We start from the raw sequence: 72,089 nt of genomic DNA on the forward strand, positions 1-72,089 counted from the left end.
TCTGTACATGACTACACAATATAACAAAGTACAATTTTATCTCCTAGGTTCAGGGTAGCATCTCTGGGTTAGATCTTCAGCTAAATAGGTATGTAGTCCTGATCCTGCATATTTCCCACTGCAGGAAAGTCATTTTTTCCAAGTTGTGATGTGCACAGTTTGCCTACCATTTATGTGCAAAAGTGAAAGCAGCTCACAGGGAACACAGCAACACATACATGCAGGAAGCAGCTTAGAAGCGAGGTTTTGGCCCACAGCCGTGTGTACAGCGTTATCTTAATGTTTTGAAACTTCTTGCCCCAACTGGAAGAGAACAGAAGGAAACAGACAAAAATAAAGATGGAAAAGTAGGAGCCTGTCTTCCTAACGGAGACAGAAAAGATTCTTAGATGGTATATTTTTCAGGATGGCACTTAGTGACGTATTACAGACTGACAGTCCCTTGACCAACCTTTCTGCTTGCTGACGGTGCCCAAAGTTTGCTCAGATGAGGGCAGTGCCGGCCGCATGCTGGGTGAGGCCTTAGAGCAGCACAGTGCGGCCAGGCTCAGCAGTGGACTGCAACAGTGGTCCCGGACCTGCTGTTAGCTGGAGAATGTCTCTGTAGGCCTCTCCGGCTTGCCAGGTACTATGCACACCTCCTGAATCCTGCTCCAAGGAACCTGGCCAGGAAGCATAATAAAAGCATTTACAACAAAAGCTCTGCAAGGCAGGGTAAATCAGCAGCTTGTGCTGATCTTTCCCCATAACAACAGTCAAAAGGCAAAAAATTCTTCTGTTTGGCTAAAGAAAACAAAGCTGTTCCTCTCCTGGCAGCATTCAGCCACCGGTGTGATAAAGCAATTGATCTCACATGATGCCAGGGTTTCAGAACTCTTTAGGATCAGGATAGCACGGGACAGAGTGGTGGCTCATACAGAGTTGGCATCTGGAAAGGAGTAACAGGAGTCCCTGTTCTAGGCAGATTGCATCTGTGGTGTTGCTTGGCAGAAACCTGCTCTCACCCAGGGCAGGCTCTGATGCAGTCATATGGCCACACCATACAGCACTCAGGGACCTTCCTTGGCTCCATGGATCCACACAGCGTGTGGCTGGGCCTTCATACAGGGTCAGTGCAGGCAGCTCCTGACAATGCAGATGAATGGGTGTTCATTCATCTGCTGTCTGGGAATCCTTTGGGTGTCCTAAAAGGAACCTCCAGCTGGGCTGTTCCTCTTCTGGGATTGTGGCTAGAAACAGGACTCCTGGGATTCTGGGTCATTGTGGATGGGAAGCTTCTGATGTTCCTGATGATGCCCATTATGTAAAACAGCGTACCTGAGAGTGGGAAAACAAAGCTTCGTTAGCGCTAGATAAAAAGCACAAGCCCATGTACAATGAGCTCCTGAAAACCCAGAATCATATCCTCTAAATATTCATATCAGTTGACTTGGAATCATTAAACTGGATGCATTCTTCCACTGAGTATACTTGGGACTTAGGCTCCTATAGTGCTTAGAATGCTGCTGAGATGTCTGAGGTAGATGATGTGAGAATCCTCCAAATGATGTTCTAGTAGATCAGCCACGGGCTCAAGATAAAAGCCATGATATAGAATTCACTGCCTGTCCACATTTGTCCTGGTGAATATTGCTGGGGGAATTTTCCCTCTGACAACATATTAGATGCTGTTTTTCAACGCTGTTAGGCTTGATTGACTTAATACAGGTTATTGTACATGCAGACATATCCACTGAAACATCTTCCCACAGGACTCCATCACTTTGAACAACGACCATAAAAGTTTGCCAGATCACATTTGTTCTACCAACAAGATACAGGCTTGATGTAAGAAACAAGAAGACTGTTTGCATCTGACACCGAACAGACACTGATTAGATGACCATGACGCATACAAGCCTTAATGCAAGTTTGATTTCCCATACCAAGTGAGCCACAGCACATGGAGTGGAGTGGTCCAGCAAACCTCAGGGACACAAAATCCCTGCTATGAACGGTGACGGGACAAGAGCCAGGAGAGCCCTCACTCTGAGAACAGGGCAGGTATATTGGCTTGCTCAGAAGCACAACAGACAGGCACTGAAAGCTGACTTCACAGAGGACAGCCAAAGAACCAAACCTTTGATTTTTTCTTCTGCAGGAATCAGAAAATGGTTGGGCAATTTATCAGGTGATGCCATTTGTTACAAAGCTGATTAAGCTACAGAGGAGTCATTGAGGTGTCCCAGGATTTCTGTTGGCTCACAGGGTTTGCCTGAAGCTGCTGGCATTAGATCAGCACTTCCAGCTGTTTACCCTGTGGGGAAAGAGGAGCAGTAGGAAAGCAGGAAAGAGCATTTACAGGCAGGGTATGAAGGCTGTGCTGTGGGTGTGCTGGGCATGATTTGGTAGTGGCGTGTGATTCCGTACCAAAAACTTACCCACATCTCCAGGAAACTGCTAAAGGAGTCCTCTGCTGTCAGGATTTTGTGTGAGCACTTTGTTTACACTATGGTAGTTTCTCCTGTCACATAAAAGTTAAAGCTGCCTGCCACATGGCACAGTTAGTGTCAGATTAATGGCAGCTTTGTAACAGCCCTGCCTTGCTTTGTGCCACCACATCTCAACTGATCTGCGTTCTGAAAACACCATTCAGGCATCAGAATCAATGGGAAACAAATTTCAAAGAGAAAGCACAGCAGCAGCTGAGAATCACTTCTGCCTCACCTATGTGAACACATGTGCTCAGCCTGCCCAGAAGCCATGCACTGCAGGGTCTGGACCCTGTGTGTGGGGGCTAAATTCTGCCAGATTTGTCAGCTAGATCTGAGTAATGGATATGAAGATATAATCTGTGAGCAAGGAAAAAGAGAGATTTAAATGTATTAAATAAGTTATCTGCAGCAAATTAGTTGCTCAGCTTTCCTGCTTATAATGAGTTCCTAGATGAGATTTATATACACTGGTGTGCAAAGCAACCAGGCTTGATTAAAGGCAGCATCCCGCACTGCTCCTGCACCTGGCTGCTCCCAGAGCAAGGAGCAGCATCACTATCATGTCCCACTGTGCCACCTGCCAGCTTTGCTTGGATCTGAACACTGCCACCCAGCCACAGACCCCAGGGATCAAAAGGCACTGCTACCCATACAAGGACCCCACAGCAGGCATTTCACATACTTGCTAAATGGTACTTTGTGATGATGATGACCAATTTGGAGATAATTGCTTCTGTGTCTCTTGGTCTTTCTGACAGTCCAATGGACTCTTTAATTAACTGCTTGGATTAGCTCTCAGCTCAGCAGTGGGGAGTTGTGTGGTTTTACCCCCCATCGGCCCACGACCAGAACACAAAGCTCCAGCATTGTTCTGGGAGCACAGCAAGAGCTGGGAAGGATGCACCACCAGGATGCAGGACACTCTGTGCTCTCTGCAGATCCAGCCCTCGCACCAACTTGCACAATTCCTTATGGAAGTGCAGCCAAAGGTGCTGTTTTTTGGCTTCCCCAGCTGTAATGAAAGAGTTGCCATCCCCACAGAGCCCTCTGGTCTACTGCAGAGCACAGAACTCTGGTAGGTGCCAGAGCCATAATGGTAGTGCTGCTCATTAATAAAGAGTGAACTGATGACAAGGGGCAAACACAGCCCTTCCCAGCTAGAGCTGACTCACTGAGGGGCTAAGGGTCTACTGCACCTCCTGCCCTTTGCCTGCCTGTGAACACTGGGCTTCATTTTGCCTCGTCAGCCTCTGCCTCTTTAACCTTGGCCAGGAGAAATAATTTTGCTTCAAAAGCTGTAACAATAGCACAGAAAACATGGCAAAAATGAATGGCCCCAATTGCCCAAGCATGGCAAAGAGCTCAGCTGGACTAAGGCAGATTAATGGGGGAAGCAGCGCTGTCACAGAGCACTGTAGGTGCACAGCTGTCCCCACTTTCTGCTTAGTGATCCTCTCCCAGTGCATCTGCTTACATGATTAATTGCTTCCATTTCTGAGCTGGCAGAAGGTGGTTCCTGCTGTCCTGGTGTTTGATGGGGACTCAGGTGAGCTTTTTGCATTGCTGGGAGGGCTGGGGCACAATTGCCACAGACTCTGAGGATGGTTAGGCACAAACCATAGAGAAAGCTGATGAGCACCAAGTTTCCCTGTATTTGCAAATCTTTTTGGTAACCTGTACATTGTAAATGTAGAATGAGTCTTTAAGCTCCTCCATAAGGCAGGAAGCAGAGGAGCAGAGCTTCAGCTATCAATTTGTTATCAACTGGAAAGAACGCACTGGCTTTTTGTTGAGAAGTGAAACAGATCTGTGGGACCAAGAGGTCTTCTGAATTTGTGCTGGTTTCTCTGAGTTTGTCTTTTAAACAAATACAATAAGCAATAATTCTGTAAAAGTGACTGGGGAAAATTTTCACGTAAAGGCATTAAAGGCTGTTGTTCTTTGGGAAATGTCCTTCATACATGTTTTTAACACGTGTGTGTGTGTGTGTCAGCTGCTTGCATTCCAAATGAAACACTTCCATTTAATGCAGGCATTAAATTCCAACAAAACAGAAATCACAAATAATCCTTATCCAGCCACATCTTCCTGCCAGCAGCTCTGGTGTCCAAATTAAAGCAAGAATCTATTGTGCTGAGTGCTGCCTAGCTTCTTCTGCAGACAACCCATTCCCTGTAAAAACATACAAGTGAAGTTCATTTACAGCTAGGAGGCTGAACAGATGGGGGTGGTTGTTCAAGGGAGGTTGAGGTCTCAGAGAAATGTGTGATTACAGAGACACGGATAGGTCAGAAATAATAACCTGCAAGCTAAAATCAGAGTGCTGTAAGAAATGCTTTTTCCAATCTCCAGAAGTTCTCCCAGGCGCGCGCTATGCCAGCCAAGCAGCCCTACGTGTTGGTTCCCAACAGATCCAGGGTTTCAGAGGGGAACTGCTTCTCTGAAGCAGTCAGATCTTAGGAAAATGTTTTCTGAACAAGGCAGAAAACATTAATGTTTCTGGTTGCTCCCAGTGAGCACAGCCACCTTTCCCACTGTTCTCCCATTCCTTGGTCCCGCTCCTCTCCATCTTGGCCTCCACTAATTCACTGCCTGCAAAATTCTGATGACCACATGCATGGTTGAGGGGGTACCAGTGCTGCCGACTGCTCTGATGCAGAAGAGCAAAGCTTTCAGCTGTAGGAGATCTGTAAATGTTTCTGAGCAGACTTCCACTGAAGCAAATCTCCCGGTTGCAGTGGGGTGCCTGGAGGTAACCCAGCTAGGATGTGTTCACCAGGAGGAGCGAGGGCCAGGAATTAGAACTTGGGTAGCACCAGACCTGGGAAAATAGATGCTCCTCCAAGAAACCTTGACATTGTGTCCTGCTTTCATCCTTATTCAGACCAGATCCTGAAATCTCAACGTGGGGGGAGGAGAGGGTGGAGAGAGGGGGGCAGGAAATCTCAGAAATCAAATACTGCAAAGGGGGATGAAGAGCAAAGAAATGTCTGAGGATGCACTGACTGCCTTGGAATGCAGTGTGGTTAGGAAAAAAAGATTTCCAAAGAAGAAAGAAGCATTCCCAGCTCCATAAGGAAACCTCCACTTAGTTGCAGGTGCACTCGGGGAGTGCTCATTAGGACCAGAGGGAGATAAAACATCACTAGGCAGATGTGGAAGATAGTAAACTGTGATAAACTATGAAGACTTAGGTCTTGACTCAAGTAACTTTTAATAGTAGAAACTACCATTATTGAGCCTTAGGTATTTGGATCACGGTCTGGGCATAGGTGGAAGTTGGATTTAGCCTCACTGTAATGGAATAGAGCCTCCAAACTGAATATAGAATTGAATCTTTTCTTAGAGCTGAAAAAATGTGGTTTCCAAATTCTCCTTTTTTTTCTTTGTCACAGCTGAAAATCCCTTTGACGCTTTGCCATTGACAACACACAGCACCATTGCTCTAGCTTTATGCTCAATCTCTCAAAGCTCCATTTCTTTCAGGTGAACTTATAAAGTGTAAGTATCTCTTTCCAACATGAAATTGGGATCACAGTTAACAATCACTTGGCAGACCGGAGCAGGTTATTTTAATGAACACATCATTCTGAAATAAGCCTTCCACCATCTGTTCAGCTCTGTAATTATAAACGCAAACAATATAATTCATAAATGCACTAAAAACGTACGGGGAAAAAGAGAACAGCTTAAGATGAGTGTTTGTTAGTTCTTCCAGACAGTGATGCATCTGCCTACTTGATTCCTGTTTCAGGAACAGGTAGGTAACAGTCTTTTGACTCTGCATCTTATGGCAGCCGCTAACCCACAGTAAACAACTGATGGCAGAGGATGGCAATGCAGTTCAGTGCAGCTCATGGCTGGCATCATGATTTGCCATGCCTACACCAGAAGGACCGAAGGAAGATGGTGCAGACCGTCCTGTGTCTCAGTGGACGAGGAGTAAACCTTGAACTCATGTTTCAGAACAGCAGCACTGAATGTGCCTGTGGCACTGGAGTGCCATCCAGAGCTGCAGGAGCTGAGGATAGATGAAGGTGGCGGTGCTATTTGCTCCCTGAAAAGATGCTTTCAGCAGTTTGGAAAACTGGGAGATCCTGGGGAATAATCAGAAAGTTGGGAAGAGTGAGCATAAGATCCAACAGTCTCCAGGATTTGCTCTTTTAATCTGTGACATTTTTCATTTTGAAAAAGGCAAAAAATAGTCTTATTTTTTTCTTAAGCCTGAAATACACAAGATGTCAACATGAAATGTGAACAAAATACATTGTTTCACTTCCATTTTTTCTTGGAAAAAGAGAATACGCGTGATCCAAATGAAATGTATTTTCATGAAGCATCCAATTTCAGTACAGCTGCATATTTAATTTTTAAAAGGTCAGTGGAGAGTTGTCCTCTTGCAGTGACCAGGTTCGTAGGCCTCATGAAATTAAAGCTTGCCATCTCTGGGCTGAGTGACTCATGCTTCCATCTCTGAATTGAACTTCCCCATTTGACCATAGAAAATACACAGTGAGATAAGAACGACTCCCACACCCCCTCAACACGATTCCGGTGGTGAGAGGGAGCAGTAAATTACAGCTCATTCTGTCTTCTCATTGCTATGTATCAACACTGCAGAACAACATAAATTGATTCCATATTCAGTGCTGCAAAGCCAGCAATATATCTAACGCTTCCAGGATGAATGGCTCCTGTTGTTTCTCTGTGGGATTTTCATTTCTTCTTGCTCCTAAGATGAGCATGATACTTGCAGGATTTCCTAACGGCTTATAGTATATCATTTCCTAAGCTTGTTGTGTGTCATCCTGATGCTGTGACTGATGTCCTGCAGCCCTGAGGACAGCCCGTCACCAAAGGGGGGTGAGCAAACACAGTCACTGTCTGTGTGCTCTATTACAGCCAGGACCAGGTGAGGAAAATGAAGCCCATGCTCTGTAGTGAGCCTGGTAACATGAGGTTAACCTGCACCATGTTTCCCCTGCTCCAACCCTGTGCAGGGGCTGGTGAAGCCCAGCTGTCTCAAGCAGTATCCATCTATCCCCAAAGAGAACGTAGCCCTGAATTCATAAGATGCCCAAGCCAAATCCAAAGGCATGGCTGGCCTGTCCTAATCTTGCTCATTACCTGGTTTTTAAAAAACAAGGAGGAACAACTCTTGGTTGTCAGCTTCTCCTTATGGCTGATGCAGTCCTTCAGGTAAAATCCACAGGAATGCCACTAAAAGTTCAATTTTCTGGGCGCAGCTGAATAGTGAAAATCCAGATCTCAGGAAAACACTGGGATTGTTAAATTATTTAGATGGATCTGACAGCACTGTTTATTTACAGTCCCTTGTAGTCAAACATAAATACAAATTTATCTCTACCTCTTGACATGCATTTATTTTTTTTCCACTGTTGAGTAGTTGTGCTGAATATCTTAATTATCATTAAATCAAATAATGCTGTTCAGACCTCGCGAGCTGGAATTAAGCACTCATCATTCTCTACTAAACTTCAGTTAGAGGTTTTAAGAACAGCTGTCTGCAGCCCACATCATCCAGCCTTCAAGCACATTTTGTAAGGCTTCTGCATGCCTCCTCAGGTTTAAAATTAGCAGACAGTTCTCTAATTAAGCAAAGCCTTTGAGTGAGAGAAATATACAGCTGGAAAAAAAGGAAAAAAGCTTTCTATCTGACAAGCCTCGGAAAACAAAGGAAGCGTCAATCAATGCATTTGTTCCTCACCTTTCTCCTTCCTCTATTCCATCATTCCTGACGGATGCTCTCCTCAGCTGAGCCACCTCCTCTCACTCCTACGGAGCAGCCCAGGCTCCCACCTGCTCCCACCACCCACATTCCCATGATGTGTTCCCACAGCACCTCAGTCCGACAGCTCCTGGTGTTCCCACATAGCGTGTGATGGCCGTACAACCATGGGCACACAGACAGCACTTCATCTTGATGATCAGAGAACCATAAATCACAGAATGGGTTGGGCTGGAAGGGACTTAGAGATCACCACTTTCCAGCCCCCTGCTGCAGGCAGGGTTGACAATAGAAATGTTTCAAAACATTTTCTAGCAAAATACCCTCCCATTCATTTACTTTTGTGTTTACGGTGGAAGCATTTATTTTTTTTTGAGGAGGATGTTTAACTTCTTTTTGAAGTGTAGTCAAATAGTAAACTGAAGTACGATTTTGAAATAAGATGTCAAAACACTTCAGGATCTTGTTTCCTTTCCTTTTTTTCCTGCTGAAAACATTCACTAAATTTGACCCAACCAGTTTGTTTCCTTGGAACAGAAAGTGTTCATTACATCTTCCCTCCTTATTCTTTTTATTGCCAGGCTCTGTTAATGAATTTGGTCAATGAAAATTTATAGGAACTCATTTAAGCAACTTCAGCTTCAACAGCTAATCCCAGCACACTGCCCCTCTGCTCCGCTGTTCCATGAATGGAGGAAAAGCATTTGGGTCTCTCTGGTAGACTGCTGAACACAACCCTTCACTTGGCACAGGAAATAGATTGGAAAGAGATTGATTAATGAAGGCAACTAATTGGGAGCCTGGCCTGAGTCAGCCGAGGCATTCCACATAGATCAGCAAAGAAGCAAAGAATCAAATTCAATAAAAAATAGGGCTGAAGGAGCACATTTTTGTATGTCATTATCTCTAGCTATCCTCCACAGCCTTGTGCATGATGCCCTGAAGTCCCATTTTTGTTCCAAATAGTAACACCCTCTTGGAAGATCATAACATTATTGATAGATATCAGAAGTTAAAACCAGGGGGATGACAACAGGTATGTTAATGCCAACCTAACAGCTTTTTGTAGGAGTGGAGATCTACCACATTCTTCAGAGATCCGTTTGAAGTGATTGCTCACAGAAAGTTACTGGGTACTCAGGACAGCCCCAGGCTCAGAGGTGGCTTCCAAAGATTCCTGTTAGAGGCAAGCTAAGCAACTTTTCTGAGCCTCCTTTCACCATGGATAGAGGCAAGAATACTTCCCCTGTATGCTCCTTCTTTAGATTTCACCTTTCTTCTGGTTCTTTTCACCCGGGTTTGTTGTTTTTTTTCAAGATGGGATGAGAGGGAATGGCCTCATGTTGTGCCAGGGGAGGTTCAGGTTTGTTATTAGGAAAGATTTCTTCTCAGGAAGAGTGGTATGCACTGGCACAGGTGCTCAGGGAGGTGCAGTCACTGTCCCTGGGGGTGTTCCAGGAATGTGGAGATGTGGTACTTGGGGACATGGTTATTGGCAATATTGGTGACGGTGGGCAGTTGGACCCATCGCTTTAGAGGTCTTTTCCAACCTCAGTGGTTCTATGAAACCAAAAAATAAAGAAGCTGAGAATGAAGTTTCTGTTTCCCATGCAGCTGATGAACTTGTTGCTGTGCTCCTGTGCTCCTGTGGCCTAATTGCTTTTTCCCTTTCATGCACAAGCAGATGCCTGTGCCTTCCAGAGCTGTCAAACATGGCATCTTTCAAACCACAAAGCTCACTTTCAAAATAATTAGCCTCATTATACCATTAGCAGCTCTGATCCTGCCAGAACTGTGCTCCCCACCACATCCCACGTGCACCTCATGCTCCCCTCACTAGGAAGATCTGCAGACTGTGTTTCACCTCTCCTGGGTGTGAGGGCAAGAACCTGCCGCTCATGTTTCTGTCTTTCAGATGCTTGACCTGAATGATGTTTATCACTTTCCTTATTTTCCTCACAGGACATTCAGCTCAACTTTAACAGAATGCCCTGGAGAAAACAAGCAAGAAAATGAGAGGGGCCACCCAGTGCCATGCTGCAGAAGGTGGGCACTTTCCTCCTCACATTAACTGTGTATTTTCCTTTCATTAATGTTAAGCTTGGCGCTACATTACATATTGTAATCACGTGTCAATTTTGGCCTCCACTTCATTTTTGCACCATCACTAATGCAACATTCGTAAGAGGCACAAATGTGATAATTAGAATAGTTGGAAGTGCTCACTTATGTTAAAAATTTATATGTAACATCACATTAAGAGCAGCTCACAGCTGCCTACAGATGGGAGAGCTCACAATAGTTTTCTGGTTTTTAAGTAAAGTGTTTCAATTACAGAAGTACAAGAAAGGATCTATTAAGAAAATTCAAATAGATTATAATGATTTTTATAAATGGAGATCTCATAACTGGGAAAATTGGATTTTTTATCAGCTGAAGAGAAACAAGCCATTTGTCTAAGCTGAAAGTGGGGCAGAAGAAACTGGAGCTGTTTCCTTGTGCAATGGAAGCATTGCTATTTTCAAATGTACTGCAGACCAGCGGCCATGAGCCCCAGCACTGGCCTGCACCTGAAAGGGATTTTTTTCCCTTTCTCCTTAAGCAACTGAGGCCTTTCTTATGGCTGATGGAGAGAGATGGACACCTTTTAGCAAAAGAGTCATCAGGCTCCTAGCATGTGCTATGGTGTCAGAACTGCAGCTATCTGGGAAATTGGCTTTTTTTTGCAGAATTGTTTGAGTGGGAAGGGATCACTAAAGGCCATCTGGTCCAACTGCCCTGCAGTGAACAGGGACGCCCACAGCTCCATCAGTGCTGAGTGCATCCAGCCTGACCTTGCAGGTCTCCAAGGACAGGGCACCCACCATCTTTCTGGGCAACCTGTGCCAGTGCCTCACCACCCTTACTGTAAAAAGATTCTGCCTTATATCCAGTATATATACTATAGTCTATAGTATATATTATAGTCTAAACCTCTCCTCTTTTAATTTGAAACCATTTCCCCTGGCACTGTCACAACAGATGCTGCTAAGAGTCTGCTCTCTTACAGCCCCTCTAAATACTAAAGGGCAGCTCTCAGTTCTCTCCAGAGCCTCCTAATCTCCATGCTGCACAGCCCCGGCTATCCCACACCCAATGGAAATGAGAAACATCCAACAGAAAGGGGCAACAGGAGTTTGTTGAAATCCTCTCCTAAAAAAAATCCGTAATCATTGCACGTGTCTGTTTTGTGCACGCAAAAGCCGAACTCCGCGTGTGCCAGAACGAGACTTCTTCTAAACAATGACATGTTGTATAACAAAACTCCAGCATATGCGCGTCGCTGATGTCAGTCAGGAGTGGAAGTTCCTGAATAACAAACCATCTCTGACTCCCGCACAGCACCTGGGGCTCACGCATGCTCCCTCCCACTCCTCCGCCCAGCTCGGCTCCCAGGGCCCCCGCTGCCTCCCCTGTGCTCCATGGGGCTGCTTCCCACGTGCACCCACGTTCTGTCTGTGCTGTGCATCCCAGTGATCTCTGGCTATCCCAGAAGAGGTGTTTGCACTCCAGCCCTCGCTTAGGGCACCCGATGGTGAGATCTGAAAGGTCGTTTTCTCAGTATTTCTGTTTCTACGATATGCATTAACCAGCACATTCCTGACTTTAGGCTGCTTCTCTGTTACGGATCTCTGGATGTGAATTTGTAAAATTTTACACATCATATCATAAAAAATATTAACATTGCAAATTTTTAGGCTGAGCTCATAACTAGTTTGTTTTTTAAGCGTGTTATTAGGATGAAATGTCATCTCACAGATGGTGACATTGGGAGTGGGTGCTTAATTTGAGTAAAATCTCCATATTCTCCTCCGTACAGCCTATGTCTGATGAAAGCACACCTCAGTTTTCCCTCAGTGTGTGTATGGGAACTGCTGAGTCACGGCCTGGACCACTGATTGAGCACCTGGGGAAAGGACCCGGTCAGCCCTGGGAGCACAGGTGAAGGCAATTCAGCTGCGTGACCGGAAGGGCTGCAGCCTGGCTGCACCTCTCTTAGACCTCATTTAAGGGCTGACTGCCACTGGGAAGGTTCTCTGGTTGGAGATCCCCCCTCTTGCAGAGTTTTCCCTGTGAGCCTGGATCTTCAGAGATGGGTGAGCACTTTTCCTTTCCCTTTGTAGCACCTTTCTGTTCGTGCTATTTATTATTGCACTTCATGGATCGTCCTTCCACCGCATTGATCTTTCTGGCTGTTGCAGTACAGTAAGAACAGTGCACACCTCTGTGCTCCCCATCCCTGTTCTGCCCCTCTTGCACTCCCCCCATGTGCAGGCTTTAATTCCCTGCATTGCATCCGTAGAAAGGCGTTAATCCCTGTTAGCTTGGCTGAAAGCAATACCCAAACAAGGCAGCAGCATGCTCTGCTCAGTGGCTGTGCTGCCACTCGCATTGTTCCTCAGGAAGCATGATGCTGCCTTTGCTCATCCACTTCCCTTGCCAAGAGCTATCTCACAGCTAGGTTAGATCGTCTTCAGGAGCATGCTGAGGAGCACAGGAGGCACCTTTGACAGCTTCTTCATTTCAGTATGATTCAGAGGTTGCTAAGCCCCCACTTTCTTTTAGCTACATCCCCAAACATCCTGTGATAATGGTCTGTTATCTGGCTTCATTCTTTGTAATCTCAACAGGATTGTTCCTGGACATCTGCTAGTGAGGATGTTGTACAACTGTCACCTCCAAGCTCACAGCCCCTCTGAACTTCTGTGTGCAAGAAGGACCTAATGGAAAGGTTTCATCTGAGCATCGTAGGGAGAAGAAAGGCATATTTGCTGGGGATGTGCAAAAGGAAAAATGCTATGCTCAGTATGAACATTTGAATGCACCTTATTGAAGAGCACATCTCTAGGTATCCTCCAAGTGAGGAGGAAAGAACATCACTGCAAACAATTTCAGATATTTTGGACAGGATGGAGGGAATCCAGGAATCTGGGAAGTACACTCAGAGTTAGAGAAATTTATTTTCTGGTGGATTTCATAAGCGAAAGAACTCTGGGCAATCCCTTTTGAAATCCTTTTTTACACAGATTCCTTGTGGATTGGAATATAACATTCAGAGCTGTATTGATCAATATATTGATCGTGGTCACGGGGGATGTAACCAGCACAAAGTACCTGGTGACTGGCTGGGAGAGACACACAGTAATCACTGGGAAAGTCATAATCCTTCCCCCGCTGACATGATTGAGTTTGCAGCTTTATTGCAGAAATACAAGAAGGAGAAATTAATCTTCAGGTGAAACTAGTCATTTATTCTGTTTGACATAAAGTGAAATGCTGGCAAAAAATAATCCAGAAATACATTATGAATATTGAGTCTTTGGACCGACTCAGCCAAGAGTCCCTCAGGAGCATGTAGTTTGCTGGGTCTGTAGCACATAACATTTTCATTGGCATGACATTCACTTGTTGTATTTGCAAATGACAGAACCACCACAACAGGCTGTGGTACCTAAATGTGAATGCTGTCTGTCAAGACAGATAATAAATATATTTGTCGGTTGTGTTGTGGCAATATTCATTACATGCTTTAAATATCAGACAGAGTAGAATAAACTGATTCACTTCAGATGGGACAGAGGAGTCTAAAGTCAAAGCCTTGTTACTTCTTAATGCTGATATTAGCATTCTCTGTGGCAGAAGTAGTCTAGAAAAAAGCATGTAAAAGCCCAAACACAGCTGCCAGGAAAGAACAGTGGGCAACCCACCAAGGTCAGGTGCAAAGCCTCCCCTCGGTCTACAAATGGCCCTTCTATCTACATGAGAATTGCTCGTAGTCTACTTAAGAGATTTCTTTAGAGTTTCTCCAGTACAAGAAATACCAGTTTCTTATTTAAATAAAGAACACTTACAGTGTAAAGCCAAAGCCAGACACTGTCAGCAAACCCCTTGTGTGCTTTTCCTCAGTTTGTGCAGTTTTAGGTCCTTCAGCACGAAGCAGAGATCTTATATTGAGCAGGTCTGTGTTAGGGGTGGGTTATGCCCATGTCCTGGCCATGTTTCACTGAAGGCAATGCTGAGCTGCCCGAGCTCTGCCCTCTGCAGCCTGTTGGTCTGCTGCTGCCTGAGGGCTTCACCAAGCCATCACCTCCTGCCCATCCATTGCCTTGTAGAGCACCTTCCAATTTATAGTGCAAAAGTAAACAAACAAGTTCCAACTTCTGAAGGCTGTGATATCCCCTTCCTTGGTTGCTTCTGGGCCTCTGTATTTTCCGCTTCAGAGGATGTGATGTGTTCTATAAATCCCTGCCTTAGCCTTTGCCTTAGAAAAATAAACATTGCTCAGATTTATGCTTGTTCCCATTCTTGAGGAAAAATGAAGCAATGATATACGTAGCAAATGGAAAAGAAAATTGCATCTTAGCCAGCAGGCTTCCAATGTAACTGATTTTGGTTCAACTGCAGCAAGTGCCTGTTCATCCTCTTAAGAAATCAGCCCAGTTTTGTACATACGGTTCTCTGCATTACCCTGAGGCTAATCCAAGGTGTAATTTGCCCAATAATCTAGCAAAATATCACACACCTGCATTACATACTGGTATAAGACACAGGGTTTTCCCTTTTTATGTAAACTTATCTCAGTTTCTATAAAATTGTGAACGTGACGTAGCCTGTACAATAGAAATAATAAGAGATGTGCTATACTTTGCAGACATTTTTCTTTATAATTTTATTAGCACTCACCCTAAATCCTTAGCTTTCATTTCTGCTGCTTCTTAGAATGGTCTGACAGCACTAATTGTTTTTAAATGTGAATTATTTATTCTAGAGCAAAGACTGATTTCGCTGAAGCTGGTTTTCACACACTAAGCCCTTTGCTTGTGCTTCTCATCACACACTGTTTACAAGTGAGAGAACCCAAATATTTACTTCTGGGTCTCTAAACTGCAGTCCTGTCTTTTATCCAGAACCGAGCTGTCTTAAAACCAATGGCTGAGACCAGGGTTATGTGGGGAGGACAGAGTCAATCCCTCAGCCATTCACAACAGGGAAACTTAAGATTTTTGTTGGCTCCAGCTGGACTGCTGGCATCTGGTATACATCCAGAAGAGCAGTTTAGTTACCAACACTGAAGTTATTTCAGCTGCCTGTATTGATGCAGAGTTGTTTTCTCGCTGAGCTTTACAGCTTTGGAGTGAGTGAAAATCACTAAGCGAGATCTCACAATGATTAACAGCAGTCTGAAAGCTACAGAACTTGGTAATATATGGCTGCTCAACTTCTGTGGGAATTCTCAAATGTATCAGGATTTCTGTGTGTTCACAGCCACAAAACCAGAACGCTGGCACAGAGGGACATGAGCCACCTGACTCAGGAGGATGTATGGATGAAGGAAGCAGCTGCTCTCAAAAAATGAGATTGCCGTGCCTGGGAAATGAAATACGGAGAGAGTCGGTCTATTCAGGTAATCTGTTACATAGGCATTAGGGCTGTAGAATGAAAATAGGAGAAAAAAATACAGGGACACCCAAGAAATAGCTGCAGATTTCAGCTGGGCTTGGGCACGCACTGGGCACATGGGCTGCATCACGACTGAGGCACAGAAGATATCATAGGCCAAATGGTGATTTCTGGACAAGGATCCCATGGTTTTTTAAAAAAAAAAAAAAAAAAAAAAAATCTTTGATTTGATTTTTCTTTTCTTAATCTGGCCTATATTCACCGAGCTTCTTTCTTTTGGTTTACGGGAGAGCCAACACAGGATTTCTCTCTTGAAGTGAGAACTGATGACACTGATCACTTGAACTGTTTGTACTAACCAGGCCAATACCAGCCAACCATTTCCTATAGTTGGTGTGCCTGGAGTGTAATGATGCTGTTACACAGATAAACTGTGTTGCCATCAAAGGAAAAGATCAGAGAAATTAATAACAGGCTAATTTAGTGGCTGTCTCAGGGAAGGCTTCTAGAGGAAACCCTGTAAGTATTTTGGTTGTGCTTTATCTGCCCTTCAAGCCTCCTGCTGCCAAGGTCTTAACTCCTAGCAGGGAAATAGGGAGGTAAGTGTCCAGCCAAACAATGGGGGCACTGCCAGGGCTGAATGCAACCTTACTAAATGAGTCACTGCCATGGCAAGTTTTCAGCAAAGGGTGGATGTGGCATTGAGGGACATGGCTTAGTGGTATGGTGGTGATGGGTTGACTGTTGGACCTTGTAATCTTAGTGTTTTTTTCCAAACTTAACGAGTCTGTGATAGACAAACTTGGTCAGCGAGGCTGCTGTAGCAGAGCTCCTGCTGAGGCACATTCCCCATGTGTGCCTCCATGAATTCAGCAGCCACAGCTGCTTTGCATTGCCAGCTTGGAAATGCTCAGTTTCATCTTCTCCAGCTGTAAATCATGTTGCTTAATTAATCCTCATTAAGTGTTGTGGGCATCTCTCAAGCTCAGTTAACTCTTTATTTAATTACAGTAGCATAACATATAATGTTCTCTGTTTGAAGGGATGCTTTATGCAATGGTTTAATCCAGAAACTGAAAGAATTAATTAGTTCCTAGAATATGTCTCTAAACGGGTGGCTAATTAAGCCGTGAGTTTATCACAAGTGCCTGGACTCATCAGCCATCATAATCTATTGCTGATACTGCACAGAATCAGAAACACATTGCATGGCTCTGTGGTTCTCAGATCTCTGTAGGTTCTTCTGAAGCAGAAATCAGGTAAATATTTAACGGAGATATCTGGCTTCCATCAGCCGAACTCCTGGCCAACATCCAGACAAACTCACAAGCTGCTCTTGTTCCAGAAAGGTCTCCCTGAGAGCTGCCCCGCTGTACTCCAGCTCTGGGGTCAGGGTCTGACCCCCACAGCATGGTTTCCATCTGTGCAGCTTTCTGCCGTGCTCTTCCTCCTTTGCTGCACTGGCTGCTCCCTCAGCAGCACAACTGGCAGTGCATAGTGGGAACTGCAACGGGGTGATGAGTATTGTCTTCGTGCCCCATCCAGACACAGTCAAACACTCATTGCATCACATGATGAAGAAAAGCACACAGAGCCTGACTGATCTTCTACCCAAATTTCCATGAATGTTCAATGCTGCTTCCTGAACTGAGCAGGGTGGTTTAGATGCATCAGCAACCCTTCCACACGCAGGACACTTGAGTTTTGCTGCTAGGAGACAGAGCAGTACACGATGATCTTCGGAGACTCAAAAACAAGCGCTGAGAGGGAATTACTCCCAGGCAGCACGCAGCTTTCATTCATACTTCAGGAATCAGCTTCATCCAAATGGGGAGAAAATCCAGCTGGCCCCAAGCCCTCCCAAGCATAGATGCTGTTTTTCCGGTACATATGGCAGTACCATTCAAAGAGCTATGACAATGAGGCTGTTTATAGCTCTGAAAATGGCGCTGCCATCTGCACCACGGCCGTGGCTCTGCTCCCTGGAGGCTCAGCACAGGGTGGTCCCAGCCCTGCTCTTCCACCTGCTCCGTTGTCCCACTCCTGCCTCAGAAGGTGGGTTAAATGAGAGTGGAGGTGCAGTTTGGGTTGAGAAATCCCTGCCACCTTGATAGTTATTATTGCCCTTTCCGGATGGAAGCAGTTTTTGGCTGGATATTTCCAGTTGCTCTTTGAGAAGAGTCTTAAAAATTCAAAGATTTGTGCTTTGGAAAATGATACTGACTCTCATTTGTGCTGCTGAGACATCTTCCAAGGCAACTGCTGTGTGACTACAACTGTAACTGCCATCAGATATTATTGTCATTACCCTAAGGCATCGTTAAAGTAGGGAGAAAGACAAAAAGAAGCCTTTCCTGCTCCTTGGCACTGATGCCCTTCCTGTGGTATCTGAGGAAAGCCCCACCTGGCCATGATACAGCCCAAGGGGAGCTCATGGGTTGGAGCAGCCTCCTGGGCACTGTCTCATCCTCCAGGGCAGCCAGGTGGGATGTGACAGCTCCAGCCGCGCTCTGGGACACATCCCACATCACCCCACTGCCCCAGGCAGCTTTTGGCCCCCAATTTCCACACTCTCACTCTTTCAGAGCTCAATCCTCCTTTTTGACTACAAGATTTTTTAGGCCATGGCTCTGCTTTCTTTAGTATTTCAGGAAACATATGCTGTTAAAGCTTCACACAGAACTGTTTAAAGGACCAAAGGGTGAAACTGTGCGTTTCTGTTGCTCTGTCTCTGTAGGCAACCATGAATGCTCAGCAATGGCTTAGTGAATTTGTTAGAAAGCTTCTCCCTTTTTAACCATCCTGGGGAGCTCCCTCTGATGACCCCAAAAGGTGGAGCTTCCTGGTCTAATGAGCTGGTAAAAATTGTTGCGTTTGGATTCTTTTGCGTGTTTGCTGTTGTTTGCTTTGGTTTTAGTTAGTTTGGTTTGAGTTGGATTGGGTTTGTTTGGGTTGGGTTGGTTTCATTTGTTGAACAGCAGCATACATGTGCCAAAATCTTGCAGCGCAGGTTCAAGGTGCCAGGATGCTCCAGCTCCCTGCTGGATTCACAGAGTGACTCCCTTGGGCAAGGGGCTATGAATCTCTGGAGCACATTCAGTCCTGAAGGCAGGCTGGAAGATTTTCAGTAGAAAATCCCATTTTACTGAAGATGAATTGTTTTGTTGTTTTTGCTTGTTTGTTTGTCATGTTCCACATCAAACCTCTCTGTTTCCTCTCCCCAAGAATGTCATGTTTTCAGAACGCCTCATTTCAACCTTTTCAAAGCAAATTAAGTTTGAAATCTTATTTCAAAGTGAATAAATGATAAACTAGATTTCAAATCAAAATTGAATGTTTCAAAATGTTAGAAATGAAAAAGAAAACAATTTGCCATTTTGCGTGTCTGCCCCCCAGCTAGGGTCAGACAGATTGCCTACTTCTGCAAATTAACTGTAGGATAACCTTTAGCCTCACTGCTATCTGTTCTTGAGTGCATGTGAACTTTCTGCCTAACGAACCTCTAATTATCTTTCCCAGGCAAAGTCCTTAACAAAAGAAATGGAGCAGCCCATGTTGAACAGGGAGGCACCCTCAAACCACAGCACCAATAATGAATGCCATCACAGCAGTCAGCCAGGTTTCTCAGTTCATCATAATTCCATGTTTTGGAATGGCTAAATTTGCTTCCTAATGAATTATTTGGTTCAGAAACTCCTCTGGCAGCATGCATGCTTTTCTTTGCAGGTCCTAACCGAAGTGCTGCGGACTTCAAAGGCTGTGATAACTAAGGATAGGCTTTATCAATGTGAAATTGTGAAATAGGGCTCTGTGCACCTCACACCAAGGACAGCAGAGTCTTGTGAAGGAGCCTGCCCAGCCATGGGTCAGGGCCGTGGGTGCTGAGCCAGGCAGAGATGTACAGAAGGCAATGGATTCTGCTGATTTGCACATGAGTGAGCTGGCTTATGACAACAGAGTTCTGCTTGCTGTGTTCTTGCTCCTTCTTGCTTCCCAAAACAGAGTTACTTTCTCTGTTGTCCTATCCTCCAGGGAGGTGTTTTTGACTTTGACCAGAAAAACGTGAAAGCCCACCAGACCAGGCTTCTAAACCTTCAAGTTTCAGTGAGGGATAAGAGGATGATGGAAGTTACTGACGTTCATCTTTTTTTCATTACAGTGCTCAGCTATCCCTTCTTATTCAGCATGTGAGCTTCTCTCTGGGTCTGAAGAATATTTCATGGCAGTCTCACTCTGAATTAGCCCCTTACATGACTTCTACTAATTGCTTTCCAAAGACATTTTCCCTTCTTCCTGAGAGATTTCTTGTTTCTTTTGACCTTTGAGGGGATGATGCCAGTTCCCCCCCAGTGGCTTGGAATTCTGCAGCACAGAAATTCAGAAGCAAGTTGGGTACCAGTGCAGGGAGCAGATTGCAGCCTGATCCTGTGTGTACTGCAGCCTACTCAGGAGACCTGGGTGTGGGAAACAGCAGATGGTGGAACCTGAAACTGCTTCCTCCACTTCGAACTCTGCACTCTTAAAGCAACTGTTGGAATCTGCTGTCTCTCTCCAATATGTGAGTGTTCTAATAGGGAATAAATAAAATCTTTGAAGGTGCAAAGGAGGGAAATTCCTCGTCTGTGATAACTGAGATAACTGTGGGTTTTTTGGTACTGGGAGGTGAAGTCTCCCCAGTGTCCGTGGCCTCACCAGCTCAATGCAGAGAACACGAGCTGACAGCAATCAGTAACACAGACAGGTTGTGGCTGCGTGACATTGAGGGTCCACACACAGCGTGTGCCTCCTGATGGAGGAGGCTGGTCACATATCAGCTCTTGTGACTTGCCACCCCAGTTTCAAGATGGGGAGGTCCTCATGACCTCCAGGGCTTTCTTGGTCCTGAAATGAGCTCTTCTCCTTTTCCTACCTCTGTTTCCAGCAGAAAGCCAATTTCACAGTATCTCCTGTTTAATTTTCAGCTAACTGTAGCTATGTTTTGAAGTGCTTGGCCCTGGGGGCATTCCTCTGTGATGGGAATCCAAATGAAAGCACTCACCTCATCTGATGGAAGAGGATATCTACCAGTAGCCAGAAGGTATGACTGACTTAAAGGCACTGATGTCATTGGTCTTTCATAGCTGTTTGAGAAACTCTCATAGCTATATCTAAGCTCTTGGAATTGTTAAATATCCCATGTTTTATGTATGGTTCAGGCTTGCTCTAGCAAAGGCCATAAAGAGCTGTTCTGTTCTCAGTGTGGTATGTGATATATGGTGCTGTGCAATGCCAATGTGAAATTAATACCCTCTGTCTTGACATGTTTTATGTGGTACTTATGGTGGGATCCTCCTGCGACACAGTGAGAACCAGCATCTAAATGCAGCGCTGCTGCTCCACAGCACTGCGCAGCTGGAGCCCTCAATGTCCTGGAGAAACATCCCCATGTGCCTGGGGTATCTGCCTCTACACCTCTACAAATCTTAGAGAGCACGGACATGGCTAGATGGGAACTGATCTACTGCAGAACAGCAGGAGGAGCTTGGAGACAGGAACAGCCGCTTAGTGCAGAGAGGAGGGAAGACACAGAGGTAGTAAAGGGAGAAAGGGAAAAAACAGACAGTTAATAGGAAATGCTCTCTACCTAGCCTGGCATTAAAACACCAGGAAATTACCTTTAATAGTGTCAAAGCTAGAGCTATGTTCCCAGATCTTCTAATGAAAGGGAAACCTGTCTTTATGGTAGCAGTTTCTAACTGAGTTAGAACTGTATGAGACATCAGGTGAGTTCATTTTCTTCCGTATTCCTCACTGGGAATCCTTCAGCATTTTCAGCTCCTTGAGAATATCCTCTTTGATCTACTTGTAGGTGTGCTCAGCTGAGCCCACATTCTGACAGCTCCCTAGCAGTGCTCTAGGGAGAGGTTTGGTTGCAATGTAATGTCTTCCTCCTGCTGATTTCAGGAACAGCACTGGCATATTTGGTTTGATGGTCTTCTTTTGTGGAAGCCACCCATATCTCATAATAAGAAGCCTAGAGGGTAGTTTTTGGGTCCTTTAATTTCCAGCCACGGTAACTGACACGTTCACTGCTAGGAAGTTAGATCTATGGAGGAATGTGGATTCCTGGCTGGTGATCCTCGAGCCAGCTGACAGCTTTAGTATGTTGGAAATGTTGGTCTGTGTTTTAATACAGACGGGGGAGTAATTGTTGAGCTCCTTGATTTTTGTCACACTGCAGTACAGGAATATGGTAGTTACCATTTAATTTTTAGTGAAGTTATAACTACACCTGGCCATTAGCCAACACCCAGTAGTAACTTTAAAAATACACTGCTGTTGGCTGTGAACAAGGTACCACTGGTTGCTCACTGGTTCTCTGAAGTAGCAGAGAATTATCAGTGCCTCTTTAAGCACTTAGCTGCTGTAATTCCCATTCCTAGTCTTCCATTTTTCCCCGACTTTCTGATGAAAGCTTGATAAAGCACAAAGGGAGAACACTTTCCACATATCAACAACAGCAGTTCTGATGCAGAAAGTTGAGAGTTTCTTAGACCTTCTCATAAACGGAAATTGTATTGAATTTGATTGATTTTTTGTAGTTTTCCCCACTGGAAATACGCTCACAGATTTACAGATAAACCTTGCTCACTGATGTAGACCTGGAAGCCACTGTACTTTTGACTTGGGCTGACTTAGGGATGAAAGCATCTATCACCTGCCTACAACACAAGGTCTTGCTAAAAGTTTCAACCAAGTTTTTTTATTGCTGTTTAGATGGAGTATCTGGGGTTTCTTGATGGCTTTTTGGGGGGAGGAGGTGGGAGAAGGAAGACGGAAGGAGATCTAATCTTTTTTCTTAAGATATAAATAGAAAGAAAAACCACAAAGCAGCTGGTAATTTTCTCTAGTACCTATAGTTAATGTTAGAAATGATGCCTTATTTTCAGTACAAATATTCTAGTTTCAACTTGCAGTCACAGGATCCACTTTTCACTGCACTTTACACAGAAGAATGTTATTTGTAAGCTATGATTAAAGACCAGCTTCTAATAAGATCATTCTTTAATTTCTCACTTAAGCTTAAGATAAGCTTTCAAACATTTCATTACTTTGTGTGCTTTGCTTTCCCTGAATTTTCTGGTTTGTTTTTTCACATCCCTGTTGTGGGCACATCAGAACTCAATACAGCATATACAGAGGTCACTTCATTACTTCTTGATATTCTTCTAGTTTCTTCATCCGTGGACATGAGTTGAACCTTCTGCCCTCCTGACCCAGGGGTGTGCTTTGCTGCCAGCTGCCCACCCTTGGCTGCACACAGCTTTATCTGCTGCAGAGCCGTCCCTCCCTGGTAGATCATCCTCTGACACAATCCAGCAGGAGCAGGGTAGGGTACCCTGATCCTCCAGCACCCATCCTAAAAGGAGTTCAGGGAAATTGAGAGGAGCAAGTACTGGAAATCCAGCAGCAGTTGAACGAATGAACCTGCACACCCCCTCCTGGCTGTGGAGGGGACGAATAATGCCACAGGTTCATGGCATTATGGAGACACGTACAAGAACCTGAGCAGAAAAGAAGGGGAAGGTATTTTTTGTTTTTGTTTTCATATACATATTTAAAAATGTAAGCATCAGCTATAGCCTTTGCTTCTCTGGGAAGTGCAGATCTGGGCCTCATTCTGCAACAATTATCAAAACCAAAACCTGTTCAATAAAGCTGTACGTTCAGGAACAGGAGTGTGTGATAGAAACTCTATTTGCCAAGCAGAAAAGGATAGAACAAGTCAGGAAATATATGTTATTTTGTAGATTCAAGGAAGGTTTCATAGGCTGTGGAAGACTTGGAGGTTTGTGCCAAACACTTGACAGCTCTCCTGAATGACAAGGAAAAGAATTAGAAAAGGATCAACTGTGAGAAGGAAAAGACTTGCACGAGCAGCCTGCCTGGCTTATTTTTTGCATTTTCTTGCTTCTTTTTTTTTAACACCTTTAATAACAGCCTTTTCCTTTGAGCCCAACAATATGCTTAAACTTCTGCATCTGCTCATCAAGTATTTTGAGAGCATCATACCACCTTCTTACATTCAGTTACATGATGTTGAGATCAGGATTTTATTCTCCTCCTGCTGACTTAAAATAGAGGTTGGAGGGAAGGCTTTTCAGTACAGCTGCGTGATGCACTTGATCACAGAGGTGGGGCATCCAGAGCCCTGCTTTGGACATTTTGGTACTTGGCTTCCCCTGTGGAGGAACTTGTCTTTCTCTGCTGATTTCCCATGGCAAAAGGAACCCAACTTAAATGCCCACTCCTTTCTTGCACCCCATGTTCTTTGCTCCCCCATGGACTGCCCCAGCTGAGTGGGTCTATGAGGGATGCTGGGGAGGAGGCTGTGATGCTCCTGCTGGACAGAACTGAACAAATGTCCCCATCTTCTGCTCTGACAGCACTGTGTTTTCAGTGATGTGAAGCTGAGCTCTTTGAAGATCTCTTTGGTTACACTTCTTGATATGCCATTCATAGCTGCTTTGTTGCCTACAAAGTAGTTGTTTAGTGCTCTTCTTGTCTCAATGTTGTTTCAAAGTGTTATAAAATGATTTCATTGCTAATAAATAGTAGCTGGGGTGCTATAAAATCTTTTCAAAAGCACCACAGGGCATGAATCTCACTGAATAAATTATATCTGCCTTTAATACTTAAACAGTTACTGTTTCTGCGCACTACCAGTCAGCTCAGAGATCAATCAGTGGTAAGATTATTCACACATATCATTAGTGTAACACACCACCAGTTTCTTGATTTTTCATTAAGTCAAATAATCACACCTGGCTGTACTCCATTTCTGGTAGCAACACGGTATCCTTCCATTCCCTCCAAAGTGATAAACATGTACAGTGTTTGCTTTGCTTCCTCCTTCAAAAAGAGTATATTCCTGTTATTTGTGCACTTGAGCAGCTATTGCGTGGAAAAAATGCTGCCAGAGATGGAAAAATTGCTGCTAAGACCCAAACCCTTGGTACAGTTCAAGGCCAAGGGGATTTTTGTCCTTTGCTGACATTTTGAGAGGGGTGAGGTTTACAGAACACCGTAATACTTCTGTGAGGATGTCCCATCACATGGTGTGACATCACATCTGGGCAAAGCACAGAAATGCCTCCTGCCAGGCCCAGCAGCAGCCCCCAGCACCACCTGGGGAAGGGGTGAGCTCTGCACGTATCAAAGCTGCACCACTGCACCTGGAGCTGTACAGCTGCTGCTGCTCACCCACTGTCTCTGGTCTAGAAGAATCCACGTTTGCAGAAGATGACAGTAATTATTGGAGGAGTTCCTTCCAGCTGCTCCAGGATTACAGCCTGTCTTGCCTTCTTCTGCCATCTCACAGTGCAATTAATTACCCTGGTCATGGGATGTGCTAGTAATGTTCTGTGTGTGTCAGTGGTTTCTTCTGAAGTTCACAGCATTTGATTTTGAAAGAAGAGTAAAGGTTAAACCCAAATATGAACTGAACAAATGGGATAGTTAGCTTTCTTTGTACTAACTACTTATGTAGACTTGCAGTAGTAGATGCCAAGAATTTGAACTATGAGAATGAGGTACATTTTTGATAAATGAGTTAACTGGAAAAAAAGAGATTTAAATGGAGGAAAGAACTTAAAAAGCACCTAACAATGAAATCACTAATGTTCTTGGAACTCTGATGTGTTTCAGCCAAGGGATGGATACCCTCCTGATTACACTTCCTGCAAAATGCAAAGGCTTGTAGTGAAATTTGACTTCAGATTCTAGGATTTCAGAAGGCTTGACATTCATGGTAAGAAAATTTATCCAGGCTTATCCCTGCAGTGTAAGAACAAAGACTCAGATACTGAAGAGCTCATACATTGCAAAGGAGAGGACTACAGCTCACCAGTAAGGGAAAGGCAATGTGTGGTTTAATGAGATCTTTAGGCAAGAAAAATGTCAGTTAATCAGGATTAAATGGACTAAGTGAAGACATAGGTTCAAAGGGAGAATCACTCTTCAAAGAAAGCTCTCTAGAAAAATTCCCCATTAATAGCATAATGAACAATGGAGGCATCATAAGCCAGGCATAAATCACATTAATAAAGATGCAGTCATAAAGCAGAGCAAAACAGGAAGAATAAAGATGAGTTATAAAACCACATTCTAAATGTAGCTACCTGAATTTTAAAAATCTTATGGATGATAATGGATGATAGTGATGCCAAGCCTGCATTCACCAAAGAGCAAAGTAATTCAGAAGGAAGGACTGGAAATCATCAGCTAATGCAGCATTAGACATACTGAGCTGTGTGTAATATTGGTGTTTGCAAGACTCTGTACATCCCAAAAGCATATAGAAAAAAAATTACTGCATTTTTATTGGTGACTAAAACAAAACAAAGGCACATCTGCATCAATTCACAGGTCAGATCATCTGTTCAAGATGCAAATGCACACTGAACAGCAGATGTTGCAGATGTTAGCAGCAAGAATAATCTCTGCCATGCCTAATAAATAAAAACAAAAGACTTGAAATGGCCAATGTACTGTTCTGAAACTGCAGTTAAGGATGGAAAGATGCTCACAGCTGGCTAAGAGCTGAAATCACAGGTGGGTGAGCACAGCAGACAGGCTCACAGCAGGTGGAACTGCTGCCATTACCTGTAAGCACTGGGACCAGCCAGGCTGGGTCTGGTGACTGCCCTGCAATCAGAAATATAGGCAGCAGCTAATGCTCATAAATGAGGCAAAATGGCAACAAGCAATCAAATCGCAGCAGGGGTGGTGAGAGTCACTGGGATACCAAGTTGGTGGCCAAAATGTCTGTGAGCAGCAGGGCTTGTCCCTGTCCCAGGTGTATGAAGTGGCACAAGTGGCATAAGCTGCAGTGGGCAAATCTAGATGGGTAGGCAACCTGGGAGACCTACGCTTTGCTGGAGACTTTGTGCTATAAGTACATCCTTTTGCTGTAGCTGCCTTCTGCCAAAATTTACAAACCAAAGATAACGGTCAGAAAAATTGGAAAAGCTCACCAAGGTTCACAGCCAAAAGTGAAAACAAATCTCAAAGCCAAGATGTTAAACAGCAGTGCCACTCAGAGAAAGCAAAGTATGTTTTACAAGTGATAATGAGATGTGCTTGTAACACTCTCTGTGTCCATAAGGTCTCTGCCCTCTGGTTACTGTTCACTGTGCCAACGCTTATCTTTTGCTAGGAGGGGAAGCCTGAGGGATGGATCCTGAAATATTTCTCATGTGCATCCTTATGGCATTCAGGTAAATGAACAGCCTTTTCAAAAAGCTTGGTAAGCTTTCTGATCAGAAAGGAAGAGGATTATTTAAAATTGAAGAAAAAAAAAATTAAATAAGTTAACCTAATATTAAAATGCTCTTAAGCAATTAGCCCTGCATTTTAGAGATAACTGCTGCTACAGTGAATAATAGAATCTAATGATAATTACTTGGATTTATATAGCATTTCTAACCCCATGGCATGCAGAGCTCTTTGTCTAAGAACATCTTGGCTGACAAAATGTGGAGAGGTGGGAAACAGTTGGTCCACAGCACTCAGCAGAGTTGTGCAGAGGTCTCAGCTGGGAGATACACAGAAGGGAAGTAGGTGAATTCTATCCAAAAGAGGATTTGTTCAGGTACCAAAATTAGTTGTACACCTTCCTTGAGCCCCTCTTGTGGTCGATGGGCCCAGTGCAACAGGCAGCAGGCTGCTCACTGCATCAAGCAGAGCCCTGCACACAGCCCTGTCTATCCCATCGCACCCTCCCAGCACCCACTGCTCTCCTAGAGAAGTTATGTTCCCAACGCAGGATGCAGTGCTGTTGGGGTCAGCAAAATGTCACTGCATGAGTAAGAATTCATTTCTCAGCAGCAGCTTTCTGCTTTAGGTGTATAAACCTGAATAGATCCCTAGCATCGTGCTGCTGATTCAGGAAGCAGGGCTGGGATTAAATTAGGTAGTCCTATAATTGTACTTCCTGTCGGCAAGGACTGAGTTGAAATCAGATTAGAGCTTCTCCAAACAGATCTTGCTCTGTTTTTTTCAATGAGACCTCCAAACCAATTTAAACAACCATTCAAATAGCCTCATGCAGAAAGGAACTGCTTGCTTTACTCCCAGGAGACCTGCAAGGATGGAAGATGTGGAAATCCAGCCCATCTTTATAAAGGGTGTCCACCAGGCAGACAGTCCCACATCCCTCCTGCCATGCACGCCCATGTTGATTCCTTGTGCTGTCTTGTGCAGCAGAGAGGAAAGGAAACCTGGAAGAAAGCTGTGGAGGCCAGAGCAGAGAGATGTGGCTGGGATGAGGACCTGGGGATGGCCCTGACACCACATCCCTGGGAAATGGCGTTCCTGCTCCAGGCCAAGAGCCAGAACTGGGGATGCACTGTCTCTTACACAAGCTGGCTTTGCAAAGCAGAGAGAAATAAGAAACAGTCATGCATGAGAAAGGCCAGAGAGGTTTAATTGGAAAAGACAACACGTAATGTAAGTTACTTAAAGTTTCCATTTGAACAAGAGCCACAGTGAAGTGAAACCCAGCAGTAATTGCACAGAGAGGAAACGTTGACCTGCAGCACTTCTGGCCATCCCCATGGTTTCTTTCCCCTGCTGGCTTTTCATGCTGCTTTTCACCCTTCCCTCCAGCACCGTCCTCCGACAGCACTGCAGGGGCTGCTCACAGCCGGGTTGCTGCAAACTTCTATAAACCAAATTACTTTCCATTTTCATAGGTGATAAACAGAATAAGCAATGCTTTATGGAGCAGTGGGGCTGAGCCAGGGAAGTTCTGCTGGTAATGGGCAGAAAGAGCGAGCAGGTCAGGAGCAGCCCAGCTCCCCAAGCAGCTGGGGAGCACCAATTTTCACGGCTTCCTGCAGAAAAGTCTCTCCCAGGGACCCCATGTTCTGTGTGGGTCACACCATCACTGGGTGCTGCTGAGCCAGGAGTCAGCTGCTCCTCAGGGGGCACAGATCAGGGCAACAAATTACAGAAGTAAATCTCACACCAGAAAGTAAGCAGTAATGGGGATTCTAAGCCACCAGGATACAGCAATAGGCTTCGTTACCCAAAGCACAAGCCATGCAATTAAAAACTGACAAAAATTAGTTGATGATTCAGTCGCTTCCAAGCTCAAGGTGCCCTTCAACCCCTCAGTCTTCTTACCAGCAACAAACCAATGCAGAACAGAACTTCTGATCCTGAGTCTTGTATTAGGCTAAATAACAAAAGGGGTTTTATCATAGCTCTGATCTTTTTCCAATATACAGACATATTGAAAGAGATTACCTTACTGAAATTAAAGGAAACTGTGGTATTTTAAAACCTTAATCCCCTTTCTCCTCTGTAGGAAATAAGATAAATTTCTTGATTTCATTCTGTACAATTACAAGAAGCTTTTCTTTTATCAAAAGTTCTCCTTTTTCTCTGGCAAGGTATTTTTGGAGCTGTGCACCAGGCTTCAGCCCACTGTATGCATACTTATGGGCAAGACAGGCAAGTTTTGACTGAAGGAAGACCTCACCAACACACAGTCATCAGCATACTTAAGAAGCATCCCAGCAGGAGCTGGTCTGTACTGGTATGGGCAGTGGGGTGAGCTGGTAGGGCGGGCAGGAGCTGATGGGGCTGCTGAGTGGTCAGAGAGGACTGAAGTCTGGGTGATGGGCTCACACACCACCCACAGAAGGCAAAGGGAGCCGGTGCAGGGAGCTGAGGTTGTCCCACACCTTTCCCTCCACTTTCATCCTTTTCCATCTTTTTCAATTGTCAAGAAAGATCCAAGCACTCTTCTGCTTTTAAATTTAGCACAGATCCCTAGGAAAGAAAAAGCAGGGAAGAGGTGGGAGGAAGAACCTTTCCCCACACTTGAAAGATGACAGCTGAGGGATAAGAAATTAGTGTCTCGACATCCTACCCTGGGGATAGCCCAACTTCAATAAAAGCCTATCACATTTACAAATAAAAAAGAAAGGCTTCAGCAATAACTTTAGAAAACACCCACAGTAAAAAAATAAGTCGGCCCCCACGCAAGCTGGAGGTTCACTGCATGCTGCAATGCTGCAATACTGGTGGCTGCTGTGCTGCAGGAACTGCTGCCATGCAGCCCAGACACTGGGCTGAGCATGGCAGGGATGCTGCCCTGACACCGCTGCTGTTCCCAGCTGCAATATCCTGCTGCACACCAGGTGTCTGTCTTCAATTAGTGGTGCAAATCACACTCCTCATTTTCCAGGCCATGTTGGAGGTCTTCTCCCTCTTCCAGCTCTTGGCATTTGTGCTCCTTCTCCTCATGTCCAGATTCCAGGCTGTGCTGCAGAAGCACCAGGTGACATCAGCTGCCTGGAAGAGCTTGGTGTGCCATTGGCCACAAGATGCCCTGTGCACACCCAGATGTGTAAAAGTCAGGGGAAACAGAAATCCATGCAGCTTACTTCAAAAGAGGAAGAGGGGAAAGGAAGGAGAAGATGACGTCTAGTTTTGGCTTGTAGCCCCTTTGATGCTGCACAGAGCAAAACACAACAACTTCTCCATGTCTGCAACTCTCTTATTGTTATGGTGTGAACTTTTGCTGCTGTTGAATAGCCAAATTCCCAGATCCCCGTGTTCTCTGCATAACAGCTTGCATAATCTCACCCTGCATTTCCTGGGTCAGCCCATATCTCCTGTTTGAGCTATCACATACCTCCAGGTATTTATAGTTCTCCTTGTCCTGCTTGTGAGCCTTCACACTGCCAGTCAGTTTTTGTGAGTGCTGTGACTGTAGGGAAGATTGCTGCCAAGTTGTAAAATCGTGCCAAGGAAGTTGGAACATAAGTTTGATTGCAAATATTGGCAAAGCTTCATGAAAAACTACAAGAAAGCTCCTCGAAATTACGGAACTCTTTTATCTGTTATTGAGTCTAATGAGCTCATATATTTTTATAGAATACCTTTTTGGAATTGCATCTAATGAAATTCAAGTGAAAACCAGATTATCTCCTGACAAGTATTAATGCTATCAACAAAGAATAAGACCTAGTGAATGCTGTACTCTTAATTCCCCTGGTCTGAGCCTTCCCTGGTAGAAAATTATCCACTTCCCACACTACCTTTAACTACTTTGCCCAGCCTGGATTTAAATGGCAGAAGGAGACGATGTGTCAGATAATTTTGCACACACTGACTATCAGATTGCCGCCCTGAAAAGTAAATGGGGAAATAAGAGTAAAGACACAAATAAAGAAAAAAAAGTATTTGGAGGCCATGGGGGGGCTGTCGGGGACCACCAAGAGCCTTTGGGCTGCTTCTGGTCTCCACAAAGATCGGAGATAAGGGCAAAGCAGGGCTTTGTGGGATCCCAGCTGCTGACACAATCATATCATACAACGATACGACTTCTGCATATTCATCAAGCTTCAACTTGCTAACAGTCAGCCATTTTCCCCCACTAGTCTTACGGAGAGCTCGTTTCAAAACATCAGTGCCATGATGGCCAGAAGCTTTTTTCTGACTCCTTGCTTGAATTTATTCCTGGCCACTTTCTATCTTTTTTTTTCTTTTTCTCGAGCTAACATTACTCCTTAGCTCAAATGATTCTTCTCCCTTTCCAGTCTTTGGTGGCATTGCCCAGTGGGATCAGCTCAGGGCTTATGTTAAAATGAACTGAATGTTCTTGAGGTCTTGGTCTTGGTCACCTCTATGGATTTCATTAAAAATGCTTTGACTGGTATAGTACATCACATCTTGGATAGAGTTCTTTTCCTTGCCATGGCTCAGCACTGAGCAGAAAGACCTTGGGCAGCCCTGTGATACTTTCTGTGGGTTATACTTCTGGCCATGCCTGATGCTGTACTCACAGACATATGGTCCTGGTGAAAAGGTCTGCCTAACATCACCCATAGATGTCAGCACAGCTTACCCAGGCACCTGCAGCTGACAAAAAATGTCACTACTGCATTTTAAAGACAAGTCCACTAACAGATTTCTATTATATGAAAAAGTTCATTCATTTCTCCTGTTCCTCTTGTTGAGCACTGGAGCATCCCCAAGGACAGAACTCCTGACACAGAGGTTCCTATCTGGTTCTACAGCTGCTGCAGAGCAGAGCACTGTGGTCTGCCTTCACACAAACATAATGTTTGCATCAATTTGCTAAGGTGAAGCAAAATAAAACCCTGTCAACAAGGACAAAACTCAAAATCCCAGTCTGGATATATGCAAAGACACTAGCTGCACCCAGTCAGTATTTCATCAAATTTTCTTGAAACTAAAACCTTCACATCTTCCCTCTAAACTCCTGTCTAAAATAGATATTACATGACAGCAAAACTGCAGTGGATGGAGATGTCAGGGGGATCTCTCAATCCTTTGCTCAAAAAATTTCTAAAAAGAATTTAGTGGGAATGTTCTTTGTTTACTTTGCAAACATGAATTTCTTGTCTATTGCCTCCCAATAGTAAGTGACAGCTGGAGGATCTACAGCTGGCGTCCTAAGGCTCCAGAGCCTGTACTTGCTTGCCAGCACAGCAAAATGTCTGCTGGTGTCAGTATGCTTCCAAAATGATCTATGGCAATCCAGCATGGAACTGCAAACAATGAAGCAATGAAGGAAACAGCAGAACGAATCCAAATGATCCATTTTGGGGCTAATGACCTTCTAGTGAAGATGATGCACTGTGTCAAAGCTCTGATCCATATTGCTGGACCATTAAAATTCCCAGGCACTTCTTGCCAGGCAGAATTTCTGGCCATAATGGTCTGATTATGGTTTCACCAACAGCAGGCATACCTGACCAACTAGTGGCCTTCTGTGATGGAGTGACAGCACCAATGGACAAAGGAAAGGCAACTGATGTCATGTACCTGGACTTGTTCATGGCCTTTGACATGATCCTGCATCACATCCTTATCTCCAAATTGAAGAGAGATGGATCTGAAGGCTGGATATTCAGTGGATGAAGAATTGGTTAGATGATCATAGCCAGAAGCTTGTTGTCAATGACTCTATGTCCAGGTGGAGGCCGGTCATGAATGGTGCCCCCCAGGGTTCCATTCTGGAACAGAAGGAAGGGATGCCATCCAGAGGGACCTGGACACACTCAAGAAGTGGAAATGTGAGAATCTAATGAGATTTAATAAGGTCAAGTGCAAAGTGTTGCACATGGGTTGAGGTAATCCCAGATATGAGTAAGAATGGAAAAGGAACTCCTTGAGAGCAGCCCTGCAGACAAGGACTTGGGGTTCCTGATGGATAAAAGCTGGAAGGCCAAAAGTACCCTGGGTTGCATTAACAGAGGGGAGGCAGCAGGGAGACAGAGGGGATTGTCCCCCTGTGCTCTGCCCTTGTGAGTCTCCATCTGGAGTACAGGGTCCATACCTGGGGCCCTCAGCACAAGAAATGGAGCTGTTGGACCGGGTCCAGAGAAGAGCCACGAAGATGGTCAGATGGCTGGAGCCCTTTGAAGTAAGATTGAGAGAGTTGGGCTTCTTCAGCTTGGAGAAGAGAAGGCTCCCCAGAGACCTTGTTGTGATCTTCCAGTACTTGAAGGGAGCTTATAAGGAGAGGGGGGACCAAGTTTTTACACAGTCTGATAGTGATAAGACAAGGAAAAATGGCTTTGAACTAGAAGAGGGGAGATTTAGGTTAGATGTTTAGAAAGAAATGTTTGAGTCAGAGAGCGGTGAGGTACTGGAACCATCTGCCCACAGAAGCTGTGGATGCCCCATCTTTGGAGGCATTAAAGGCCAGGTGGGATGGGACCCTGGGCAGCCCAGGGTGGTGGTTGGCAACCCTGCCCAGGGCAGGAGGGTTGGAACAAGATAATCTTTGAGATCTCCTCCAACCTAAGCTATTCCATTCCACGGTTCTATTACTCTATGATGATTTTCTGTAAATAACTGTATAGCTTTGGGCAGTAATACTCTGCCACTGAAATTCTTTCCCCAGTGATCCTTGAGTGATAAGAAAAAAATCACAGAACGTCTACAGAAAAATCTGTTCAATATCTGTAAAGGGAAAAAAACCTTTCAGAAGGATATTCATGGTGTAGTTAGTGCTAAAATAAAAACTCAGTTTTAAGCCAAGGCCTTGCATCCTTTGTGTTCAAAAAATGCCACGAAAGATTCATATCCACTTTGCTTTGAAACTTGGTCAAAACAAGCTAAGAAGACATGTTTGTAATTCATGCTTTTTTATCCAAATACTTTTTTCAGGATTTTGTTCCCTTGCTGGTTCTGTTTTTAAGTGTATGGGAACTGCTGAGTCACGGCCTGGACCGCTGATTGAGCACCTGGGGAAAGGACCCGGTCAGCCCTGGGAGCACAGGTGAAGGCAATTCAGCTGCGTGACCGGAAGGGCTGCAGCCTGGCTGCACCTCTCTTAGACCTCATTTAAGGGCTGACTGCCACTAGGGAAGGATTTCTTTCTGGAGATCTCTCCTTGGTGAAGCTTTCCCCTGCAAACCTAGAATCTTCTGATACAGGTGAGCAACCTTCTTCCCTTCCTTTATAATACCTTTCTACTGTGCTGGTTCTTCTGTCATCACAGCTTTGCTGTAATGCCTTTCCCATTGTATTGATCTGTCCAGTTGCTACAGTGAGCACCATGATCTCACGTGCCTACACTGCTTGCCTATTTCTCCTTAAGAGAAAAAACAAAACCAAAGTTACACCCTTCAGATGCCCTAGAAAAGCTAATAATAGTGGATTTTACCCATTCACCTAATTAGGTGGAGCTCAGTACCCTGCCAATGCAAGGAGTTGGCTTTGAAGCTGCATGCACTACCGCTGGGAGACGCTGTGTTTCAGTCCAGCCCTTTACCTCTCATCTCTGGGCCAGATTTTACAAGTTTGTCCAAGCAAAGTTGTTCATGTATTGAAATAAACTATTTTTTTTCTCTCAAAGCAGTAGTGAGGCCCTTCCTTGGCCATGGCAAGCTGCTGCAGCCAGGATACAGATCCCAGGTTCCTGTAGCACCCTCCTGCTTCCAGCAGCACAAATAGAGCCAGGATGCAGCACCTTGCAAAGCAGCCCGTGATCACCTCCTCTTCAGAAACTGCTTCCTGCTGGCTTATGCAATGAGTTGTTTCCATGAGCATGGGTATGTGTGCAAGGGAGAAGGAGAGCAACAAGAAATATTTAGCGTGGTGTATCAGTGGCTGAGCTGGGCCCAGGCTCCCGCTGCTGCTCCTGTATGCTTTCTGTGGGCTTCATCAGGGCAGGCAGTGAGCTCATCCTATCCGTGCCCTTTGTCACCACTGTCTCTCTTTCCTCCAGCAGCCACCGCTGTTCCATGGGGGAAGGTGGTAGTGAAGGCGTTTGTTCCCCGCTGAAGCTCAACACACCTTTTTGACACCAAAGGATGGCCCTGAGCCGGGGAAGAGGTGGGCGAGTAGCGAGGAGGGGCTGCGCTTCCAGGCTGTGGTCTGCAGGCTGTCCGGGTGCCAGGGCCCAGCGTGCAGCTGCTTGGGCTGTGTGGGAGCAGCCGCAGCACAGGGCTGTCCCATCCTGACTGCTTTGCTCTGTCTCGGGAATTCCATGGTCTGTGTGGCTGCCTTAATGCCTAAGGAAGGATAAGAGATAACAGGAACAGGAGGAGGCAGGACAGCGGAATTTTACCTGTAAGCACAGCAGTGGAGACTCTGTACTGGCAGCCTGGCAGGCAGGAGGGCTCCAGGACCTATATGACAATTCAGGTCAGCCTCTTTAATTTATTCATTGTTTCATTGCTTCTGGAAGTAATGCAACGCAGTCAGCCCGTGCACCCACCTGAACACTGAAGCCTCTGTACCAGAGTCTGCTCCTGACCAGGAAAGGGAGAGGAGGGAGGAAGAGCTCCTGCCAACACCTTACAGACTAGAAGCAGCAGCGCAGTGCTACAATCCCTGCGCACACCTGCTCCGCGTCAGACCCAGTGGGGCAGGAGCAAGGTGGGCACAGCACATCTGAGCCGTGCTTCCCTACAGCCAAGAAGGATTTCTTTTTATTCCAGTGCAGCTGCAGGCCAGGGAGCTGCTACAGTTCTGCAAAATGAGGAGCCAAGCATTGCAGCGCCTGTTCAGATTTACCGACTCCATCACTCACATTCCCCACAGGGGCCAATAAGGCTCCGCAGCCATGCTCCAGCACTGAGTGCTGGCTGTGCAGTGATTTACTGTGCTCTTCTCCCCGTGCCTTGTGCACCTTCAGAGTGCTGACATGAGTGTGTTTGATTGGGTTACTTATTAATTCTGTATTTATGAGGACAATGAAATTCCAGTCCCCAAAGCTGCGCGCTGCTTTTCTTCCCCCCTTATCTTGTTTCTCTTGGCTCTTCTAAAAGGAAAATCAGGATTTGCTTTAGTTTGGAGAAATGACATTGGCATCAGCCCTGTCTGAGAAGGCCTCGTTGTGCTGGAAAATGAGTAAATAAACCACTCGCTATAGCTCTCCCAGGAGAGATCAACACTGCTCTGTGCTGAACATTGCACCTCTGGACGGAGATGGGGAATACAAATACCAAAGGGACGTACTTGACACAGGCGTTCCAGAGTGTGTGTGCTCTGATCATCGCTCAATTCTACTTCACCTTCTCTGCTGTGACAAAATTTCAGAACGTGATTTATCCAAGAATTCAAGCACTGCTGAACTGTGTTCCAATCCCCTTGTGCAGTACAAGAGTTTAATGATTCCCAAAGGTATGAGCTTGTTGCTTTGCTTTAACCAAATGTCTATGCACAACAAAAGATATGCAAGGAATATGTTTAAAAAAGGAAGCAGCATTTTTCAGGTAATTATGGCATTTTGTTTTCACTCTGGTGGTGCACAGGACTCCTGAACACGTGCTGGAGTTGTCCAGAAAGCCTTATGTACTGCTGTGAATTATTCTGCTTATTTTTGCATTATGTTAGCTGAGAGCTCATTGTAAATTCACTTGTTAGTCAGAAAGATCCCCAAATCCTTTCCGCACACAATATTTCACACCACAGCCTCTTAGAACTGTGAATTGCAAATTCATTTGTATATTTATGCTCATAGATAAATAGAAATTCATATTTATATATTACACAATTTGTGCTGCAACCAAAGAAACAAACCTCTGCATATGACACGCAAGTTGCAATCTCAGCCTTTGAAAATTGAATAGGGTATGAATTTCAGATAGCATCCACACCTGCAGATTTCGATTTGCTATTTGCATGTGTCCTGCCTAAATTGCAATTGATAGTACACATCAGAAGTGAAATAGGTGGATCCAAAGGGCCAAAAGTACATGTTCTGGCAGTTCCTCTGCTTACAGAAAGCAAGTTTTAAAAACAGGAAAGCGAAAATCTTCTTCACAGCTGAATGAATATTTAATTCTACCACTCCTGCCCATGGTACAGGCAGATCCAGCTCTAATTAATCTTATCTCCTGCCTCTTCATGACATCTTCCAACCATACTTTGCACTACATCTTACCCTGCTCAAAGAATGGGTATCTCCGTCACTTGATGTAGAGTTCAAGAGCAAAATTGGTGATGGGAAATCCTTTCCTCATCTCTTGCTTCAGAGGGTGGCTGCTGGGGCTTCCCTCCCATTGTGGCAAGGCAGTTGAGCTGCAGGCAGCCTGCCCATCCCACTGGACATGCAATGGGCCCCAGGTGTGCTGTGCAAAGCCTCTCCCTGTCTGCTTGTCCCAAACACCACAGTCTTCACAGATCAATTGAAAAATAAAGAAAGGATGAGGGCTCCTCCCAACTGGCCTGTCTGTGTGTGCTAAGGGGGTCTGCCTCTTCTCACCACTGCTGTTTATTGTGCTCTGCTCCTCCTCTTTTTTTTTTTTTTCCTCCACTCTTAATACAACCATGAGAAATCCCGAAATGAGAACACTAGAATGTTCTGGCTCTGAAGTTATCAGAAAAAAAAAATGAAGAAATGGTTTCCTCTCTGGAAGGCGCTCACAGGTCAGACATCCAAGAGCGAAAGCCTGAAATTTACCTTTAATGAAGACAAGTGTAGTGTTGGCAATTGGAGAAGCACCAGTGAGTTGGTCGTAGGCAAAGGAAGAATAGTCCAAATATTATCAAGGTTGGATGTGGGGAGGGGATAGAAATCCAAGTCCTGTTCCACCACTCCCGAATCCCATTGAGGCTGAGAGATTCAGTCAGCTTAACTCAGAACTGCACACCTTTAGAGTGGAAGCCCACCCTGCATTCAGCACAAGGACTCTCCATGCTCTTCCTGCCGGGGTACAAGACACAGCTGCAGCATCCCTCTTGCACAACTTCCCCCCATGTGCAGAAGCTCTTAGTCAGGAGAAAACAACTCTGAGGTTGGAAGAGTGTGAACCAAGCCAGCCCCCAAGCTTCTTCACAGCTGGGTTAGTATGAGGCTAGCCCATAGGTTTAAGGTATTTCAGCTACTGGGCACAGGATTTCCAAGCTACAGAGCAAATGTGCATTACATCTTGAGAGGACCTGCCTTCAATCTGAGCTGAGTCCAAACTGTTCTGCATTTAATAGAGAAGCACCAAAGAATTCAAAATTCCACAAGTGAGATTAAGCCCAGAAACTACAATTAGTCACCTTTCCTTTAATCCCTACGCCTCCATCACCAGCAGTGCAATATCCACACAGAAAAGGAAGTCATGCTTATCTGCTACAAAGCCAAGAAAAATAGAAAGTAATTGTGTCTGAAGTGCTGGAGTGCAGAAGTGTTGCTCAGCAGCCCTGGGTGCCTTTCCCTGCAAGAGGAGTGACACAGAAAGGCAGGAGGGAATGTAGCTTGTGCCTGCAGTGAGCTGAAGAGAGAGGACCCACTCTTATCTGTACAGTAACTCATACAAGCTGGAAGCGAAGAAGATGCCATATACAGAGTTAGTTCTCATGGAGCATTTTATAGTGTTTATCACATCTACATTGACAGGATTGCAGCAAGGCAGGGCAGCTGGTCACGCAGTCCTCAGACTCATTATTTATTTCCACGGAGGACTTATTTGCAGGAGCCACATGTTACAAACGTGAGGGGGGATCTGGAAATGAGAGTACTTTCACAATAAGTATCTTGCTGCAGTACTTAATAGCCCAAACAGACACCACTCGCTCTTCCTCTGTGCTTAGGCCAGTGGGCTGGCCAGGTAAACACTAAAATCATGGAACCTCAGAATTTTCTGAATTGGAAGAACACGCAAAGATCATCAAATCCAACTCCTGGCTGCACATAGGACCACCTAAAACTCAAACCATATTTCTGAGCATCTTCTAAACACTCCTTGAACTCTGGAAGGATTGAGGTCATGGCCAGTGTCCTGGGGAGGCTGTCACAGCATGGAGCCCTCCACCACTGGTGGCCCTTTTCTCTTCCCTGCATGCAGCCACATTCCCAGTGCTTGTTTCTGCAGCTCCCAGCCTCCTTCTGCAGCTGAGCAGCATCCGCCTCATCTGACACAAGCTCAGCACTGCGTTGTGTCCTGCATCCATCACAGGCAGAGGACTCTGGGACCTTAGCCCTTGAACAGCTTTTACTCAGCAGAAGACATATAGTTTTTAATGTCCTTCATAATGTGAAAAGCATGAGAGGCCTGTCTCAGGGTTGTGGAAAGCCCTGCCCTGTCTCCCATCCATTACACAGCCCAGGACTCTTTCCAAAACTTACAGAAGGGAGCTGGGTGCAAACCAGACACAAACCAACAGATCAGGCACAGCTGGAAGTATGATTTTTTCTCCAGACGGGTTCAGCTCTGAACACAGTTACCAAGCCCTTAGCTGCAAGTATGGAGCCATGAATCCATCTACCACAAGAACCAAATAGCTCTCAGGCAGTTGCACAGAAACACCTGCAGATTTTCTTTCAGAGAATAGAGCTCATTCTGATATTATGGAGATAACTGCTCTTCCCTGCCTTCCTCAGTGCTCTGCCTCCACTGCTCGGTGAGGAGAAGGCAGCAAAGGATGTGGCCCAGCACAGAGCCCGCTGCCATCCCAACCACACGCAGTCCTCTTGCAAAAAGCACTGTGGATGTACAGGATGTGTGGATGTAAAGGATGGATGTGTGAGGTGTGGGGGCTTCACACTCCCTAGGATTCCACAGTGCCATCCTTTGCCTTTCATCACTTCAGGAGCAGCAGCACCAGCCGGTGGGTCTACAAAGGCAGAATCTGAGGAGAAATGGCAATGAGAGCACCTCGGTCCCTCTGCTACAGCAAAGGGAGGGCAGCCTCCTGCAGGGTGCTCCCCCTGCAGTCAAACTGTTCTTCTCAGAAAAAGCAATGGGACTTCCAGCATGCATGCACAACTACTGCCTCCTCCCAGCTGTTTCCTGAACACGCCTCTGGAGAAACTGTGCACTCCAGTACGTATCTGGGCACATACAAACACTGGTCATTGGAGCACCCTAAGGACTTCTGTGCACTTCTCCTGCTCCCTCCTTTTTGAACAGTTAACCCATCAGCTATTTCAAATGCAATGCAAAAATAATCCCTTAAGAAAACTCATGAGAAGTTCTCTTTCCAGTAACTCAAGGTATTTTGCAGCAGCTGAGGAACAAACACTCACCTTAGCACATGAGTTGATCCATTTATTGTGGTGGTGGAACAGGGGACTGTCTGCCCCAGGATGGAAGGCCTTCGGTATCGCTCATCACCACAGCACAGGATGATGAGGAAGGCACGTCTGAAAGACTTGTTCAGGAAGGCATAGAGGAAGGGGTTCAACCCTGAATTGATGTAGCCCAGCCACAGGAAAGCTGTCCACAACTTCCCCGGCACCGTATAGTTTATGAAAGGGTCTACTATGTTTGTGACAAAGAAGGGGGCCCAGCACAGGCAGAAGCACCCCATGATGATGCACAGGGTCTTGGCAGCTTTGGTCTCGGTCTTCATGCGATGCGTGCTGTGCTGGTCAGGCTGGTGCCGGCTGTCAGCAGGGGTCCCTGCGCGCTGCAGCACCCGGATCTGCCGGGCGTGCTCCCGGGCAGTGACGTAGATGCGATAGTAGGCCAGCACCATCAGCAGGAAGGGAAAGTAGAAGGCCACCACAGAGCAGGTAATGGCGTATGGCTTGTTGACCATGAATATGCAGTACGTGGAGTTGGAAGCCTTGTTGAACTGCCTTTGCTGAATCTGGGGCCGGGGGAAGAAGGACAAAGAAGGGAAGAAATTCAGTGCTGCTCCTCCGATACCAGCAGTCTGTTTGCTAGGAAGCTCCACCATCACTTTGCTATTCTCTCTCCTCCTTTCCCTCTTCTATATGCAGTACTTCACTTAACCTGCTGCTGCCCCTCCTGCCTGTGCTCACATCACGGGCTTTGCTGGCCCCAAGGCCTGTAGGACCTTCCCATGATGCAGCTCCAGCATCCCAGAGCACGGCTCAACCTGGCTATTGAAAATCAGCCTGACAGCCCAGACATTGCAAAGACATCACTTCACTTGATGCTGTGCTTTTTTTGCAGCGCTCACTGACCTGTACATCAGAATATGTTCTTATACCAAGAATGCTAAAGCTTCATCTGCCCAAATGCACTGGAGAAGGACCACATAGGTGGCATGGGTCTGGGCTGCTGTGGCCTCAGAAGACAAGGGTCTGCATCAGGTACAGGGCAGCGGGCAGCAGCTTTGTAAATCCCCATAAAGACACCTTCCAGGAATTCAGCAGGCCCTCTGAATCAGTCACAAGGGGTTTCTCCTTTAGCCTCCCTTGCCTTCTTTTCCTTGAATATTGCTTTTTAAAAGAAGATACAGCAGGGAATATATGTAGTACCAAGATGGTATGTCTCCTAAGCTACTCACCAAATCAATGATGCCAATGCTATTCCAGCCTTGCATGATAGGGAGGAAAGAAATAAACGTCGGGATTACCCAGCAGCCTCCAAGCATTACAGCAATACGCAGTGGAGTCATCTTGTTCCTGTACACCAGTGGCTGGCAACAGATAGCATAGTACCTGCAAGGAGGAAAGAAAGAGAACAACCATCACTGAAGGAGACCTTCAGGTCTTCTAAAAATAAAACTGTAAAGCCTTTTCTTCAGCTTGTTTTTTCTGCCTTTTGAAACAGTGGTAAAAAATGATTCTATAGTCTATTTCTATTGACTTCCTCTCAGACAAGGAGCTCAGAGTATTTTCACAGCATGAGTAAATAAGGTCTCAGAGTCCCTTGCAGGGAAAAGCCAATATTTTCTATTTTCCAGCTAGGGAAAATGAGGCACAGATTAATGCTGTGGTCTGTCTGAAGTCGCTGAGCAAGGGAGTGACCTCCCATGTCGCCCTCCTCTCCTCCTGTGCTTAGTCACAAAGCTGTCTGCACCCTCCTTACCACAATGAATGAGTTCACCTTCCTTCTATTTAGCCATAACTGAGTAAATGTTGGGGTTTTTCTAATGGCAACGGACATGTATTTTGGCAAAGCTGCAAAGGTTGTTATTGCAAATTAACAAAGTGTTTCATAGTTGTGAAAATGTCAGTAAAATTAAGTGTGCTTTTCCCTAACTGAGTTCCTTTTCTTCCTCCCTATTCCCTGGCCTTAACCTTCAGGCACAAGAAGAGCTCAGCCCTGCCCAGGACTTCCAGGCTTTTCCCCATCAAGAGAGGTGCCCTGCACTTGCCTTTCTTCTCCCAGTTATTCTAACACATTCACAGTACAATAGATTCATGTTCTTAAAATAACAACCAGCTTTGAACAGAAAATATCTTCTGAGATAAAAAATCAACTTGCCTGTTTGTTTCCAGTGCTATCCACCTGTTATTAGATTTCTACATCAAGAAGGTGTATCAAGCCTAAAAACAGAAATCCATCTCCAAAGTTAAATATGCCCACAAGCGCAGCAGATCAGCAACCATATCATCCTATTGCAAATTTCTGGAGGTCCTGACCTGACAGCCTGTCTTAGGTTCCTAATGAAATATTTTCGAACTCCAGAGTTTTAAATTTCAGCACACAGTGCAGGCCAGCAGTGACATCCCCACTGCTGAGATAGGGAGCTGGAGGCTGGAGGCTTACCCATGCTCACACTGGAGACCAGAGCAGAGCCAAGAAATGGTCCTGACTTTCAATCCCCTGCTCCTTGCTCTAGCAGTCTTGTAGTTTCTTTGATTTGAACATGACAGAGTAAGGAAGATCACAACAGAAATCTCACTGGGTAGACTATGAAGACAGTCGGTCTGCAAAGGGACTGTATGCAAAAACCAAGTTTAGATATGTCCTTGAACTATCTCTTGCTCCAGATAATTGATAGGAAGTAATGTCAACACTCAGCTACAGAACATCACACTTTTTCTTCTTGACCACACAGACATAACAAGGATATTTATAAAAGGACATTTTTTGCAAAATGTTTTATAATTCAGCTCATAAAACAGCATTAAAATCTCTTTACAACCAACGCGAGTCTCACTCTAAATGTATAACTGAGAACATTTTCAACTTCCTTTTAAAAGTCTCCAGGGATCCTGCAGTTCAGATCTCTACATCTAGAGATGCCGGAAACTACTGGTTGGAAACGACTGGCTTGGCTCCAGAACACAGCTGTTCTGCTGCAGAAAGCAGGAATTGCTGTGAGGTGGGAGAGCAGTGCTCAGCGCAGCCCCGCTCTGCCAAGACAAGGCCTCCTGCACAAATGCCCCTCTGCTTCCCCTGTAGATGCCTCTTGCTGAGCTCCTGGCATTTTCACTTGGCACAACCAGTAGACTGGAGACATCACAAGCACCCATGAATTCTCAGCTCTTCTAAACAACACCATACAAAATTCAGCTCCGTGCCTGATGGGTGTATTTTCCCAGTGAATTAATAGTTATTGTCTAGTAGATGTACCTGCCAGATTTTGGAAGCACAGACATTCTGCAATGTGGTGCCCATCTGTGTACCCAAAGGATATCAGTACTGCACTGAAGAAGTGGCCATAATTTCAACAACTATTTATAAGAGGAATTAATGATCTCTGTCAAAGAGATTTTTTTAAAGACAGGCTTCACACCAAGACATAATGCGTATGTAGCCCATCTAAGTCTGCTTTATGAGGTCAGTAGAATCATAAAACGGAGACATTAAATTAGCACACATACACTAAAACTGAACCACAAACCTGAAGAGTAGCCTTTGAGAAATTCTAAGTGCCAGCAGCCCATTAAAATAAGAGACAGATAAAAGCACGCACGTGCACATCTTGTGTGTGTGTATAGAAGTGACATCCTTGAGGTGCATGATTTGTCAAGAGCTGAGTGGGAACTGAAAAGTTTGTACTGAACAGGCAGAAAAATCTAAAAATTGCCAAATTTTCTTCAGAAATTAAAAACAGTCATGTGGAGTCAGCTAAATTGCCTTATTTTGATAAAATTAGAAGATATATTCCATACAGAAGGTTGAAATAAAATCAAAGTGTCAAAAGAAAACATTTTTAACATCTCTTTGAAGCGAGATTCAAAATGTCACGGGGGAAAAATGTTGAAGCAAGCATTCAACTATTTCAATTTGATCATTTATACCTTGTCTTCTGGTTTCATGTGCGCATGAAAATCAGTCTGTTTCTCTGAAAAATTTTGCTTTCAAAGAAATGGTGTATTTGACAGTAAATGTTCTCTTAGGGCATTGTCTGAAATGCTCCCTCCGTGGAGCAATGCAAACATCCATAATATTCAGTGGATCCAATTCCTCTGTTCACTGACATGGTCTTCACATCCCTCTGGCAGCACACGGAGAAGCCAAATAATTTACAGTAACAAGATTTAATTAGTTTGCCTTCAGTGGGTCCAGATTTGAACAGGCGAGGTTACCCAGCCTCAAAGATATGCCAAACTCAACTGGAGAGGGCCCTGGGGAGCCTGATTGAAATGAAGACAGATTTGAGCTGGAAGAGGAAGGATGGATCAGAGATTTCCACAGCTCCCTTCAGCCCAAACTTTTCCAAGTCTATCAGACAACGAGGATCACCACGGTCAAGTTGCGATCTCTTAGTGATTTCCAAGGGAAGAATAAATATCTCTTTCTTCCTGGGCTAATCAGCCACCTTACACTGCACGTGTAACCTCGCCTTCTATTACTAGAGATTATCGAGTTCAGATTTCTCATGTTCTTCAGTTTCCTTCCCCAAGGAAATAAACAGACCTTTGAATTCAAACAGGTACTTTCAGTAACATCTTTGACTGCTTATTCAGACAGATGGTGCTTCTCTTGGCATTATGTGCAACTGCTCCTCCGACTCTAGACCCAAGGGAGATCTACCTGGCATATCTGTTTATTTACTATCTGAGAGACACCTACTGCAAAGTGCTACCCAGTGCTGGACATCAAAGGATTCCTGTCACACTCCTGATAGCAAGTTCCTGCAAGCCCCAAGAGGCTGCATTTATTTGTGGAAAGGGCAGAAGGAGAAATTCAACAAACAAATGGAGAGAAAAGCCAGGACACCAGCTACCATTCCAGCTGTTGAATCAGCAAACAGAAAACCATGACACACTGCTAATTAGCTACAGGAGGAAAACAATTCTTCCAAGCAGCTCAAGTCATTACATTTCTGTACTCCTATCTCTGCTGCAACTGACAGCGTTACGCTGGCTTGTACATGCTGTTAAAGGCCATTAGAGTAAAAATTATGCCTGTAAAAATGACACCGTAAGCTCTCATATTTCTTCCCTCCCAGTGATTCAGCAGCAATTTTCCTCCACTTACATGTCAAAAGATCATATGCATATTTTTTTGCTAGGTGCTGCTGCCATGACTCCTGCTGTATTCGGGGAGTTGAGCTGGGTTCTTCCTGCCCCTCCCCTGTTAACAGAAGCGGGGTCCCGCAATCAGAACATGGGTGACAATTTTGCTGATGGAGAGTGAGGCAGAGGAGCACACAGCTGGCTGCCCACTGCTCAGCAGGACTCCATTCAATGGCCCAGAGTCAGATAACAGCAAACTGTGTATGTTAGCAGGAGACACTGAAGTCACACCAATTTTTGCAGTAGCTGATGATTTGATGCAAACAATGGTTTCGGTATTTAAGCAGCTATTTATTCACTGAGAGAAAAGTAATTATATCTCCAAGATTATCAATAGTTTTAGTCAAAAGTTGAAATAAAGGCATATTCTACATTTCTGCTTCCTTTCAAGCTAGAGCTGTTTTCCTGAGCTCATAAAGAATATCTATTAGGTACTGCTGTGACAGTATGATGGATGAATATAAAATGCAATATATACACATGATTAATACAATATCCAAGTTGAGTTAAATATTAATTCTTACTATTATCAGCCAAGATCCATGTTTTTGCAGTTCCCTGGAAACGTTAAGTTCCCGTTACCTACAGCATAGTAGATGATGTGAACATCCTCTCTTCTGCCCCTATTATGACATTCTCAGCTGAAAGGGAAATGCAAGGATCCCTTCCTGGACTTGCAGATCTTCCAAACAGCTCCATAAAGCAAAGGTTATTACAATGCTTTTCCTTTCCCACATCAGACATTTACCACATGTGAATGATTCAAGAGCTAACATTTTACAGATGGCTCAAACAGAACAAAATAGTTCATGGAGCCATAGTTATGGCCTTTATGGATATGGGATATGTTTGGCTACCAAGGATTTGTGCTCTACCCAGTCTCTGGCTCTGAAACAAGTATGCAACTGTCCCTTCTCTTCCAATCACAATGACTTTGGGGGCACTCATTAGTGCCGAATGGATTGATCCCCCAGAGTGAACCTCATTTGCTATAAGCAGCCTCATGAGCTCCAAAGAAATGAGGGGTTGGAACTTGATGATCCCTGAGGTCCCTTCCAACCCATTCTATGATTCTATGAATGCAGGTACACCTCTGTTATGTTCATGAAAGCTATAAATGCCTCTCAAGATTCACTGCCCCATGGAGGAGCCAAATATAAACGATGTCCAACTGCTATAAGAGCAGAATATTTTATCCTTTCCCAACAGAACTTGAATTTTCCCTGCTGGTGAGTTCATCTTCATGGTCGGTGCTACATTTAAAACCAAAAAGCAAATATAAATGCATAACACACGGTACACCAGTGACACATTTGTACCTAACAGCCTTCAACACTTTGTGCAGAGCAGGCACAATATCACATTCCTCAGCAGCAGGATCGTGGACAGCTTGTCTAATGTTAAGTTTGTGTATATGTGAAGACAGGATGTGATGGATAAGAAGGAAGCTGTGAATGCAAAGAGAAAATAGACAGAAAATGAACCACAACTATATTCTTGCCTTGTATGACTGAACACTGAATCTGCTGTGTAGGTCCAAGGCTTTCGTGGAAATGTAAGCATTGTAAATCATGAGTGTTTGTTGTTGCCTCTTTGCCTGAACAAAAAATCTTACAAACAAACATGCACACTCTGACCGTCCTGCCCAGGGGAAAAAAAAAGAGGGAAATAAAGGTTCTTCAATATCATGTCAACTTCCAAGTGATAACACCTGCAGTTAACACAAGTTTATAGATTATAGGCTCTTGGAGACAGTAAAGGAAAGTGAAAGGGCTGAGAAACAGCGTGGCATTTCACTACATTCCTGACTTCCACCAGACAGCAGCAGGATTTAGCTGTGGCCCATGGCAGGGATGGCTATCTGCATCAGTGATATCTGTACACTCACTAAGCAGCAACAAGATGAGACTCTGGTTGTAACCAGACCCACTGTCAAGACCAAAACCAGAGGTTCAAGAATCCAGGTAACCAGCTGGGCCATCAGAGCTGCCATTCTCTGTGGTTTAAGAGAAGTGGGCACTGATGTGGGCACAAGCTCCTCCTCAAGCCTGGGACTGTGTATGAGCTGCCCTGGGCACATCTCCAGAGAGCAGCCAGGCATTCTCAGCTCCTGCCTTAAGATGAGCACAGTTTGAACCATTCTGCTGCCTTCCGAGCATCACAGAATCCAATTATTTTACTGCATGAGATAATTCCTTTCTTGGAAAAAATTGAAGTATCTCCCCAGTTTTCAATCCAATCTTATTTAAGTTATGAGTATGCAGATACTACCCTGAAAGAAGCTCCTTAGACATCACAGACAGACAAATACACACCCACCTTTACAGAACAGACGGGGCCATATGGGTTCCCACATAGAAATCCATTTGGTGTCACGTGTATGTATTCCATGATATGCGTACCATATGATTTATCATTACTGGGGCCAAAATGAGCAGAGGAAAACTTTCTGAGTACTGTAACTGTTTAATGCTCTTAAAGAGCACCAAAAAGCATAAAAGGGGGGTGGCAAAACTAAGAACCCGAGCAGAGAGGCTACCTGGCAAACTGCTCCCAGCCACGGCTCAGATACAGAAGCTGCTGAATGGAGCAGGGAAAAACCTGTGTGACTGAGAATGGCATGTTCTTCTTCTCCTGCAGTCAAGCCGGACTGGATCAGGCTTCAGCTGAACCCTGGCAAAGTCAGAAGGTCCACAGAGAGAGAGCCTGAAGTTGTTCATCACTGTGCAGAATTAAAACAGTGCTAGCGGCTTTGCCAACATTCCTGTAAAACCACATTCTAGCTTCCACATAACCAGACTTCTACATTATTCTGGGAGAGAATGGCTCTTTTCTCTTTTCCTTTTTCCTTCTGAGAGCAAATAAGCCATGATCTCTGACTGTACCAAACTAAACAAAGTTATGCATTGCTGGTCCAGAAGAAAAATGTCCTAAAATGATTATATCTAACAAAATTAAATTCTTATTAGAAAAACAACGGCCTGCTGGTGTTGAGATAATTACACTGAGAAAAAATGCTGAAGAGAACAGTTAATTGGAATTGGATAAATTTAGCTAGTAATACAAACAAACGTATGTTGCCAAACGGAGATGGAAGGCTCCTCCACAATCCCTGCATGGGTTGGTGTGTGTGCAGGGCTACTGTAGGCAATGGTGGCAAAATAAGTGTCCATGTTTCTAGTGGTTTGGTAGAGATAAATAAAGGACAGTGCTTCTCGCAGGCTGTGCCGTGACCATCTGCCCCGTTATTTTTGGTAATGCTTTCCAACCTGAATTCTGCAGACCTGTGTTAGCTTTCTCTCGGCGCCATCGTGCAGCCATGTGCCATATCCCACGCATCCCCTGCCCACGAGGCTGGGACCACACAACCAACTGCAGGAGACCAAGCACTTTTCTGTCTGAGACGGACAGGGGGAACTCACGGCCTGCTTCGACACTGGCATTGTGTCACACAGCCAGCCTGTTGAACTCCCAATTATTTACTGATAGCTATTTAGAATGCAGCGAGGTTGCCCGCTGACACCCTGTCCCTGCAGCTGCAGCCAGCTGATGTCCCGAGGCACACAGCTGGCTGCAGCTGCCTCCTCCCTGTCCTTCAGAAGACCAAAGCTCTGCAGCCTGGCCAGCTGCAGCCCATGCCCCTGTTCTAGGGAAGTTTAAGGCCCTAAAACGTCACTTTTCTCAAAGGATTGTGCTAATTTGATGTCTGAACAGTACATTAATGTTAATTAATGTTTGTAAATGGCGCAACAAGCATCTGTCACTCTGGTGCTCCAACACTCTTTGGATACATCTGCTTTGCTTTAGCCTTTATTTAGCAGTGATTATGTGGTATGTTTGGATTCAGTAAGATTAGCCCCATGTACACAAACACACAGCTAGGTCTGTTCTGTTCTGTACACAGCAAATATACCAATGTTTCTAACACACCAGGCAAGCAGCAGCCAGCAGAGACACAGCCCTGAAGGAAAGCTTCCATGGCTGGGACACACCAGGAGAGCTGGAGCAAGCAGCAGCAGCCTACAGGATGCTTTGGGTGTGTGGGTAAGCAGAGGAGCCATGTGTGCATATAAGGCCAAGAATACAGACATCTAGGACTGTTTCTCTCTGTTGTTTTAGTGAGTGCTTTTTGGTTTTCTTTTTCCATGAGGCTTTGAGAAATAATTATACTGCAAATTGTATTGCAAATACTGGAGAAGAAAATTGCCTTTCCTGGCAGGTGAATTCTATTTGGAGAGATTCTATCATAGCTTCTTTGTCTATATATACACAGTGCAGCTTTTTTTTTTTATTGCACAGACAACAAAGAATGGATAGATATGCATAAAGCATGCAACAGATAAAGAATTTGGGATTAATTCTATCATTTATATTAAAATACGGAACAAAATAATAAAGAAGTATTACCCAGTGACATCAGGATTTGGATTCAGTGAGCCCCGATGTACCTCTGATACCTTGGAGACTCACATTTTCAGATGAGCCATTGTTCCTAAGTCTCTGCAATGCTTTTCTCCCTGTATCTCAGTGGTAACACTGGCTCCTCCTGCTCATGCGGTGGTTTTTCCAGATTTCTACCAAAGTCTGAGCAAACTGAGGGGCAACAGTGAGCACATGTGAAGTAAAACTCTGCAGAAGAAGCGCTGGTCCACAGGCAGCTGCCATAAGTGGTGGTGATGGAGAATGGCTGAGGTTGGGCTGAGCCCCCATCACACTGCACCCATCTATCTGCTCTGGCCTTCCCATGGCCAGCTGCTGCCCGTTCTCTGCTCCCAGTGCTCCTGCTGAGTGTCAGTTCTCACCGGAGAAAAACACCTCCAGAACCACACCAAAATGCCCCAGAAATGCAAGTTTCTACCAACAGCTGATAAAGGCCGAGGATGTGCAGATGAGAGGAAAAGAGACGCTGCTTGAGAGCAAAGCAGCACCTGTAGGGTAAACACATGTGAAAGAGCAAGAGCGCTTGTGTGCCCTGAAATAATTCCCTGACATCTGGCAATTTCAAGTCTGTCAGCTGCCAGGTATTACTGCTGTGCTGCTGAGTCGCAGCCAGTGCAGCTCTGCTTCCTCAGCCTGGGCTTGCAGTGGCCTTCAGCACTCCCATGGCCCAGCCCTGAATGCACCCATGTTCTTAGTCTAATATGGCCAGCAGTGGGAGTGACGAATATTAGGAAGTCTCTCCCACACCCTTTGTGATGGCAGCTCTGGATCTGGCAGAGAAAGCTCACAGCTCTAGGGGCCAGAGAATAAAAGAGGACCCAATGAAAAAATGTGGTCCGGTCCAGGTGTTCACACTCTCCTCTGCATGTATTATTTAATATAGAATAATCTAACCTGTCTCATTTCATTATTTTTTTTTTAATATATTTCCAGTTCCAGTTCCTTCTACTCAGTTGGGCATTTGCAAGACCTGCCTCTGACCCGTTTACAAAATAGTCTTTCTGTGTATGACTGCAATGCCTCTTCTGCGTCCCCACATGGATAACACTGCAGCAGCAGTAAATCCAGGCAGCACCCAGCATGGCTGTCCCAGCAGCATTGGGCACAAGGGACAACAGGAGCTCACAGTGTACCAGGAACTGCAAAGGGGAAAATGGGCAGGAGGGGATATTTTGCCTCCACAACCTCCTGCCTTCACTTAAGAGCCTGGGGAACCAAACCCCAATGTTTTACACAACAAGTCCACATCCAGAGCACAGTGCATAACAGCTGCTTCACCACTAATTGGCTCAGAGAGGCAATTTGTCAACGTTTTTAAGATAATGAGCATCTTCTCTGCATTCCAGCCATCTCTGTTCCCAGATAAGGAAACACGCCGTCACTGCTGCACATGAGCTGCTATCGGGATGCACTACGGGGTGGTGCTGCCCGTGTCCACACCAATCAGTGCAGAAGTTAATCAAGTACCTTTTGGAGCCTGGCTAGGTACAGACCCTTTGATGAAAGTTGTTATTTAAATATCAGTTGTGACAATGGTGAGATTGATTATGGTTATTTTATTCCTAATAGTAATACTAAGCGATAGTATTTTTAAAGTTGTTGAAATCTTTACACAGAACACAACTGAAGGCTTTAAATATTTCTCTTTAGTACAGCTGGTCAAAATGTTTTATTCTAAGTATTTATCCTGTGAAATATGCTTCCAAGTCTGGAAGGTTTTTTTTCAAGTTGAGAAGGTCTGTTGTTTCCATTTGAAAAATTACAGCCATCAATAAAACAAAATTGTTTCATGTCATTTCTTCAGGATTTTGGCTTCACTTTAATTTTGCAAGGAAAGTTTAAATAAAAAGAAAGTTTTTCAAACTTTTCTCCTACAAAGACTGTGCACCTTTCTTGCTCTAATTACCTCCTTGTTAGTTTTCCCTAGCAGAGACCTGCATACAGATGCCTTAGCAAAAAACCTATAAAATCTCAACGCAGGAGGGAGGTTGTTTTTTAAGTCTTTCTCCATATAAACTAGTAATATATGTCAAAATGTGTCATTCAGTAATATGGGTGTTCATCTGGCTAACAGCAGATGAAGGAAGATGAAGGAAGAGCAGCTCTGATTGCACTTCAGAGATGTGTCAGGTTTGCTTTGACAAGGGATGGGAAGACAGGTTACTAAATGCCTCCCAAACTCATGAAGCTCAACATAACCCTTTCCCTGCCCTCCTGCAGCCCCAGCAGTGAGCAGCACCCAGCACTGCCATTATAGCAGAAATGCTAAGTCACAGCCTGAAGCAGTGATTGAGCACCTGGTGGGAAGGCAGGGCCAACCCAGGGGAAGTCAGGTGCGTGCAATGCAGCCAAATGGTCGGAAGAGGTAGAGCTAGAATCCACCCCTTCCCAAACCTCATTTAAGGGATGGCAGTGGAGGTGAGGGTATCTTGCTGGAGAGCCCTGCCTACCTGAAGCCTTCCCAAGGTAAGCAGTTTTTTTTTTTTTTGGTTTTGTTTTCCCCTCTTTGTTTTTGCATCCGCAGCTGCTGCACTTGAGCTTATCCTCAATTGCTGCAGCATGGGGCTCTGCTGTCCTGCTATCATTGCTGTGTTTTCTGTTTTCCTTTTCCATCACATTATAGTATCACAGCCACGCGCAGCAATTTCCTCACTGAAATAGCAACCTGCACAAAATGCACCTCCTTCTGCAGCTCTTTTCTGTGGATGCATTTTTAAGGTTAATTAAAATCTTTACTTAAAGGAGAAAACATGCCATGTCTGATCGATAATGCAAACTGTGCCAAGAACCAGGTGAGAACCCACCTTGCTGTACCAATATAAATCTCATTTCCTTCAAAGTCTTCCTATGCTGATGAGGATTCAGACCACTCTTTCCAAACAGAGCTACCAAGAGAGATTTGCTGCTGCCCAGCACCCAACAGAATCAGGCTGTTATGGATAAGCAACAACACTGAAGAAAGCCAAAGTGAAAGTTATTTGCTCTGCTGTTCTGCTCATACCTATCCAGTGATATGCAACATAGATGCAGGATCGATGCTGTGGTGAGCAAGACATCAAGGGATGTTCGGACAAGGCAGAACATCTCCCCATAAATCCAGTTGTCCTGGACCAACTCAATGGCTCCAAATGGCATCACCAGTACTGATACCAGCAGGTCCGCAAAGGCGAGAGAAACGATGAAATAATTGGTCTTGATTTTCCTGCAAGACAGGTAACAAAATGAATAACTTCAACACAACATCCTCCAATGTGAACAGAGATCTTGGCTTGTGATTGGGTCTGATTAGCTCTATCATGTAAATATCTCCTCTTCGATGAATGTCCCACTTCATATTGTCTCCCTCAGCTCGCTTGTGGTTTTTACAGCTTAACAGCCCCTGCTTCTCCTGCATGAACACATCTTCCTGCCCACATGCAGGGGGTAAATAAATGCCCACAGGCCTCTGCATCTGGCTCAGCCTTGTGGGATGCATAGGACAGTCTGGGGATGAGGGGGGAGACTTTATTTTAACTTGTATATTGTGAAAATCCTTCCAGAAAGCACTCTGCAGAACCTAGACTGAAGCTATCATTTTAACTTGAAGAGTACTTTTAGAATCATAACAATAAAATAGCATTAAATCCATTAAGAATCCCACGCAGAACACGAACAGAGGCTGCTGAATTTCTAACTGACAGAGCCCAGGGGCAGCAGCCAGCCCTGGGACAGGAGTTTTGCAGGAGAGCCCCAGGCTGCTGGGAACATTTGCTGGATGCAGGAGGGCTTGAGCTACGCATTCTTTGGAGGGGGTTGTTAGAAAGGTAATGGGAGACAGAATTGAGCACTGTGTTCAGCTTTGTTTGTAACTGATATATCTGGTTCTGACACTGAGTGCAACGCAAGTAGGGGATGGAAACAGCGGTCCCACCACCACAATGCAGATCTGAGCTCAGGGGTGCTGAGCTCAAGGAGACAGTGTGACATCGGCACAGCTGGCAGTGGCACTTCATCATCTGTGATCTGGACTCACAGCTGCATGTGTGGGTCTCCCATTTGGGATGTGGCAGCAATGGGGGCTGCGTGGGCTCACCTGAGCTGCCTGTCCCGGCACACAGCCACCATCACCAACAGGTTCCCCAGGATGGCCATCAGGATAACCGCAGAGATGAAGGTGAGCAGCACGATCTTCTCTGCTACGCCGAAGCCCTCACTTGAACTTTGGGGGGGGGGGGGGGGGGAGAGCGGAAACAAGAAAAGAAAAGACGCATCAGAGCCTGGGACTGCAGAGCAGAGGGCTGCAGGTGACCACCTGCAGAACAAGAGGCAGCATGGCATTTTTTTCCTTTATTTAGGAACTGTTCCAGCATTAGGGAAAAGAAAACACATTTATTAAAAGGAGGTGCGCAGTCTTCCTACCCTAAAAACAATTTCTTTCTTTTAATGAAAAGAAAGTTGGGCCAGGTTAAGTTTAGGTTGAATATTAGGAAGCACTTCTTTACAGAAAGGGTTGTTAAGCACTGGAATAGGCTCCCCAGGGAGGTGGTAGAGTTGCCATCTGGATGCATGTAAAAACCATTTGGATGTGGTACTCAGGGACATGATTTAGTGGAGGGTTGTTAGTTAGGGTAGTATGGTTAGGTCATAGTTGGACTCAATGTTCTTTAAGGTCTTTTCCAACCTGAGTGATTCCATGATTCTAAAGAATAATGTGCCAACACAACATTGGGAATATTTGAAGTCTGCATTTCTACAACTATCTTGTTAAACATTTTACTATTTTTCTCTGTTTAGGAGCCTGCAAAACAGGAGGGCAGCAAACAGCTTGCAATGAACAGCATTCAGTTTCTCCCAAAATCAATTATTATGAAGTTGTTGAGCCATTTTTTCTTTTAGGCTATTTCTATTAATGTATCCAGATCCAAAGGCACCTCACCCGTGCACTTGTGTCCTTCCACAGTACCTCGCAGCAGTGAGAAGGGGTAACTGCTCACGGCATCATGTGGGGCTGGAAGTAAGATGGCATTAAGAGCAGGACTCAACACTGATTCAGCAGGGAGATGTCTTCATTGAGTACAGAGCTGGCATTTGCTACCTGAGATTAATGCAGTGAGATTGCTCAGGTAATTGAAAAACTGAATGGTTATTCTGTCTTTGTTTGATTTCCTCTGGGGTCATGTTTTACTTACTAAATACAACCCAGACTTTTACACTCTATCTCACTGAGTTCTCTTGATTTTTGGCAAAGCTAAAAAGGATTAGAAGCTCTGCTGCAATCTCATCTCCAGTGCCTGTACCATCTTAATAGGTTTCTTATGGCCAACTTCAGGTCACCTGCACTGTGAAGCATCCTGTTCATCACAGCCTCTGTCCCTAGCACTACTCTGAGTCTGACTCCTTTGCTTGCTGCTGGTTGCACTGCTGGGTCAGATCACAGCCTGCTGAAGCTTCAGACTCGCAGTCTGTATGAACGCTGTCCTAGGAATGCCTGGAGTTTTCACTTTTACAAGGAAATACGTCACTGCGTGTAGATCCATCCAGATGGGTGAGGATGTGCATGAGCAAATAAGGAAAAAGAAAGGAAGCATTCAGTGCTGGACTGATCCATGCAGCACTGATCTGGCTATAATAAGAAAGAGTCCAAGGCAGTTGCACATTCTAGCTTTGTAAATGTATGTCCTTATGTCAAGTAGAGCTTTCTCACCCATGAGAGCACGCACAGCTTTTAATTTACAATAATCTCATGAATTAAAACCAGCAGTTTGACAAATGTCACATAGCATTGGCAGATGGCTGTATCCCACCTCCTTGCAGAGTTCTGGGACAAAATATTCCTGAGCACTGCTAGCCCCGTGTGCGTCTGGATGTGGATTTTTGGGGTACCTGTGGATAGCCAGAGAGGTATGGGTGCTCATGCAGAGGGTTCCCAATAAGGTAGCAGGATTTGTCCTGTCTTAGGTGAATGGTCCCAGCCCAGGTGGCCAAGGCAATGACTGCTCCTTCTGCCCCAATGGTTTTCAGAACTAATGTCAGACAACTCAGTCCTGCTTAGTGGAGGAAAGTTGCAGGGTTATGCTGACGCTCAGGTGTAGTCATAGAGTCGCATTCAGTAAGGCACTTCTGTGTGAGTTAATTATAGATGCTAAGATAAGAGAAAGGCAAAGTCAAGAGTGTGTTTTATTCTGGAAAAGCATCTGAAAAAGTTTGGTCTTAATTAGAAGGAGTTGTCTACTGGACTTAACACAACTCAAAGAGGGCAATTAAGGCTCTAAGAAGCTTTCTGAGCAGCTGGTAGCTCTGGGCAAATGCTGGCAGAAATGTTGATAAGGCTCTGTCAGAACTAAGTGTGGGTTTCCCAGCTTTTTTTGTGTTCTGGCTGCCCTGGGTCATCATTTCTTGGACAACTCTTGAAATGAGTGGGTTTTGTCACTGCAGTTCTTGTAATTGCTGCCTGCAATTTGCTTCCATTGATCCAGCCACACCTCCTCCCATCTGATGGAAGAAAAACCCATCTGCCCAAAGACTCTGCCTCATCCATCATCCTGTCTTTGACAGTGGCCTGTAGGAAATGAAATGTCTACATGCATATAGCAGCACTTCCTTCTTTCACACTGTAAATGTCTGTGTCATAATGGCTTTGTGTCAAATGGCTCTTGGTGAATTCCTCTGGTCTGACTGTTGATTTCTCAGTGTATGGGGAATACAGTTTCTGGGCAGCTTTCCTTTATCTAGCAGTAGTGTGCTAAATGCAAAATCAGGCACATGGAATCAGTTTCTGTGCTTTTCAATCATCCCAAGTTGCATACGTAGGCTCCCTCAAAAATAAAGGTAATAGGCATCCAGCTCCTTAGCCCAAGCTGCTCTACAGAACTGGTCACTAGCAACATGAATGGCTCTACAGAAGGACGTCATTCCTTCCCCCTAGAAGGAAGCTAGAAATCACTTTCCTGTTCCTCTCCATGTCAATCTGATCTGAAATATTTCCTCTCCCTCTGAAGTGTTGGAGATTTTGGAAGGCTGGGAGCTGCTAACAGACAGATCTACACTGCAGTCAAGTGCTTTGGAGAATGAGCATCTTGTAGCTGGTGCTATAGCTCATGTGCATGGTGCCTGTTGGGATCCACAAGGTGATTCCTTGCTGGAACACATGTTAACTGTGTAGACAGAGGTTGTATAGCTGGGGAAGGACAGACATTTGCCAGCATCAGTATAGTGAGCAAAGCTGATGTCCAGAACCTTCATTAACATGTTCATCAGCAGGAGCAGGCACCACAAAAATTAAAGGGAAAAGGAAAAAGAAACAACTTCAAAGGCAGGTCTCAGCCACAGGCCAGCTAGCTGGGTATGGGGCAGATGAAAAGCTCAGGCACAATAGGGACGCTGGGATCAAAGGCACCTCCAGGAGCTGTAATTGTGCCTGCCTAAATTGAGCCCTCACAATAGGCAAACTCCATGGCTACATCTGTGAAATGAAATGTCACACTGCACGGAATGGCTCCTCTCAAAAGGTGCTCCTTCACCCAGAGCTGGCAGCGCACATACACTGGCATGGCAGTAGGGAGAATGATGATGTTTGTACAGAGCCAGGCAGAGGGCTTGATTTATATTCCGTCTTATCTAGCTTTGCTCACCCTTCTGCTTTTCCCACACAATTCTCATCTCCGTGTTATTTGAGAACCTTGTCTCTCCCTGCACCCTGCAATGTCTACAGATGGGAGAGTCGCTGTGAGCCCTGCTTGTGGGTTCAGCTGGATGAGCTCTGCACCTGCTCCAAAACTTTCCCTTTGCACTCTGCTGCAGAAGAAATTTTCTCTGGTGTCCAATCTACCTCTTGGATTAGGTCAGAAACAGGCACTGGCACACATGTCCACGGAGCATTTGCTGTGACAACAGTTTCAGAAGCACTTGGGAGGTCTCTACAGAAAGCATTTCTCCCATGGCCTATGGTGTTGCTCCCCTGGGGAGTGTTAAATAGCGTACACAGTGCTTGGGGTGAAGGAAGGGCATTTCTCTGGAAGATGTTTTTGCTCATCTGCTTTTTGATCCATCATCGAGTGGGAAGATTTGTTAATTATTCAGTCTCCGTAATTTGAATCTGTTAATAATGGAAGAAGTGGATATTGCTGTAAATTAAAATCAATGGTTTGCTTAACTTCTTTGATCAAATTTGAGCGCAAGCACGCTTCTGTTTAATAAAGCAGAGATTGATGGGTTTGCTATTACAAGGAAATGAGATTCAGACAAAATGATTGTTGGTTAGTAGGAATGCAGAAATCGCTTAAGAAAAGGAATATAGAATCACTTAGCAATACTAACATGGAATGAATGCTTAAAACCCCTGTGAATATATGTAAAAACCTCTTCTGAGTAGTTGTTAATATTTTAAAAATGGTGTAATTATTTTTTTTCAAGCTCAAATTCTACTTTCCTGCCAACAGCCCACCTTTTCTAACTGACCTCAAGTGCTTCTGCATGTTTTATGCAGCAATTAAGCAACAGATCAGCCCTGTCGGTATGGCTGTGTACATCACCCCTCTGGTTTCTGTTACAGGTCACAGCTCAACTTCCCCACAATTGTAGAGGGATAAAATGACCAATGAACAGCAGAGAGCACCCTGGGCACTGCAGACATCATATGATGAAGGAGGCAGAAAAAGGAGCGGGGGGGGGACAAACAGGACTGCTCTTCTGGGGCAGAGGAGATGACGCACAGAGCCTGAGTGGCCAGAGAGCCATTTCCTGACCACAAGAGAATGACTCTGCCCACAGAGGTGACATGTAGCATCTCCTGGAGGCAGCTGGGCACCTCCTGAGCACCTCACAGCAAAAGTGCATGTGTAATTGAGTCAGAGCCCAGAGCTGTGAGCATTACCAGGTTCCCGTAGACCAGAGCTTGCTCCTCGATTTAGTAGTGGCCTCAAGGGAAGTGGGGAATACTGGAGGAACCCGTCTGCTAACTGCAGCCAAGCAATGGCTTCTCACTCTGTAACTCCAGGTGACAGGAGATTTCATGCAGGCCTTTCACTGCAAGTAAGCAGTTATTTGCCTCTCCTCCTCCTTACTCCCCTGGTTATTCCTAGGCATAAAAGCAGAGGCTTATTGTTAAACACTTAAAAATCAGAATATGTTATTATATGAGTAAACCTAACAATACATGTCTCAGCACAGAAGCATGACAAGAGGGAAGACATTATTTGATCTATGGCTTTCCTGCTGTTACCGTATTCTTTTCTACTGCCACCTAAAAATATTAATCAGAAATCAGTGTTAATGTACTAGTAGCATATAATTTCTCTTAATGCATTGCAAATCGCTGCCTTCACTTCAGACTGTGCATATGGCAAGTCCACACCCAGCAAAATCAATGATGTATTTCACTTCTGTTTTAGAAACAGATTGAAATTAATTAAAGTAATGAAAAGCCACAAATAAACAGCAATCCAGGTATCAAAATAACTTATTTTTTTAACAAAGGACACTGCAGCACTGGGGTGGGCAGGAAGGCATAATAAGGGCTTTTCCTTTCATGCTGAACCTCAGAAAAGTTGTGCAAACAAAGTTGCTTTCACTATAGTGTGGGAATTAAGCTGTACCCTATTGCAGACAGCAGCAAGCCAAGAAGGACCATGAGCCATGAGCTGCAAAACAAGGGTTTCAAGTCACCTCCTCTTGGGCAAAGCTCCTGTGCACATCACTGGTACCACACCTCCGCTTCGCGCAGCATCTCCTGCAAGAGCACTTCAGAGGATTCAGTGCTTCAAACAGTTGATAACACTGATTAAAATCAACTGTCAAGATGAAGGGAGGAAGACAGGCTATTTCAGTGTTTTAAACACCGCTACGTGTGGGCTGTGCAGTCAATCAGGTGCGTGCCAGAAGTGCTGTGCTTGGGAGCAGGTGTGCACTGGGCTGGCTGGGTGCTGTGGGATGGCACCATGCATTGCAGGCACAGGGGTCCCGAGTAACAACCCCAAAGGAAAGGAGCTTCCTGACGGTCCATGCAATCATTTCAGTTTGCCTCAGCCTGCCTTCCCTGGATGACCGGCCTGGAACTGAAAACTGACTCTGAGCAATGCAATCCTTTATCATCATCTGCATACAGAGGAAGGTCTGAGATCTGGGCAGCATGAAAAACTTGTAACATTGTATGGGAACATTGCTGAGCTAGGAAACAAACCGTAAGGCAGCAACCGCCAGGGTGCTGCCTGCACCTTGATGGCCTCAGCCCTGACAGGGCAGCCCAGCTGGCAGCACACAGCCACAGCCATTGCTATTCCACATAAAACGAAGGACAAAAATCCTGGCTCGGCTCCTTCTCAATCAGCAGATCAAGCGTTACATAATTTACACCCACATATGAGAGGATATTGCCACGAGGCTGATGCATGTAGGTATAATCCTTAAAAGCCATTAGGCTGTCACCTAAAATATAAGCTAAAATTAACTTACGAAATTAGCACTAGATTAAGATCGTGGTGTTTGCATGGAGGAAGGACAGCTGCTGCCACTGCTGCTTGTGATCTACTGACAAATACCATAAGCCATCTCCTGTGCAAAGCACTGCACAAACACAAGCAATCATTGGACCCCAGCACTTGTTCTTCTCCTTACATTCTGTTCCAACTTTTCCCATTTAACTCCCAGTGTCCCCTTCAAACACTGACTATTCCCTTTTTATTTCCACATACACATAATAATGCTGTTTGAATATGTGGGGTCTGCTTATCATAATGAGGTCAGCAAACACTCTGCAACTAGGAAAAAGCAAGTCTCTGGTTTAGGCATAAGCAGGAACTTAAGCACACTATGAAGTGCAGTAGAGATGTTGTAACAATCATTCTCCTCTGAAAATGCTGAATAAAACCAAAGATCAAACACACCTTTGATCAGAAATTTCTTGATCAGTTTGCAATTGGAATTGTTCCTCAGAAGGAAGACTGATACACCTTCCAAACGATGTGTGTCAGATGAACAGGGAACAGCAGATGATGAAAGAAGCACAAAAATAAACATGGCTTTTGTTGTACAATCTGTGTTAATGGTGTGGTCCTACCTCCTCTAGCATGGGAGAGAGCTCAGTAATCTAATTTAGGCTCACATTAACTACACTGAGTGTCCACATTTCACATGCTCACAGAAATCTGTGCGACACTACTTGCAGTGACCGGCTGCAATGCAGGGCGTGCTGAGACTGAGCAAGCACAGCTCGCAAGGATGAGCTGCTGCTCCTGGGCTGAAAGCATTTGTTTGCTCAGCTTTTTATTGCTTCTGCCATTAAATTGAAAAAGGGAGTCCTGCTCCATCCACACACATGTGTTTCCCAAAGATAACTCTCGAAACACCATAACAGCAGTTCTTAGTATTTATCAGCATTTAGAGTTTGCATTTTCAGACCGGGAAAAACCTTTGCTCCCATCTTTGCTGAGAGTGTGCAAATTGCAAAACTTTCAGATTAAAAAGCATGAAAATTCTCCCTCTACTCTTGTAAGCAATATCTGCACTCAGGGAAATACTGTTCAATGAGAGGCATTCATTTAAGCCAGTGGGAGAGTCCTGGCATCAGGCTGTACATGAAAATATCCAGGCTGTGTACTTTTCTCCCTGTTTGTTTACACCTTGAACAATAAAAGTGAAATACAGCTATTGGCTGTCTAGCTTCTAATATTTCCTGGACAGCTTCCCAGTTTCAAGAATCTAGAGAAACAAGAGAGTTTTTTGCTGTCAACCCTACTAATGTAAGTCTTGGCACAGATGAGATAATACATACATTGATTTCTGGAATATATTTCATTTGAGAATGTCCTCAACACCCCTCGTGGCTCTCAGCCACGTGGAAATCAGCTTGCTCATTCACTGAAAACAATAGCAGGAAGTTCTTTCCTTTGAAGACAGCATGTGACAGTGTCCCAGTGAGCTTTGTGAAGGCCCAGCATGGTGCAGTTCATTTATTCACCTTCTATGGTGCGTGCTCCTTGAAATACCTAGCTGAACGACTGCCTTCTTCCTCCAATCCCTTCGCCAGTACTACAGTTTCTGAATTACTCAACCAGTCAGCAGTACCCCAAGACAGAGCAGATCAGCCAGTCTTGATGAAAGTCATCCTTAAGACACCATTGCTCTGCTGTCAGTGTGAGCTGCACTACAAGCACTGGAGTTCAGTAATGCTGATTCCAGAGGAGGCAGCCTGAAACCTTCCACCCCGAGAGCATACATCCATCTACTCACTTTGTATGAATCTCACTTTTGCTTTTAGGCTCCAGATAGCTAAGCAAAGGATGTGTAAAGTCCTTGAACTGAGAACAAAGCACTTTGATCTCTTGTTTCATTTAAATCTCCTTCTATGTCCCCAGAAAAGTACACATTCTGAATATTCTCCACAAATCCCCATCAGCTTTCTCACTTCAAATAAACATTTGAAGATGTCCACCTGGGCAAGCAGCACAGAGCAGAGAAAAAGCAATCCGATTCTACAAATTTGCTTCAGGTTGCTAACTGCACACTTACAAAACCTAACGTGTAGAGGCCAAAGAAAGAAATGAGCAAAAGTCCGGAGGGCTGAAATTTGATAAAGTAGAATGGAAACATAGGAACCACATGAGGGTTTAAAGTCCTGTGGAAGTTGAAGAATCTGCATGTTGGTTGTATTGTATATGACCAGATATGTAAAGTTTTGAGGCAAATGGAGGAGAAAGAGATTGGCTGCACTCAGCTTCTTAGATACACCTAGATAATGATACCACAACATAGTTCTCAAGTACCACTGGACCAGCCAGCAAAGAGGCATAGAGCTCAAAAAAGATAACAAGCAACTAGCAAGCATTCATTTTTGCGGGCAATTTTTCCACGTCAGAACAGAGAAACTGGATCCCAACCCAGGGTCTGCAGATCCCTACCAGCACTGAGCAGCCAAATTGCTCTGCCAGGGGCTGCTAGGGAAGATGCTCTCATCTCTTAAACTCTCTGCTGAGGGGGCTGCAGAGTGGTTGGCAACTTAATAGTCATAAAACTCTTAATATAGTGATGTTTCTGGAGAGCACTTTCACTGAGGGTCAGTACAGAAGGTTATGTTATGTTTTGGAATTAGTTTTTTTGGTCCTGTGAACTTTCTTACTCATTTCAGTAGCTGAGCGACACTAATAGCCACATCAGTTTATAGCCCTTAGCTCCAGTGGAAACCTGTGTTCCACAACATGTCACTGTGAGCAGTTCTAAACAGATCCTCACACTGCTGAAAGGAAATGGCAGCAACAAGGGCTCTGAGCGCGTGTGGCTTACAGGGAAAAGTACAAACCATACAAGAACACCGTACTGGACTAGACCCACTGTGTTGGGCTCAGGAAAGCATACTGAACAGTAGCTGAACTGCAAGGAACAAAAAAAAATCATGTTTCATTGTAGCTGCCAGCCCTTCCTGAGAATCACACCCCTATTATGGCCCATAACAATGGAAATTGCAAATAATGGCCAAATCTATCCCAGCTGTTTGGGAATGGAGAACAAGTATGCTCCTCCACTTTAGCACGATGCAGAATACCACAACAGCAGTTTCATCCCAAGGAAGTAAGGCAATCAGTTAATTTTCCAAGGATCTCTACCAGCAAAGAGGACATGTATATCCTGATGCATGAGTCCCAAAGAAACTTCTGTGGTGGAGACTGGAAAAGAAACAGTCCTTGCATCCCTCCCACTATTTCCTTTTCACAGGGAAACTCAAAATCTGTCTGCACTCTTGTGTCATCCTCTGCTTGCATAAGTCCTCCAAATACCCAAGACTCTGTCTGAAGCTATGCAGATAATATCAAACAGTTCGTGGTCAGTTTTCCCACCGCTCAGAGCTATCATCAGTACTGAAGACTTCTTGATCAAGTCAACATGAACCATGTAATTCCTGCCTATTTTCTCCTTGCATTTTTTTTATTGTCCTATTCAACTCCCTAATGAGTAGAAAGAGAGCCTGTTTCCAGAGAAGTCCTCGAAGTTCATGAGAAGAGTTAGCCCTGAACAGGTCTCCAGGCTAATCTACTGACAGTGAGTGATGAGCTGGCCCATCACCATGGCCTCATGATCTCACTGTGGAAATAAAGCTTTGGAAATAAGTAGCCTTTGTGTTCTCAGGTCCTGGCCTTTAAAACAAATTTGAACAGAAACTAAATGTCAATAGATATAAATCTGAAGATAAGAAGATAGAAAAAACATCAGCCGAACTCTAAAAGCCAAATGGGAGATCAGGCTAAGGAACTGGGGATGTGGTGAGTAATGTGTTTACACCCATTGGACTCCCGGAACTGGCTTTTAAAAGAGCTCAGAGTTACCAGGACACACCAAACACTGGAGTCTGCTTTACATCCATCCAGTGCCATTCTGTGGCAGTGACCCAATATTGCAATGGGGAAGGTGGGCTGTGAAACTCATACAGCCGAAGAACAAACAGATATCTGGTGTATTAACACTGGGGCAATGGAAAAGCAAGAAAGGTGTCTGTGTCTGTACAGACAGGGATGAGCTGTAATCACCTGCTAAATGAGAAGTGACAGAAGAGCAGATAGGACTGAATATCAGCTAAGACTAGCTTTCATTTTTCTCATATTGGCACAAGCTCATGTGCCCGGGGAAGAGAAAGGCCCAGCTTGGTTCAATCCCATTCCTGCACTCTGATCCACGAACAGATGGATAGCCAGCTATTTCAAAGCACCCTGCCCTCCCCATGCCTCACCAGTAGCAATCAGAGCTCTTTCCTTTCTCCCTTACTCCTCTCTGAGGTTACAACAATGCCAAAGTGCAGTTAAAAGATCAGCTGCTGGTTTATTTACAATTGGTATTCCAGCATGGAGCTGGAAACCTGGCTCCTGTCCTCAGCATGACTGGAGAGTGCTGAGATCACATTCTTAAGGGCTTTTCTGCAAAGGAATCTTGTTTATTTTTAAATTGCAAGATTTACCATTCCTCAGATGTGAGAAATAGAGAAGCATCTGACACACAAGATCAAATTCTTCCTGTTGTCCAAGCACCACATCCCAGGAAGGTCTTGACTTTCATAAGGCCATGCTAAGCTTTAACTGGCTGAGAAGGGAGTAAAACTGGATCAACTGCAGTCATCTGCAACAGGCAGACCAAGCATCTCCCATTGCTGTGCTCAGAAGTGGAGCAGTTTGGCCTTCAGTTATGTGGTTTTCGCTCACACAGCCCAGTACTCCCTGAAAGCTTCAGCTCCACAGTCATGTCCATCAAGTGCCAAAGCTTGTGTTCAAACAGCAGTCTCATTTAATCAGGATCTGACACTGGGAAGTCAGAGGAGATGTGATGGCAAGTCCTTGGTTAACAGACAGGGCAAGACAGTTCAGATCGTGATGGAGGTTCAGACCTGTGACAGTTTGCCAAGCACGGAACTGGTGATTCATCACCACTGCACATAAGAACAAAATAAATAGTGTAAAGAGTGCCCTTAGTAAGAACTGGAGTACTGGTCTTATCTGCACAGGAGATGCACTCTGCTCCAAGGTGACAGTCTATCAACGGTCACTGATACCACCCCATAGCAGGCCCTAATTTCATGGCTGGGAACAAAGCACTAAATATGTTTTGATATAGTATATCCTTCCCATCTGAGACACTATAAACACCTTTCCAAAGACATGACTGGCTCCTTCTGCAGCAGGGATCTGAAGTAACAGCTCACTGTAGCTCACAGCACCCGATCCCCAAGATGGCAGAGATATCTGCCCCGGACCTGGGACTGTCTTCTGCCACTTTTCCTGAAGTCACTCAGGGAATTTTAACTAAGAGGAGAGCAAAAGCCATTCAATTTCTGCCTCTCATACAGCTCAGGTTTGGCAGCAGCCCGGCCTTAAGAGCCCTGCCCGGTTCCTTGGAACATGACCTTGAGAACAGCTGGTTCCAGAAGACCCCAAAGCTGCAGACAGATGAGTTTTGCCAGCCTCATGCAGAGGAACATCCCAGCTATGCATTACATCCTTACCCCGTGAGGGGCTCAGCATACACAGCCCCTCTGCACCCTCTAACAAACTGCATGGAGCAGATCCATCCTCCTTGCTCCACAGCTGCCATTCAGGAGCATGCTATTGATTTGCAGAAGCTAGAGCTGGGTTTAAAATTCATTAATTAAGTGTTGGCGGAGGTGTTTGAAAGACATTCTGATAAATACAGTGCTATAAAGTGTTTCCCTAGAAACTGAGGAAAGAAGTTCAACAATAAGGAAAGTGCCCAGGCTGGTAACAGCTGTTGCTCCTGCTGAGTGGCTGCATGGGAGAGCTCAGCACAGAGGGCTTGCTCAGGGCTTCTTTGGCTACTGAACATTTCTGGTGCTCTGCTGATCACCAGTCCCCTTTGGGGGATGCAAAAAGGGAAAGGGCTGTCTGCAAAAAGTCCTGCTCAGTCTGTAAGTCTGTCTCCATGGAACAGCATGGACGCATGCAGTGGTATCACAGGGATGAGAGCTGGTCTTCCCCTAGAGAGGCAACTAAGAAGAGAAGAGTGCTTGAAGTTAATTCTGGCCTATTAAGTGACATTTTAGCCTGGTGTTTCTCACCTAGACTGAAGCATGATCAGAGGCCTTGAAATAAACACTGATTTAATGGCTTGAAGTGTAGAAGCTGGAAAGGTTTTGAAAAGACCTTGTGTATACATGAGAATAAACACAAGCAGTCCACTTGGGGCATCCTAAGTTCCTTGCTTTCTGCGAATGCCAGGGCACTTAGCACACAGGCTCTCTTCTAAAAGCTTTCTGCTCTCTAGAATTGCAAATGAAATGTTCTTTTCGTCCCAGCCTCTCGGCGCAGCCCACTCCCAAAGACATCCACCTCTGCTTGCAGCCCCAGCTTCCTCTGCCCCTCTCCACAGAGAAGCCCCTGCCCGTACCAGCTTTAGGCAACAAACCCACATCACAGCTGGTCACCAGCAGCCCTGCTCCCATAGGTGGGGCAGGAAGGAGCCTGCTGGGTCAGAAGAGAAGGCTTCAGAGTGGAGACTCAGAACAGAATCATAGAATATCTCAAGTCGGAAGGTCAGCTGTCTTCAGAAATACCTGGTGCTCACTGTCCCTGTGTATGAGGGCTTTGGGAATAGCAGCTGGGTTAAATAATGCAGTATTTTGTTTGTTTCCAAACACAGCTAATTCAACCAATTTGATTCCTTCTTCCTTCACCTTGCTTCTCATTTCTCAAAGTCAAAACAAGATTAATGAACCCCACAGTTCTGCTGGAGGGCTCTGCCTTTTTCAAAATACTTCAAGCCACAAAAATATCCACAAAAATACCTTCAGCAAGCAGAGAACTAAAGCAGAAAAAACCAAGTTCAGAAGCAATTAACATCAATCTAAAATTCAGTTGTTTTGGGGGCTAAGCTTAAAAATAAAAAGCAATTACTGTTGTGACAAACTCAAATAATATATTGTTTCTCCAAAGTTAATTTAGCAAAAGGAGTCTGCCTTCACCAACAGCAGCAATAAAACGGATTATATAAAAAGCTATTTGCTTGCACTGAAGTTTCTAGTAATGTTTTCCCCAAAAATTTATTTCTCAAGAGCATATCAGCCTTTGCCTGGCACTTGGGGAAGCAAAAGCTCTTCCATACAGCATGAGCAACACAGACCAGCTCTGACCAGCTCTCACAAGCATCCATTCAAACAGCAGAGACTTCCCTGTCCTTGACCATGAGTGTGAGAAGAGCCCATCATCTGCTTCTCTCCTCCCAGTTAGGGACCTGGAAAGCAATGGGAGCTCTGGTGCTAAGGGATGGGGCCGGAGCACAGCGTCCTGGGTTACAGTCCTGGCAGAAATATTTCAAAAGCAATGTGAAACATCGCCACGCAGTGAATATGTAGCACGCAGCAGCAGAGTGCTTGGCCAATGGAAGCACCACCCAACGTGTGAAAATCAGTTTGCAGATTTTGAGAAGTGCTCAGATTGCCCCTAGTCAATAACTGCAGCTTTCTTATGTGCTGCACTCCTGCAAACCACCCTGGAGCCTGCCTGTGCCAGAAGCTCTTTTAAAAACTTTAAGCCAACAGTTTTCAGGAAGTTAGCACAGTATTTTCAATCAGGTCTTTGCACTGACACTGGCAAAGAAAACGCAGAGTGGTCTGTCAACAGCTTTGAGATGGCAGAAGAGGATTTTGCCACTGTGGCTAATGGTGGAGGCATCTGCAGGCAGCAAACAGCCTACAGTGCTGCTGGGCTGGGGCCGGGCAGTAGGAAGGACCATCTCACATTTGCTTATGAATGTGCCCAATACCTTTACACAATTGCTTCAAAAGAGGAGAATAAAGAGAATATTTCTTCTCTGCTCTACAGCTCATTCAGGGGCTCAAGTTTTCATTCCAAACCACTTGACAGTATCTCATTAACCTACTGCATATAATAAATGCTCCCAATAACAATCACCAAGTCACAAGAAATTGAAAAATCCCGTAAAATATAAATAGAAATACTTGCAGGCTCGTTTATTTTTCAGCTCTAGTATTAAAGAAAATGAGGCCTGCCACCCCTCTGTGATAAATACAAGTCCCATCGCAGACTGTCAAAAATTGCCAGGAACATATCTCTAGCTTCACACTATGTAAAATACATAACCATTTTCTTCCACATAAAGGAAACATCTGTAAAGCTGAATCTGCCTGCAGTGTTCAGATAGGTGGAGAGATGCAAAGCTGTTCCCCACTGGAAAGCTTGGCATCCCCTGGGTCACTGCACCAAACACACATGAGGACAGGAGATGAGCCTGCTGCTTCCACAGGCCTCAGCTCCAACAAAGCCAACCTGTCCCTCTCGCTGCTGTCCTCAGACTGACAAAGACCTCCTGTCTCCCCAGGTTTTGCTTCCCTTTGCCAGAGGATTTTCCACAGGAGCACCCCAAGACCCATGGGGACCTGAGAGCTCCCACCACGGCTTCACACAGTCATGGCAAACATATGGAACCCCTGGTTTCAACAGAAAGCATTCAGCAAAAAAAAGCTGAAATTAGGATAGGTAAAGGAGGAACAGCAGCTCCTTGCTGGTAGCTGACAAGCGAAGTGCTCAAAGCCAAAAATGTACAATGTGGAAAAGGATGGAAGCAAGATTAAATTATACACCTAGAAGGAAGTCTGCATGTGCCACCAATCATGAGAAATGAAGGACTGCATCAGCATGGCTCAAACACAGCCACAGCCAAAATTGAACCTGAAGCATAATGAAAGTGAGATTTGACCACAGTGTTTGATCAGAACATCCAGGCAATGGTGAATCAATATTTATGCTGAAGAGCTTTCAACCTGCCACAGTTTTTCATTCATCAGACCCCTGAGAACACCTTATGCTGCCTTTTAGCATCTAAACATGCTGTCAGATCTGCCAGGGTCAGGCCGATCAGCTGGTGGCACCTGCTAATTCCCAGCAGAACTCAGCCTCTTCAGGAACTGCCTCTGAAAACCCTTCTCCTGTTCAGAGGGCATTTTTGGCAGTGAGCTGACAGGGCAGACAGGTATCCCTGCAGCAGGCAAACCCTCATCCTCCCTAGTACTTCTCATGGTGTGCTATGCTGCACGCTTTTAAGTATTGCAACTGGAAAGAAAGAGGGAAGACACTTACAAAGCCTAAATCTAACAGGATTCAGCTTTGTTTTTTCATTGTTTAATGAGCACATTCCACTTAAGCTGCAGTTTTCCAGGCAAATGGCAGCACTCCACCCACCAAAGGACTAATCCACCCATAAGGAGGCAGAAATGCTGTAAAGGAGTGTTGGAAATATCAGCCTAAACTTTCAAAGCACATAAACAAGTCAAACAAGTACAAGACAGCATCTGTCTCCATCAATGGCAAATAGAACATTACCAAAAACCGTGAGCAAGGTAAGATACTCTCTGAGCTCTCAGTTTCTAAGCTGAGAGATTTTCCCTCTGTGAATGTGGAAATGTATTTGGGGGGATTTTTTTTCATCATTGTCAGAAATAGATTCTTTTTTCCTAACATCTTCAAAGGAACAAAAAAACGTAGGGACAATTGTCTGGTGTCAGCACCTTAATTCCCTTTGCAGAGCAGCTGGGTAGCCTACGCACTTAACTACATTTCTGGTATTAAAAAGTCAAGACACATTTCATTAAGTAAAACACATTACCTTTCAGCATTGATTAGCAGGTTACAACGTGCCCTGCTAAGTGTGCATTAAAGCAGCAACCTGGGTTACCAGTGACTTTCCTGATGCTTGAGTAGGTGCATGAGAGCTAGAATGTTCCTCTGATAGCACAATGCTTTGAGGAGATCCATTAAGAAGAGAAATCATCTTTGAAGATGTATCATCTCTCTCTGTGCACTGAAGAGAGTGGGATGCAGCTGGCACAGGTAAGCCCAAGAGCTAGAAAGCTGTGAGGGCAGCGTGGTATGGCAGGGTCCCTTTGAGGGCAACATCATGTTTCCCCTTCTCTACTATTTCTTCCTGATCTCCCTTCAGTAACTCATTAGGGAAAGGTTTTGTGGAAGATCAGATCACATACATTTCTAGCAGTGCAATTTCCTCCAAGGCATTTCTCATGTCACCTGAGTGCCCAGACAGGGGAAGGGTGAAGAATTGTTTCTGGAATTTTAAACTTGAAACATCAAAAAAGATATTTCCTAGAGCTAATTCTGAGGAAACGCTGTGGAAATGCACAACTCTCATCACTACTGGAATATTGCTTCCTCTTGTGTCCATGCCAGCAGCCCAGGTTTGGTCAGATGTTTCATACCCTTGTGTAAAATGGGCTTGGTGGGCATTAAGTTCAGCTCCCCACAATGGTGAATCAGCATCACTGTCTGCTTGGCCAGTCAAAAGGGAAGAGACAAACCCTAGTCCTGCAGAAAAACCCCACAGATCATATCTGAGAATGGCAGAGCCAGTGCCAGCCCCAGGTCCTAGGGACAGCCATGGGCAGGATCCAGACTTCTTGAACAGTTTCTTTTGGCATCACCTTTCCAGGATCACAGTACCAAAATGTGTCAGTATGCAGTTTTTGATGGCATCTTATCTGTCCAATTGCAAGGAAGTCCAAAATTCATCTAAGCCACACCTTACATCTACACAAATAAAAGAGCAAAACCAGGCACCGCTGCACAAACGGAGACCATAATCTACAGGCAAACAGCAAAGAACACCCCACAGCTTTGCAGGCACACCATAGCAGCTCACTGGTTGGATGAGACGTGGTACAGGAGCCATACAACGCATCCTACCTCACATTAACATCAAGCTCTTCCATCACAGGCAATAGGCATAGGTAGCTGGGTGTTCAATGTCCATAGAAAAGACCTTGTCCTGCAGTGGAGAGAGTTAGAAAGGAGAGTTATAAATTAAAGAACCTCTCATGGGTTCACATTTACCCCAGTGATGACACCCGTTCACTGCATTTTACCCCTCTGCTCTGTTCTTTATTGACAGCAGAGGTTAAGTAGAGGTGTCAAAATGAAATCATACCATTGCAAAGAGTTGCCTTAACACAATTCTCTGCTATCTGCTATCTGAAACAAGTGACCTCTTCCAGCCTATGCTTATATAGGGCTTCCCATTCGAAATGGGACATGACAACATACAGCTGCATGGGACCTAAGTCTTCCAAACATACAAACACTCAAAGCAATAGGAAGTTGTTTAAATACAATCAGTTAAGGAAAGCTTGCAAAACCTGGTTGGGAAAAGACAAGCTAGAATGCTTGGTAAATTAGTTTCTGTTTTTACATGAAATTAAAACATTGACTTACAACTAAATTAAAACAGGTTTCCTGTGACACTGTATTGTATAGCCTCATGAATACTTAATAGTAGCACTGTAATTACAAAGAACTAAATTATTTGCAGCTCGAGTTAAAATAAATGTACTTACTCCCAGTAACACTAAGTGATATAAATATTAATGGGGCTTTTAATTCTATCAAAAATCCATCGTGAGAAATGAATACACCATCCTAATAATGAGACTGTGTGTTTGCTGCTGTTAACTCAATGGAAAAAAAATGGGATATGTTTCTGAGCATTTCTGGCTTTTAATTGCCCCTTGTGTTATTTCTCTGGAGAGCCATGGATAACGCCACCATGGCACTATTAATAATAACTCAAATGAAAATAATGTCATGGTGGTTACTTGGATTCAGAGATTGCAGTAGTACTGAGTCAGGCTTCCCGGATGCGATGCCAGGTTTGTCGTGCAAATGAACACCCACCATCCAGGCCTGGTTCAGCACTTACCAGAATTAGCACTTCAGAAGGTATAGACTATACATAGTTTTGCCAACAAAACTTACACAAGAGAGTGTTTTATCTGAGGAAAGACTTTAATATGTAGACTACCACTGCGTTTTGCATGTATAAGGATGACAAGTCTAACATTTTTCATCGAGTCACCTCT

The 72,089-nt window shown here is 44.9% G+C and overlaps 1 protein-coding gene across 1 annotated transcript; it reads right to left on the minus strand.

Annotated features, from left to right (window-relative positions):
• Positions 1 to 21,160: 21,160 nt before the first annotated feature.
• Positions 21,161 to 53,872, minus strand: HTR4 (5-hydroxytryptamine receptor 4; the record flags this gene model as incomplete). Its single annotated transcript, XM_079542343.1, has 5 exons — positions 21,161 to 21,203; positions 40,160 to 40,725; positions 41,392 to 41,545; positions 52,743 to 52,943; positions 53,814 to 53,872. 5 exons carry the CDS (start codon positions 53,870 to 53,872, stop codon positions 21,161 to 21,163), a joined length of 1,023 nt encoding a protein of 340 aa, XP_079398469.1.
• Between the last annotated feature and the right edge of the window lie 18,217 nt (positions 53,873 to 72,089).

Source organism: Tetrao urogallus (genome assembly GCF_951394365.1).
Source record: "Tetrao urogallus genome assembly, chromosome: 14".
In the NCBI taxonomy this organism is placed as follows: domain Eukaryota; kingdom Metazoa; phylum Chordata; class Aves; order Galliformes; family Phasianidae; genus Tetrao; species Tetrao urogallus.